We start from the raw sequence: 71,092 nt of genomic DNA on the forward strand, positions 1-71,092 counted from the left end.
AACATATATTAAATAAAGCAATACATAAAAGACTTTAAATGTTACACAGCAGAGAGCACAGAATCAGGCCATCATCCTGATAGCTTTTATGCCTTGGAGAAGCAAGTGATGACCAATCTCTCCCTGAAATAGAATCTGTGGATACATTCTCAAAATGAGGAAAGCCTTTCTGGGGGTGACATGAACCAGAAACCATATGAAGAAAGAGGCCAATAAATATTTAACATCTATCATAATATACAGTAAGTTATATCTTAAGAAGGAAAATGGACATAGTGTAAGATCAGAGAAAGTTCAAAAGGCCAAGGTGCTTCAACTCACCAATGAAAGAAATACAAATAAAAAGAAGATATTACTTGTAAGCTAAAAGATTGGCAGGTGTATAAAGGTTGAGCATCTCCAGTATTTGTGAGGATGTGGAACTATGGGTTTTTTCATACATCATTTGTTAAAAATGTAATCTAGAAGAACTCTTCAGATAGCAATTTTGCAGTATCTAGATTATAGTTAAAATGGGCTGCCATCCCACTTCTAAGAATTTAATCCATAGAAACTACCAAACGAAAATTATGTAATTTCAGTGATGCTTTCTGAAGCACTGTTTGTAATAGCACAAAATTAGAAACTCAGATATACATAAATTATTTTATAACCATACAATGAAATATTTCACAGCCTTAAAATTGAGAAAGATACATGTGTTGACAGAACAGTATCAAGGAGAGGCTGTTTAAGGGAAAATGAAAGGCAAGCTTTAAAATAGTATGCATAATAATTCCTTTTTAAATAATGTTGTAAATTTTTTTATAGCATGTAATATATTTGCAATAAAGCAAAACATTTTTAGGTGGCTCTTCTAAGATTAAATATTTGAATTTACAAGAATGCTAAAGAACAATCTTTTCCTTATTCCATAAAATTTCCAGGTAGAAAAAAACCACACAATTAAGAGGTATGAGTGTCTAGTTGTTTACCAACAGCTTGTCTTTCTTAAAAACGATATTAAGGATGAGAGGGGGGAAAAATGAACATAGAAGGAGAAGAAAAGAACTGATAATTTTGTATGGTTTATCAGCACTGTTAATAAATGTTGATTTCAATAAATTCTGGGAACTTAAAATCTCAGAATAAGAGGATTTCCAGAAAGATATTTGACAAAAATCTTAGGATGGTATGATTTTTATACAGAATTCTGACCCTTCATTATAATTCCTAGTTATATACAGAACAGAGAAATGTTTCTTGTTCTAATTTTACTAAGTGTAAATTTTTTTTGGTAATTTTCCAAATGAAAAAAAAATGTTGATCTAAATTATTTAAAAACAATTGGAGATTTGATGGAATGAGAAACTTCTTTTTTTATATTAAGTGTAATTCTAAAGAATAAAATATGAGAAAAGGATTATATCATTAAAAATGCTGCAGTAACATATTAATCATCATTCATAGTCTTCATCTTAACATTTATGACACAAAAAACTAAATATGAAATTAGAACCACAAAAATAGATTTTGAATGTCAGATATATCAATGTTAAAGTCTGCTATGCTTCAAACTTCAAAACACTATAATTAGTCTTCATAAACCATCTTCAATTTGAGCTATAATTAGTACCTGAATTACTGTTTATCAATATTGCCCCAAATAATTAGTAAGAATACTTTATAAAATGTTAAAATACTAACCGCCATCACCACCCAAATTTGGCTAAATATTCCAGGCACAGGTGATACAAGAATATCCTGGTGCAAAAACAGCAACTGCCTGTGGAGATAAAATTATTCATTTTGAAGTAGACTTGCCCACTGTCTGTTTTTTCCTTTAACAGAACATTTTAAAATCACTTAGCTCCAATTAGGAGTTTAAGTCTCTTCCAGGCAAAGATTATGTTATAGATTTCTGTATCTCTCCCCACACTTAGCATTACCTTGAATACTGTAGGCACTCAGCCAAGACTTGAATTAAGGGAATTTTAAGTTACAGATATTGATATTAATTTGTAAACTTGTCCCTGCATCTAAGTTTCTTAACCTCTTTCACCTGTGAATATGAATTCCTCTTTTAAAACCCCATTTCTATCCTAAGTGTAGACTCAAAGAAGTCTTAACACTGAAGAATCCAGCTCTTTTTTAACTTCCGTTTCTTCCACTTTCCTTTGTTTTTTAAGTTGTGGTTGGGGGAACAGGGGCAACAGTCTAAGGACTCAACTATCAGTGAATTTATCAACTACTTCAACGTTAGAACTAGATTCTTTTCCTGCAAAAATGAAAATTTTGTCCAAGTCAGATGACATTAGTGATTTTAGTTTAGCAGTTAACAGCCAAATAAACTTAAAACAAAAATTGCCACAATTGGCCCTAACTGGTTTGGCTCAGTGGATAGAGCGTTGGCCTGCAGACTGAAAGGTCCCAGGTTCGTTTCCGGTCAAGGGCATATACCTTGGTTGCGGGCACATCTTCAGTAGGAGGTGTGCAGGAGGTGGCTGATCGATGTTTCTCTCTCATCAATGTTTCTAACTCTCTATCCCTCTCCCTTCCTCTCTGTAAAAAATCAATAAAATACATTTTTTAAAAAAAAATTGCTACAGAAATTATCAATAATTTTGTTTTCAAAGGTCAAGGAAAAGGTGGGAAAACACAAAAAGGAAGAGTTGAAAATATAATTTTCCAAATTACTCATCATCTAGGAAACCAATTTAAAAAACCATGAGTGAGTGTGTGTTGGGGAGGGGTTATCTCAAAAAGTAAGATGAGACAAACCCAGTCTCATCTTTGATGTCAGAACCTGGGTACAGCAGGTACTTGCTTTTACAAGGCCTGCCTTTGTCTGAATTTCTCAGTTACTGGGAGGAGGAGTAAAAACATCCCACTCTATGGGCATGGCCTCATTCCATTTGAGAGCAAATGTGAGAAAATCTTGCAGACAGTTTTCTACCTATTTGTTCCCCAAATGGGTCACAGATAACTGCTCAGCAGGTATCAAACTACATACTAGCAGGAAGGGTACAGGCTCCTAGATGCACTTGGGTGGGAATATATACAATAGGGAGAAGACAAGTTTTGTTAATAGGAGAAAAATGGAGGACACCCCAAGTGTCTTTCTTATTTCTGACCCCTAGCAATTTTAGAAGTGTTTGTTCCTCCCCAAGAAATTCAGTTACAGAGGGAATCTTGTCATGTATTCTGAGTCTTTTTTTGAGTGCCTCAAACAATTGAAAGGACTAGCACGTGGTGGGTCCTCAGTAATCAGGGAGTTAGACTTGAGGCTTCAACTTAGCTGCTTTCCAAAGACTATATTGGGTTAGACATTTCAAAATAGTTGTTGGAGAAATATTCTTCAGAAATACTCTTATATTGATCTGAATATTAAGAAATTATATTAACTTAAAATGTTTACAGTATCTCTTAAAGTGTCTCATAAACAGAAGGTACTCAGTATTTATTACTACCTCTAAGTTTTGAGGAACCTGATTTATTTCACCAATGTCTATAAACAGTGAGATATTCTATCTCAAGTATTTTAAATGTAATCCTATATACCTGGCTCAAACAAAATTTTATTTTAAAATTACATACACAAACTGAGTACTTTGCTTTAAAGAAGATACTTCTAAAACAGCTCTCACAGGTCTCAAAAGTTTAGTTATAAATATATTCTTACCTGCACATCTTAATTTGTGTACTTCTAATCTCGGTATCTGCCACCCCATTATGCAATATTATCTTGACGGCACAGAGTTTCTGTAAATCTGGAAGTGTGATGAAGAACAGTGACTGCTGCCTAGAATCATTCATATTTTCCTGTTGGCTAAATGCTTCGGCAATCAGGCCTTTAAAATCAAACAGACAAACAAACAGCAATAAAAAGGTAGTAAACTATACCAATGCAACAGAATTATTTGATACTGTGTTGAAATCTATATAATAAAAGCATAATATGCTAATTAGACTGGATGGCCGAACAGCACAATGACCATCCGGATGACCTTCTGGACGAAGCCAGGACTGCGAGGGCCTATTCCATTGCACGAATTTCGTGAGTGGGCCTCTAGTAAGATAATAAAAACAAATAAAAAACTTTAGCAGTTAAATGCCACTGACATGTTACCTTTAAGGTTCTCTAATGATAATCTAGAATTGTTTGGAATATGTTTGTTGTTTTTTTAAAAAATATATTTTGTATTGATTTCAGAGAGTAAGGGAGAGAGATAGAAACATCAAACACTTCTAAGATTGCTAGAGATCAGAAATAAGAAAGACACTTGGGGTTTCCTTCATTTTTCTCTTATTCACAAAATTTTTCTTCTCCCCATTGTTTATGAGAGAATGATGAAAGAGAATCATTGATTGGCTGCCTCCTATACTCCCCCTACTGGGGATTGAGCCTGAAACTCAGGCATGTGTCCTGATTGGAAATAGAACCCTAATCTAGTTCCTGGCTATTCTTAACTTTCATTTTGACCTTTCTATGAAAATAATAATTGTTTTAAAAATAAAAATATATAGCAAAGTTTTCTGCTGTTTTAGATTATCTCTGTAAAGTACCTCAAAGTTAAGGAATATATTTTCATCATTTTATATGAAAGAATATGTTTACTGAATGCTTAAATTATCTAGTTTCCTTTTCCATTAATTATCTGGTTGTAAAATGTCTATTTGGGACACATTTTACAGTTCATAATTCACAGAGTATACCTTTGAAGTCTATCTTATGTGTTAAAGAAAAACTGGATTTTAAGTTCAACTTCTCTAATGTGCACAAGTACATCAGGGGGAAAAAACTGAGATTGTAGCACTTCAAACTTTTTTGACATCAACATATTTTATCTCTTTAATAAGAAAAGTAACAAATACAGCCTGGGAATCTGCAAGTGTGACTAGCCTTAAGTCCAGTCTCCGTAACCAAATGCCTGTATGGTGCCATTTGAGCAAGACTTCGGGTTGCTTTTCACTCAAGAACCACTGTGCTTAACGTTTTCATCGTTAGAGATCACTTGGTTCTTTAAAAAGTGAAAGTACTCTTAGAACCTTTAACAAATTCACACAAGGTGTTCATGACCTAATGATTTCTGACGGTGAAAATAAAAATATTATGTCCTCTCTGCTTTTCCACGCTCTTCTATGTAAATGCTTACTGTTGTGAAAAGTTAATACAACATGAAGTACAAACGACTGCAAACACAACCTACTTCACAATTTTGCCTGAAGTTCACTTCCTGTGAAGCGTTTAGTAAAGGCGTCGATAATGAATGAGGTGCAGCACAGACCACAGAACTGATTATGGCTTGGGTCCAGAGGCACAAGTCTGTGTATTTTAAAGAAAATGGGTCACATCATTGTGGGGGGAAATCTGCGATGTCACTTTCATTTCTAAAACACATTTCCACTCAAATTACTTTCTATTCATTTTCCCAATAAATACCTTGTAGCAGAGTTAGCGGGAAATTCCTTTGAGGGGCCCTCCCCTTGTCAATCCTCAAAGACTGATCAGAAAATTGCATGTAAACAACTCTGACCTGTTCAGAAGTAGGCCAGAATTTATTTACTTTCATCATTTAGAATCACCTTAACATTTTCTTAGATTGCATAAGCACACGATGAGTCTCAAAACCTGGGCCGTCGCCTGATAAACACGGGGATGAAGCGCTAACACCTGGCTCCGGAACAGCTGCCCACCAAGTTCTACACCTGAGGACTTCGAACCCAGGCAGAACCTAACTTTCTGCGGCCACTGAACGGAAGTCTAAGCGACTTCCGGCCCACCTGGAGTCTGGAGCCTCCTTTACTTCCGCCTCCGCGGGGCCTGCTGGGAAAACAGGGGCAGGAAATCCCACAGGCTCGTTTCTTTCCTCTCTGCGCCTCACGCTCTTACTGACAGAAAGGGCTGCGGGCCTTCGGGGAGGAATGTTTCTCCCGCCCCTCAGCTACACCTGGCGTTTCCACACCGTTTCCCCACCACACACGGGTGGGCGTCCTGTCCCATGGCCGAGCCCCTTCCCTACTCCGTCTGCTCCTAACAGCAGTCAGCCGAGCCCGCAAAACGCTTCTGAAAACGAAAAGCAACGCCTTCCGAGCTGACGCCTCCCGCCTCCCGCGGCTGATGTGTGGGCCTCTGCAGGGAAGAAGCCGCAGGGGGTGGGGCAGGACCTGCAACGGCCTCCCTTGCTCCTTCTCCGGCTCCCTCGGCAGATGTTCCCCGTCTGTCCTCACCTCTGTGGGGACACCGCGCGTGCAGTTCGCCCACTGCCTCACAGCGCTCTTGGCTCCACTCCCAGCATGCCCTGCGCGCCACCGCTCCAGGCCGCCCTGCAATCCCAGCATGCCCATCGCTCCGGGCAAGCCCCGCACACCACGTGCTCCGGGCATGCTCGATAATTCACCACACCCTGTCCGCTTCCACAGTCACCCACACGCCCTTGCTTCCCCGCCAACACCTGCCAGGCTGCCCCTGTGGTTCCCTGAGAGCAGAGCTGGGGTTGGCCCAGTGGGTCGGGCCAGGAGGCCCTTGCCGTCCTGGTCCTGGAGGGAGAGGAAAGCTGCATCCTTGCAGTAGGGCCGCTGGGGAACCGCAGGCACGAAGCCCCGCGCTGCCTACGCTGGAGGGCAGTCCGGCCTCAGATACACAAGTCCACACTTAGCGTCCCCCGGAAAGACCTGCGGCGGCTGAACTGTCCATGACTAGGACATCCTGCGGCGCAGCGTGAAGGGGAATCCTGGGGCGAGTGCGGCACAAATATTACTAAGTGCCTCCTGTGTTCCGGGAGCTCTTCTAGGAGGTAGTGATGGAGCATTAAGCAAACAACATTCCCTGCCCTCGTGGGGCTTACATTGTACTTGGGGGTCGGGGGACAAATAAATAAGCAAAATATTAATATGGTAGATGCTGATGGGATAGGGAGCCAGGGAGTGTTGGGAGAAGCTGTTACAGAAGTCAAGAGGCCTCCTGAGCAAGGTGGCACGTAGGACGTGAAAGAGGTGGGAGGGGAAGACCGTGCTGGTATCAGGGGAGAACATTGCAAGAGAGGCATAGCAAGGACAAGGACCCAAGGGAGTTGGCTGCGGTGGAGCTGGAAAGATAAATAGTGACTTGAGGCCAGAGAAGTTAAAACAGACAAACAGTATCAGGCCTGCTAAGACGTGTTACATTGTAAGAGGTGCACCCGGGCTGCTGTGCTGAGCATAGACTAAAGGGTACAGAAGGACAGGAAGGAGAGCAGTTAGGAGGTAGTAGCATTTATCCAGGAGGGAGATGATGCGGGTTGGATCAGGAGATTGGCATAGAGGCGGTGAGATGGCATGGGATAAAAAGGTACTTTGAAGTTACATCTAATAGGCCTTGGGTATGGATTGACGTGGGGTCTGAGAGAGAGGAGTCAAGGAGGACTCCAAGGTATTTGTACTAAGGACTTGAAAGGATGGGGTTGCCATTAAGAGGAAGACTGGGGTGGCGTGGGGGGAGACAAGTTTGGGATGGAGATCAGGAGGAGTTTCGGTTTTGGACTTGTGGAGATTCATTCGGACATGAAGGGGATTCGTTCGGGAGGAAAGATTTGTATGTGATAGATGGTATTTAAAATGATGAGTCCAGATCAGAACTCCAAGAGAGTGAGTGTGGATGGAAAAGAAGTCCAAACACTGAAACCTGGTAGACTCCAATGTAAATTCCGGGAGATGAGGAAAACACATGCGTGGAATGTCAAAGTTTTTCCTAAGAGAAGATTTGGTACTTTTCAACTTTACATTTTACCAGGTTCCAGCAGTTATGTTGTGAAAGAATGAGATTTTGTATTTTGCTTAATGTTTGATTTACAGTAGAAAAGTAATTATTTTATTGCAAAATAAATTTTAGCAAAGAGGAGTGTTTTCAGATATCCTCCTATCTCAGTAAGAAAGTGCTCAATCCTTACATATTGTTTGGTTATATATAATCACGGTTGTAAGATCATTGTAAGTGATTATCACAAGGTTAGTGAGCAAGATCAGCCTCCTATGACAAAATCAGCCTCCTTTAGTTTACAATAGTAAGTGAACAAAATACAGTCTTCTCACACGAACATTCCAACAAATTTAATGTCCTAAACTTAACATTTATAGTCTGAATAGTCATTGGAATTATTAAGACAAACCTTTGAAGATTATAGAAAAGCTCTTTATCCTACTTGGTACATTCACATAGGGAAAAAGGCTAGATATTCACTAGCCTTTCTTAGCTATTTAAATAAGGGAAAAGCCAACTGTTTTTCATTCTGAAAAGCATGGGTCACTGCCTCATGTTCTGAATATCTCTGCTATTGAACTTACAGCCTCTGGCTTCAGTAATCGCTTTAACAATGCAGAATGAAAGATAGTTGAAGTTTTTAATTATGCTCACATCACCAAACACCCAAGTACTAAATAGTCCATTTCCATTCACGTAAAAGGTGAAAGATATGGGCCTTATTTCAACCTTTATTTGAATAAACAAACGATAAAGAACTATGAAACAGAAATTTGCATACCAACTGTATATTTAGTTGGACTAATTATTTTATAGACAGGAATATTGTTTTGGTAATATTTGTAAGATCTATGACTCAGACATATAAATTGAAATATATATTTATGGATGAAATTATATAACTGGAAATTGCTTTAGAATGATTCCATGGGAGATAAGGGTGGTGATAAAGAAGAAACAAAATTGGCTGTTTTAATAATTGTTGAAAATGAGTGAAGGTTTATATTATCTGTGCTTTTATGCATTGTACATAACATCCTCTCTACTTTTGTATATGTTTGAACTTTTATATAATATAAAGTTTTTTGAAAAAAAAACTCCTCCTCCCCCTCCTCCCCCAAGACTCCATAGGCAGCAAAATTGCAGACATATGTTGTAGCAATATCTTTTTTTTTTTGAAGGTTTATTATATACTCTGTATTTATTTATTTATTTTTTATTGCTTAAAGTATTACAAAAAGTATTACATATGTCTCCTTTTTTTTTCTCCCCGCCCATGAAAATCCCCTGGCCTCCCCTACCCCCCAGTGTCTTATGTCCATTGATTATGCTTATATGCATGCATACAAGTCCTTTGGTTGATCTCTTACCCACCCCCCTCCTGCCCTCCCACCCTCCCCGGCCTTCCTGCTGTAGTTTGACAGTCTGTTCGAGGCAGCTCTGCCTCTGTATCTATTTTTGTTCATAAGTTTATAATGGTCTTTATTATCCAGAAATGAGTGACATCATGTGGTATTTTTCCTTCATTGACTGGCTTATTTCACTTAGCATAATGCTCTCCAGTTCCATCCATGCTGTTGCAAATGGTAAGAGTTCCTTCTTTTTTACAGCAGCATAGTATTCCATTGTGTAGATGTACCACAGTTTTCTAATCCATTCATCTACAGATGGGCACTTAGGCTGTTTCCAGATCTTAGCTATGGTGAATTGTGCTGCTATGAACATAGGGGTGCATATATCCTTTCTGATTGGTGTTTCTGGTTTCCTGGGATATATTCCTAGAAGTGGGATCACAGGGTCAAATGGGAGTTCCATTTGTAGTTTTTTGAGGAAACTCCATACTGTTCTCCACAGTGGCTGCACCAGTCTGCATTCCCACCAGCAGTGCACAAGTGTTCCTTTTTCTCCACATCCTCTCCAGCACTTGTCGTTTGTTGATTTGTTGATGATAGTCTGACAGGTGTGAGATGGTACCTCATTGTTGTTTTGATTTGCATCTCTCGGATGACTAGTGACTTTGAGCATGTTTTCATATGTCTCTTGGCTTTCTGAATGTCCTCTTTTGAAAGGTGTCTATTTAGATCCTTTGCCCATTTTTTGATTGGATTGTTTATCTTCCTTTTGTTAAGTTGTATGAGTTCCCTGTAAATTTTGGAGATTAGGCCCTTATCAGATATGACATTGGCAAATATGTTTTCCCACACAGTGGGTTTTCTTGTTTTGTTGATGGTTTCTTTTGCTGTGCAAAAGCTTTTTATTTTGATGTAGTCCCATTTGTTTATTTTCTCTTTAGTTTCCAATGCCCTAGGAGCTGTATCAGTGAAGAAATTGCTTCGGCATATGTCTGAGATTTTGTTGCCTTTGGATTTTTCTAGTATTTGTATGGTTTCCTGTCGTATATTTAAGTCCTTTATCCATTTTGAGTTTATTTTTGTGTATGGTGTAAGTTGATGGCCTAGTTTCATTTTCTTGCATGTATCTGTCCAATTTTCCCAACACCATTTATTGAAGAGACTATCTTGACTCCATTGTATGTTCTTGCCTCCTTTGTCAAATATTAATTGAGCGTATTGGTTGGGGCTGATTTCTGGGCTCTCTATTCTATTCCATTGATCTATAAGTCTGTTCTTGTGCCAGTACCAGGCAGTTTTGAGAGCAGTGACTTTGTAATACAGCTTGATATCTGGTATTGAGATCCCACCTACTTTGTTCTTTCTCAGGATCGCTGCAGCTATTCGGGGTCGTTTTTTATTCCAGATGAATTTTTGGAGAGTACGTTCTAGGTCTGTGAAATATGCCATTGGTATTTTAATGGGAAGTGTAGCAATATCTTTACAGACACAGATCCTAGGGCAAGAGAGACTAAGGAGAAAATAAACTAATGGGACTACATCAAAATAAAAAGCTTCTGCACAACAAAAGGAACCATCAACAAAACAACAAGAAAGCCCACTGCATGGGAGAACATATTTGCCAATGTTATCTTCAATAAGGGTTGAATCTTGTTGTATTTTATGGCATTGCCTGCTTCGGTTTTTGGTCTGAAGATAGTTCCTTGTTCAGGTGGCCATTACACCTCTGCCTCACAAAGAACCTGTTGGAAGTTATTGTAAGCAGGTAGGCAGGTAATCATGAAAGCAGGTCCGGAGCAGTGGTAGTGGGGATAAATAGGAGAGCACTGATTAGAGAGGTGTTTAGGAGGAAAAACCTATAGAACTTGCTGATGGATGGTTCCCAAGCTTCTGACTTGGGTGACACCATCAACTGTATTTCATAGACTGTCTAGAACCTTGAACCCTTTACAAAGTTAAAGAGGATATCTGGAATTTTTCTTATCTACACCATTTCACTCTTGTTCTATTTACTTTTGCTGGAGACAAGAGTTTTAAAAAAATAAATTTAGTATTGCAACAATGCCCTACAATCAAACATTTACTCTCCCTAATTACCTGCTCCTACTTAAAGATGGATATAGCAGGAACATGTGCTTAAGAAAGTATTTACAATAAGATGTCCTGCACATAATTGACTTACTGTCTGATGTTAACTGTGGGAAATCGCCTTACTTCAGCAATGAATTTAAGACATTTGTATCAGGTTTGTGATCAGATAATATCCATTGCTCTTTGCTCCTCATTTCTGCCTCTGATTGATCAGAGATTCTCAACTGACATTCTGGTGTGTTATAAATATTTGTGAGTAAAAGCAACTTCAACTCATACATGATTAATTTTAAAATGAATAAAATTTTAATAATTGAGAAAATTTTGGAAATTATTGCTAATAGAAGGGGAATTGTTTAGAAATCAATCAAGCTATATATACTAGAGATATATAGGGTGTCCCCATAAATGTATACACACTTTAACAGCTGATAGCTCAATTTAAAAAATGAAATGTATATTAATAAACATTGCCTTTATAATTCAAAGTGTGTGCATACATTTTTGGGACACCCTATAGATATTTTGGGGAGGATAGATGGTATCATGAGTTTTAAAATACATGGATATAATGCAAATTATCCATGTAGACATTTGAATTAGAGTCCATCTTTGTAGAAGTACCCATTTATTGAGAGAACCAGCTTTCTATGGTTGTAACTATACAATAGCAAATATAACTATTTACCAAAATGGGCAGGAAAGGGATGCTCATGTAAGTCTTGTGCACAAGTTGCAGAAGGAATTGGAAAATAAATTTTAAAATCTAATAATGTTTGCTTATTTTTGTCTTACAATGAAAGAGAAGGCTGAGTGCTTTCTACAGTATATTTTTACCTGAGGAATTTTAGGAGTAGAACTGGTTTTCTAAATGTTTATACAAATTCATTTGCTGGAGGGGAAGTCAGGAGTTTATAAGTATTTGTGTTCCTTTATCAGGTTTGTTTGTTTCTAAATTTGCCTAAGTTTACTTCACCTTGAAACACCTGCCAGATAGGATGTTTCCTCATACCTGCATTTTAGAATAAGGAAATTTTGTTGAATAATAATAACAACAACAACACTAGTTAAATCTGTTGATTGCTTTCTGTGCTAGCCCCTGTGCTATGCATGTTATAAGAAGTGATTTAGAACAGTTAACCATCTGGCTCATAGTTATGCACCTGATAAGTCACGCCTGATAGGATCCAGGTCGCTGGCACCAACCTTTTCTTTTTCATCACTTCTAGAGTAATTTGAAAATGGGACTGAAATCTGAAACAGCCTTGACATTGAATTTAGAGATAGCCATCCACTCAAGAGATGCATTGCTTTGTCCTGGGGAGATTTAGTAGTCCTGACAACTGTTAGGGAAATAGTATAATTTTTGTTTACTATTTTTTAAACATATAGGAAATTTTAACATTAAATGGAAACATTATGAAAAAGACAAAGTCTCAAATCAATAAACTTCCACCTCAAGAAACTAGAAAAAAGCAAATAAATAAACCCAAGGCAAGCAGAAAGATATAATAAAGACAGAAATCAATGACATTGAAAAAAAAGAAAAACAATAGAAAAAAATCAAAGAGCAGAAAAGCTGGCTCTTTGGAAAGATCAGTAAAATTGACAAATCTCTAGCAAGGTTGACAACAAAAAATGGGATAAGTCACAAATTACTAATATCAGGATATCACCACAGACCCTGCAGACATCGAAGGATAGTAAGGGACTACCATGAACAACTATATACACATAGATTTATCAATTTAGATGAAGTGCACCAGTTCCTCAAAAAGCACAAACTACCACAACTCACCCAGAATGAAACAGAACATTTGAATAGCTCCATAACTGTTAATGGACATTAAACTCATAGTTTAAGACCTCCTAAAAAATAAATCTGCTGGCCCATATGGTTTCACTGGATAATTTTACCAAAATTTTAAAGAATAACAACAATTGTACATAATCTCTTCCAGAAAAATAGAAAAGGGAATACTTCTCAATTCAGTCTATGAAGCAGTATTACTCTTATATCCAAACCAGACAAATGTAATGCATAAACAGAAATCTACACACTATCTCATAAATATAGATGCAAAAACTCAACATAGAATTCATCCTGTATAATAAAAGGCCAATATGCAAATCGACCAAACAGTGGAACAACCGATCGATATGATGTGCACTGATTACCAGGGTAGCAGAAGCTCAATGCAGGAGCTTCCCCCTGGTGGTCTGTGCACTCCCACAGGGGGAGCGCTGCTCAGCCAGAAGCCAGGCTCATGGCTGGTGAGTGCAGTGGTGGTGGTGAGAGCCTCTCCCACCTCTGTGGCAGCGCTAAGGATGTCCAACTGCTGGCTTAGGCCAAGCTGTCAGTTGGACATCCCCAGAGGACTCCTGGACTGCAAGAGGGCACAGGCTGGGTTGAGGGACACCCCCCACCCCCTTGAGTGCACAAAGTTTGTGCACCAGGCCTCTAGTTAATAAATAAAATTATTATATAACATAGACAAGTGGGGTTTATTTCTGAGATGCAGGGTGGGTTCAGTATTTGAAAAGCAACGTATTCTATTATATAAAAAGGCTAAAAAACGCTTGAGATGCTTGGAAAAATGTTTTCTTCTTTTTTTAATTTTATTATTAGTTAAGGTATTACAAATGTGTCCTCATCCCCCCCCATTAACCCCCAATCTCCCCCTAGCCCCCCCGCCCCGCACACTCATGCTCCCATCCCCCTGTTGTCCATGTCCATTGGTTTGGCTTATATACATGTATACAAGTCCTTTGGTTGATCTCTTCCCCTTACCCCTGCCCTCCCCTACTTTCCTTCTGGGGATTGATAGCCTGATCGCTGTTTCTCAGTCTTTGGGTCTGTCCCTTTTCATCAGTCTATGTTGTTCTCTATAATCCACAAATGAGTGAGATCATGTGGTATTTATCTTTCTCTGACTGGCTTATTTCACTTAGCATAATGCTCTCCAGTTCCATCCATGCTGTTGCAAAAGGCAAGAGTTCCTTTTTTTTTTTTTTTTTTACCACAGCATAGTATTCCATTGTGTATATGTACCACAGTTTTCTAATCCACTCATCTGCTGATGGGCACTTAGGCTGTTTCCAAATCTTAGCTATGGTGAATTGTGCTGCTATGAACATAGGGGTGCATATATCCTTTCTGATTGGCATTTCTGGTTTCTTGGGATATATTCCTAGAAGTGGGATCACTGTGTCAAATGGGAGTTCCATTTTTAGTTTTTTGAGGAAGCTCCATACTGTTCTCCACAGTGGCTGCACCAGTCTGCATTCCCACCAGCAGTGCAGAAGGGTTCCTTTTTCTCCACATCCTCTCCAACACTTGTTGTTTGTTGATTTGTTGATGATAGCCATTCTGACGGGTGTGAGATGATAACGCATTGTTGTTTTGATTTGCATCTCTCGTATAATTAGTGACTTTGAGCATGTTTTCATATGTCTTTCGGCCTTCTGTATGTCCTCTTTCGAAAAGTGTCTATCTAGGTCCGTTGCCCATTTTTTTATTGGATTGTTTATCTTCCTTTTGTTAAGTTTCATGAGATCCTTGTAATTGTTGGAAATTAAACCCTTATCGGTGGTATCATTGGCAAATATGTTCTCCCATGTAGTGGGTCTTCTTGTTGTTTTGTTGATGGTTTCCTTTGCTGTGCAAAAGCTTTTTATTTTGATGTAGTCCCATTTGTTTATTTTCTCTTTAGTTTCCATTGCCCTAGGAGCATTATCAGAGAAGAAATTCCTTTGGCATATGTTTGCGATTTCGCTGCCTGTGGATTCCTCTAGTATTTTTATGGTTTCCCGTCTTACGTTTAAGTCTTTTATCCATTTTGAGTTTATTTTTGTGTATGGTGTGAGTTGGTGGTCTAGTTTCATCTTTTTGCATGTATCTGTCCAATTTTCCCAACACCGTTTATTGAAGAGACTGTCTTGGCTCCATTGTATGCTCTTGCCTCCTTTGTCGAATATTAATTGGGCATAGTGGTTTGGGTCGATTTCTGGGTTCTCTGTTCTATTCCATTGATCTATAGGTCTGTTCTTGTGCCAGTACCAAGCTGTTTTAAGAACAGTGGCTTTGTAATACAGTTTGATATCTGGTATTGAGATCTCACCTACTTTGTTCTTTCTAAAAATGTTTTCTTCTTGATGGCCTGCATTCCTATAGAGGACATAGGGGCGGGGGAAAGTGGGAACTGACATTCATCCAGGACCTAAAAATGGAAGAACTGTGCTCAGCCCCAGGGAAGATGACCTACACGTGCACCCTGTTGTGTAAGTTCTTTTGGAATTAACTACCATTTCTGAAAAGGGCCTTAATAAATATCAGATGACTTTTTAATATGATGGCATTTTTCCGCTTTGTTTTTCTCAATCATTTGTAAATCTTCATATGTACCTCCCATAAGGCTGCTGGGAGGTATTCTTCCAACTTTATTCAAGGTGCTATCCATCATTTAGGACTTACCTGAGCCATATACTATTGAGACAAGACAAAGAGCCAATACCAGAACTCACCTAGCCAGTGGTCAACAACGGACAAGTACTTGTCTTAGAGGATACAAAAATAATCAGAACGTTTTAATATATATATATATTTAATCGATTTCAGAGAGAGTAAAGGAGAAACATTGATTGGCTGCCTCCTGCACGCCCCCTACTGGGGATAGAGCCCAACCCCGGGCATGTGCCCTGACCAGGAATGGAACCGTGACCCCACAGGTCGAGGCTCAACCATTGAGCCACCTGGCAGGGCCAGAATGTCCTAGCTTTTTATGAACAGTTCCCCTGGGTTTGTTTTTCCTGTGAGAACTGGGCGATTTGAGGGCGGGGTGAGGGAAGGGGTTGGTCCAGCGAAATTAGAGTGAGTTTGTTCTGGGCAGTACCCTTGTCCCACCCAGACTAAGTGACCGCGCGGTGTGTTTTAACGTCCACGAGGCTGAGGCTCGTTTATCTCTCACGGAACGCTAACAGGTTACCCGAGGCTCGCCGTGGAGAGACTGTTAGAAATTAACGCGCCAGTCTGGCTGATCGGACGTGATTGGGAAATAGCGGCGATTTTGACGTGCGGTCACTGGCCCCTGTGGACCACCCCGCCGGGTCCGTCCTTCCCATGCACGTGTACCTCCCTGTCACCCGAGTCACCCCCCCCCCCCCCCCGGGCCCCCAGATTCCCTCTCCTCCTTCTGCGCAGGCGCAAGGAAAGCTCCGCATCACCCCACCCTTCGCGCAATAGGGCATCTTCAGCCAATCAACACCCGCTTTGGGCGGGTTGCGCTGGGTGGAGGGTGTCAGTAGAGGGTGGCCTCTTGAGAGACACGGATTCTGGCCAATCATCAGAGGCCGTCAGCAAGCCGCCCTCGGGGAGGTGCCGCTTGCCCGCCCCCGGCGCCCTCCGGGACCCGGGGGGAATGTCCCGGCCCTGGCTCCGAGAAGCGCTTTGCTCCGCCCGGCGTGGCTGCTGTCTGCTGGCCCTGAAGCTCGCGGTGTTCCGAAATGGCCGAGCCGTCGGACCAGGCCGTCAAGTACTACACCCTGGAGGAGATCCAGAAGCACAACCACAGCAAGAGCACCTGGCTGATCCTGCACCACAAGGTGTATGATGTGACCAAATTTTTGGAGGAGGTGAGTTGGTGAAACGCGCCGCGGACCGGGGTTTGGAGGTTCCCTGCTGGGACCTGTGGTTCGAAGCGCGGCCGGGTTGCGGTACGAGGCTGTGCGTGTGCTCCTGAGCCTGCCCACCCAGTTCTGCACACTTGGGAGAGGTCTCCGCGCCTGCACGTCTCTGTGTGCACACCTGTCTCTGCACACACAGGGTCAGCCGCCGCTTCTGCGCCCTCTTGAGTTTGCGTGCCGGTGTGTGTACTCCTGGGAGCGCCCACTTGGGTGCGACCGGAGGCGCCTGGGCCCGCGCTGTGGCGGGGGGGAGCCGTGGCGGAGCAGGCGTTGCCTTGGGAGCCCCTGCGCGGGCGTGTAGGACCGCGGCACCACCCAGCACTTACTGGGAAACAAAGTCGCGGCTGGATCGGCTTCCCTGGCAGAGGGCGCAGCTACGCGGGAGGATGTTGAAAGATCCCCTTTTTCCCCTGAGTTTGCATAAACGGGATCTTCATATGGAACGGGGTCGTCCGCTTCTGGTATTCCCCGAGAGGATTCCTAAAAGGAGCAGGTTGGATGCCCCCGCCCGTGAGCTGTGGGGTTTCCTCCAGAGGGGACTCTGAGGTCAGAGTGTGTGGACCGCACCCACACTCACCCGGTGATTGTGAACGCGCCTGATGAGGACTTTGCAACAAGGTACAGAGCTGGACTCCTGGGACTGCGTTTGGGTGTGTGGCTGGCTTTGAAGAAGGAAGGAAGAGGGACAGAGCAGTAAAAACGCTGCCAGTGGGACTTGATCCTAAAGCAACTTGGGACATTGTAAAACAACTTTGCTTAATGTAAAGGAAAACATCCTTTTGTTAAGATTCTTTGTATTAAATTATCATTTTTGCAATAAATTCTTAGGGGCTTTTCTTTGCTACCGTTGGAGGTGTTTTATCACTGTGGGGGAGTCTGAGTCATAAATCTTAACATTTAACTTCCTTCATCCCCGCAGACAATAAAAGAGAATGTTTAGTGATGGGGATTCTTTACATAGTTTGAGGGGATAACTGAGATGGAGGCCTGGGCTTAGCTGGATTACAATTTGCATCAAGGGACTTGTTTTGCAGAGAATTTTAAAAAACTTTTAAAAAAGATTGGAGTTGATGTTTATCAGTAAGCTATTTCACCATGAACTTGTCAATTGGTGGAGTGCCAGAAGATAAAATAGTGTCCTATTTTAGTTAGGAGTGGTTTTTGTTGGATTCACATCTGATTTTTCCTGCCCCTTATGCTGACCTACAGAGCTTATTTGCCATTACAGTTTCTTGAACTAAACACTCTGAGCATAGCATCAGGCGTAATTGACACTAAATGTCTACTTGGAACTGTTTCTCCTCTCCCTATGGTATAAGTAATTCTGTAGTTTTAAGATCCAGTGTGTGCTTTCTTTATTCGTGTCTATTAAACAGGATAGATCTATGAAAGATTAGTAGGCTGTTTTATATTATGAAGCATCTATCATTTCTTTCTCTTTTTTTGTGGGTTCTGACCTACACATTGTGTTGTACAGGAGGCCTCCCTCACCTTCCCCCACCAGATGTCAGTAGCACCCCTCCCCTGCTTGTGCCAACCAAAAATGTTCCCAGTTTTTGACAAGTGTCCCCTTGGGGAGAAAAATCATTCCTAGTTTGGAAGGAGTTCCTGCTCTAAAATGTGTTTTGCATAACTTTAAGGGTATATTTCTCAGAAGGAGATAATAAGAGGAGATTGTTAAACTTTACTATAAACCATTTACTGTTAACATTTCATTGTTTTGAGGCAGGAAGGGGGAATTATACAATGTTTTTTTGAGTAAAACTGGAATAGCTCCCAAGTAAAGTTTGAGGAAATGAGTTATCACTAATATTTGGTAATGAGTACTTATAGTGAGATAACAAGAAACTGCTGTTTCTAGTGATTTAAATAAACCCCAGTTTACAGCAGTCGCTATACACTGTCTTTTCTCGATTGGTACTTGGTACTGTGCTCTCTGTAGTAGCGTCCCTGAGACTTGAGTTTGGGTCCCACTGTTCTCTTCGGGACCTTCCTTCTGATCAGTCGATGTGGTATTTGCTGAGTGAGCTCTTTTCGCCTCCATGTCTGTCAGGACACCGGAGCCCCAGAGGAAGCAGGAAGACAGAAAACAATGTTGTGGACAGGAACGGTGACATAGCTGTCTTTAGCCATCGGGAGTACCCCTGGGAACCTCACACGTGGGCTCTAGTAAATAGGGCCTCAAGTCAGTGGACCTGAGTGGAAAGGGCCTGATCGGCTCAGAGCCGGACTGGGTTTAGGTAGAAGAGGGAGGCGACTGATCCTTTGGAAGTAGACCTACTAGAAGGAGTGCAGCATGCAGAGGGGAGGATGCCCGCTAGCCTGTTCTAGCTGGAATCCCCAGCACCAGCTTTCCCAGGACATCCAATTCCACTTTTTGGGAAATGTCTTCCACTTGCCATCGTTGCTCTTTGTTGTCACTCTCTGTGACATCTCTGCTTAAGGCAGGGTCCTAGCCTTTGGCTTCCCACCCCAGCAGGACCATCCTAGGATCCCTTCCCCTGGCTTCCTGCATCTTAAACACACACCTTCTCCTTCACAGGACTGCAGGATGCTCTGACAGGGGTTCTTCCTTCTTCCTCAGTCCTCCTGTTCCATTATTTTACGAGGCCTTGGCTGAGTATCTCATCCCTACTTTTGAAACAAAGAAGCCTAGAAGATATCTTCCCCTATTCCCCTTCCCCTTTCTTCTATCATTTAAAAGTTCCAGAAATTCATGAAGATTTTGCATCCTAACTAAAGAATATTCTGTTTTCACTAATTTACCTACATAGGGAAGGTTTGTTGGGGGGAGGGAAGGCTTCCTACCTCTAAAGTGAACTTTTAACTATGGGCAAGATCTCCTTATCCTATGAATTCACCCATCCTTATGGACAACATGGTTTCCATGGCATCATTCAGAATACCATAGATTATATGCATGTCTATGTTCATGTTGAGAAATGCATAGTTGATGGGTGGAAGAGGGCCCTGGTCTGCTGCCTATACTCTTTGTGCCTCAGATGCCTTATTTAAAGTAAAATGGGAAGATGATAATAGTGCCAACTTCATGGGGTGATTATAAATGCATAACACGGTCACAGGCACAAGATCCGCGCAGTAAATGCAGACTGCTACATGCCGGGGTCCAACCCCAGCAGGTCCAGGGGTCCCCAAAGGTGTGGATGGAGTCGGTGAAGAAGGAATGACACAGAGACGGAGTTCAGTTGATCAGCAACCTAGCCAGGATCTCTAGCCAGGATCTCCAGTCAAGTTCTGGTCTGGATCTCCAGCGAAGTTCTGGTTCGGATCTCCAGCCAGGTTCTGTGTCCATGTTCTCTTGCTAGGTTCTCCAGGTTCTCCAGCCAGGTTCTGTAGCCATGTTCCCTCGCTAGGTTCTCCAGCCAGGTTCTGTGTCCATGTTCTCTTGCTAGGTTCTCCAGGTTCTCCAGCCAGGTTCTGTAGCCAGGTTCTAGTCAGGTTCTCTTGCCAATTTCTGTAGTCAGGTTCAGTCCAGGATCTTTTGCCATGTTCTCTCCAGCGAAGTTCTTCTGTCTCTAGATTCTGTGTAGGTTCTGTGTCTCTTAGTTCTGTGTTCTAAGTTCTGTCTTCTAAGTTCTGTGTTCTAAGTTCTGTCTTCTAAGTTCTGTGTCTTGCTGTCTTGTTACATCTGTATTTATACCAGTTGATTCAATCCTATCAATCTCTATTACAAAGGTTAGGGCGTTTCTTATCTCCATTCCAGGGAGTAAAGATTATGTAGCTTAAGCATGATTGTTCATAGTTAAAGTGATTAATTACCCGCCTGGCACTTAGTTGAGGGGTTTTATTCCCTCCCTAACTTCAGGGGAAAATCCCTACCTGGGAAAACAACCTTTCTCAGAGACCTTGGTTAAAACACATAGTGCCAAGAAGGTGAGCAAACATATTAAGAACAGTATGCCATATATGCCAGGTCCTTTGAAACAGCAAGGATGGACCGGCTCCCGGCAGCTACATCAGCCGGGTCAGGGTGGGGTATGGGCTTTCTTTCTGTAGCATCGGAGGTAGCTGAGTGCTAATATGAGATTTTAAGTAAAGGTGTATATCTGGCAGGTGCTATTGAAACAGGAGAGTGTTATTAAAAAATTATATTCACCCAGTTAAGAACGTAGGTGAAGTTTCTTAGTTGCACAACAGGCTCTGTCCCCTGAAACAATGGCCTTAGAAGCTGTTTTCATGTTCAAAAGGACAGTAGACACCTGAGAGGGCTTAATGTTAGTGGTCAGCTAAGTAGCAGCAGGTGTTGAGTTACTATCTGATACCAACCTGCAAGATTATGAACTTAGCTGCCTAAGTATTTTGAAGTAGTTTTTTTTTTTTTCTTTCAATCCTGAATTCTAGTTTTTGAATTTATACTGATGAAGTTGGGTCTGGTCATATGATTATATTATCAGTAGGGTTGATGAGTATAGAACATCGAAGGGAAGTTATTGAAATGAAAATGTAGGCACGTGCGGCCAGGAAAAAAGGGTGGTTTACTTTTCTCTTTCTGTGATTTGGGTGGCAGCATTGACTCAGCTTTTCAAAGAGCTGTGAAGGGAGAGAAGGTGTCGCATAATCGATGACAGCCAGTAGGTGTTTAATTTGTGAAATAGGCATCTTCCTGAAAAATGTTATGAGCACAATGCTGTTGTATCCAGTTGCCCCTCCTTTACATGATGCAGATGGAAATGGTTTCTCTACCAGTGGTCGGCAAACTGCGGCTCGGCAAACCGTGGCTCGCAAGCCACATGCGGCTCTTTGGCCCCTTGAGTGTGGCTCTTCTACAAAATACCAGCTCTTCCACAAAATGCTGACTTATGCGCATGGGCCACGAAGTTTCAGTTGCACTGTACGTGCGCGCCCACATGTGGTATTTTGTGGAAGAGCCACACTAAAGGGGCCACAGAGCCGCATGTGGCTCGTGATCCGCGGTTTGCCAACCACGGCTCTAGACCATTTCTGGGGACCCTGGGGTTATGATGCTTTTGATCTGTGTCTAGGCCAGTGATGGCGAACCTATGACACGCGTGTCAGAGGTGACACGCGAACTCATTATTTTGGTTGATTTTTCTTTGTTAAATGGCATTTAAGCATATAAAATAAATATCAAAAATATAAGTCTTTGTTTTACTATGGTTGCAAATATCAAAAAATTTCTATATATGACACAGCACCAGAGTTAAGTTAGGGTTTTTCAAAATGCTGACACGCTGAGCTCAAAAGGTTCGCCATCACTGGTCTAGGCTGATCCTTAGCATCATCTGCTTCATAAGGCTGCTGGCTCCAGACTCTCTTTTGCTTTCATCATCTTAGGCAGTATCTTTATAGCAGCTTTTGTGGTAAGGACTTACTTTTTGTTACTGTCCATTGAACATGGCTGCCTACTTTGCAGAGACCAGTGGTTCTGAGCCTGGGGGACTTCAGTGCTCCTAGAATCTGGAAAGAGACTATGGGTGTCTGAAACTCAGTGTCCTTAATTTTGAAAAACCATATATCTTTACCCTTGATAGGGCTATGGTATATAGGGGTAAAATCCTAAATGCCTTTGCTTTTCTCAAGGAAGTTTGGTAATATTCTAAATCTTATACTACTACAAAGCTGCGGTTGCAAATTATTTAACCTATGTAGTTTGGTAAATAAAAGTAGAAATTATGAAATCCATAGGAGGAGAATATAAAGAGACTCTGGTGTTTAAGTGGCTCAGGCATTATGGGTGAGCAACGGCAGACTCAGTCTCACAGGCCACCAGGTAATGTAAACCTGTGTAGATTCTACATAATTTCTTTTTTCTTTTGGTAACTTTTTGCTACTTTTGAGAAGAGGTTTTTAATTTGTGTTTTTTTAGTTGCTTTTTTATTGTTTCAAAGCAAACACTCGAGATTGCTAACTTTTGTTTTTATGTATCTTTAAGGTAGATGGAAATTCTAAATTGAAGGGAGCACAGACTCTGCAGGTCATTGTGGGAAACTCAAGGGGTAAATAATGCTCATTTCTCCTTAATGCAGCTATCTGTTATTCTAAAAGTTCTCCAAACCACAAAACATAAACAATAAGTACCTTTTAAATTTTTTAAATTTAATTTATTGGGGTGACGTCAGTTAATAAAATTTACAGGTTTCAGGTATGCAATTCTATAATACATCATCTGTATATTATAGTATGTTCACCACCCCAAGTCAAGTCTTCTTCCATCACCATTTATCCCCCCTAGACCTTCTGCTACCTCCCTTCACCTCCCATTTCCCTATGATAAAATCACGTACTATTTATTGTCCGTGTCTGTGAGTTGTTTTTTGATGTTTGTTTGTTTTTGCTTAATCCCTTCCCTTTCCACTTAAGCCCTCAACTCCCTCCCCTCTGAGAGCTACCCATCTGTTCTCTGTATCTAATGGAGTCTGAACAGCCTCTGTCACATGAGGCAGTTGTGGGAAAGTATTGGATGGGGGTGCAGAAAACTGGATCTAAATCGTAGATCTATTGTTGAGGTGATTGGAGCAAGTCAGATAAATTCTCTAAATCATCTTCTTCTAAAGTTGGGAGCATTCTGCCACCTGAATCTACCTCAGACTTGTGAACCCTGGCAGGAATAATATATGTGAAAACACTTGGGAAAGTTTTGAAATCTTTTACCAAGTGTACCAGTTAATAATGCAGATTTTGTAATCAAAGAAAACAGGATAATTTCAAGAGAAACATCAAAAGTGCTTTATTCAAAGTAATGTCCATTGCTAGCTACACATTTTCCCCATCTTTCAGGTAATTTGTGGATACCATCCCAATAGAACTTTTCTTGTTTTGAGTCAAACCATTCAGAGACCCAATTTTCCACTTCTTCGTATGTTTTGAAGTGCTGCTTAGAAAGTGCGTGTGCCATCGATCGGAACAAGTGGTAATCTGAAGGAGCAAGGTCTGGTGAATACAGCGGGTGGGTTAATACTTCCTAGGCAAGATCTTTTAACGTGTCTTTTACTGGTTTTGAAGTGTGTGATGGTGCGTTATCATGAAGCAAAATTACTTTACCATGTCTTCTGGCCCATTCTGGTCATTTTACAATCAAAGCGTGGTTCAAATTGATTATTTGTTGTCAGTAGCGATCAGTATTAACGGTTCACCTGGTTTTAGGAGCTCATAATACACCACACCTTCCTGATCCCACCAAATGCAGAGCATTGTCTTCTTTCCGAAGCGATTTGGCCTTGCAGTCGATGTTAATGGTTGGCCTGGATCAATCCATGATTTTGTGCATTTGGGATTCTCAAAATAAATCCACTTTTCATCGCCAGTCACAATTCGATGCAAAAAAGACTCTTTCGTGCCGTTGAAGCAACATTTTACTGATGACTTTTTGGTTTTCCATTTGTCCTTCGTTCAGTTGATGTGGCACCCATTTTCCTTTCTTTAAAATCTTTCCCATTGCTTGTAAACGATTGGTAATTGTTTGCTGAGCATTTAATCTTTCTGCAAGTTGTTTTTGAGTTTGACACGCATCTTCATCCAATAATGCTTGTAATTGTTGGTCTTCAAACTTTTTCGGTTGACCTGGATGTTCTTTGTCTTTCACATTGAAATCATCACTTTTAAAGCATTTAAACCAGCGTTCACAAGTATCTTGAGATGGAGCATGTTCACCGTAAGCTTCCCGAAGTATACGATAACTTTCAGCAGCACTTTTCTTCAAAATAAAGTAATGAATTAAAACTTCCTGCAAATGCTCTTTTTTTTTGGCATGAAATTCGACATTTTTAAGCGTAAAAATATCTATGATGTTAACACCTCCAGAAAATTTGACGTAGGAAGTTTTGAAGCTTGTTGTCAACACAACAAAATAACATACATATCAAATTGCATATATATCAACATATGTGTAACTCCTTCTATTGAAAGAAATCTGCATTATTAACCGGTACACCTATAAGTTAAAGTTTACTAATAAATTACGTGTTATAATTATATTCCACGTCGGTCACACCAATGACCACAAGGCCCACAAGGTAGCCAGGTCTGTCCTCCCAGGTTCAGTTCTCTGTAATAAACACCTGAGAGGCTTGGCTGATTTCCCACCTCCTCTCCTGAATTATTTGGGTGTGTATTTTTTGTCAAAAGGGGAAATGCATGGAAACATTTTTTTCAGCCCCTTTAACATGTAAATTCTCTTAAAAGTGCAACTACAGTGAATAATGCCTTACTAAGCTAACATGAGCCACAGTTGTCAGCAGCAGTCCATGTCCAAGTGCTCAGGACAGTGGCCAGAGGTAGCAGACTCAAGGGGGGATTTAAACAGCAGTGGCTCAGAGGTGTTCTCCAAATCTTAGTGTGTGCTTTCCCCCCGCTATTACCTTTGAACTTGTTTCCTTGGAAACATGCCATTAAGTGTATTTATTAACTGGCTCCCTGTGTCTTTTATCAAGTTCCACATGGGACAGGAAAGTGAGTTGAAGACGTGCGTGGGAGAAGTCAGTTCAAGGCCAGGTCAGTAGAATTTGGCCTGTGCAGCCTTGTGGTAAGTGACCTTTGGTTAGTGAGAGCTGACGTCTCAGGGATGATGGCACAAAGTCACGTTCTTCCACCCCCAGAATTAGGTCTCTGGCCTGCCCATGAGGACGGCATGTCCAGAACAATGACATTGAACCAGCATTGATGGTGGGGAGGGAAGTGGGCGGCGTTTACCTCCCCTAGGTCCCGTCAGCGGTTTTCTGTGTCTGGCGGTTTTCTCGCAGGGCGGGCAGCCTCTGCCTCTTCTGCAGCGATGGCCTGGATGTGCCTGTTTCTACCTGTGTCTTTCCACGCATGCTGTTTTCTCAGTGGCAGAGCTGAACAAAAACGGGCCAGGACACAAAATATATCCAGCCTACTCCTCCGCCTCCCACATTCTGCAGAAAGTATTAATAACTGTCATTCACACTCCCTCCCTAGTAGAAATCCCCGGTGGGCTAATACTACTTGTGATAGCAGTGGACACTCACTGAGCATTGATGGCCATTCCGTGTGTGCTAGATGGTGTGCCAAAATGCATAAAACTCCCTGTGCATTTGCGCTGTTAATTCTGAAAACAGGCCTCTCAGGTGGGTAGTGGTGGTGCTGGTGCCCTTTTTAGGTAAGAAAAATGTGGCTTAGGAGCCTCTGTTAATTGCTCAAATGACACAGTGGGTGAGGATTGAAAGCCAGGTTTTCAATCCAGGACATGGGACTCCCCAGCCCGAGTTCCTCTGCTGACTGTGACACGGGCGTGAGACCGCAGGCATTTTTGAGGACCACTAGCAAAACTGTCAAAGAAAAAAGCCACCCTACCTGTACATCGTTGCCATCATTTGCTTTGAGATTTTTCTCCCCATATCCAGAGTTCTCTGTAGGAACCAGGAAGAAAACAAAGGGAAGTTGTGAATGGAAAGATCTGAACATAAAGAGAATCCTTGGAAGGTAAAGAGGGGGCCAATAGTGCCTTTCTTCCCACCTGCTGTCATTTCCCGTGTTGCCTTCTAGAAGGTGAAGGAAAGAGCTGTGGCAGCTCTTCACAGGGGGGTCTAGAAGGAAAGAAAGACCTGGTGGTCTTCAAGGCCTCCGGAGGTTCCTAACGCAGGGTACCTGGGTGGTGCTGAGAGTCAGTGTTGTGCTGTTTAAGAAAGAGCTTGTTTGCATGTGTGCTGGGCGTGTGTGAGCAGGGCCCATGCTTTCAGGAGGCCTGTTACATCACTGGCTCGCACAGGCCGCTCTGAGTAGAAGTCTGATGAGGCTCCTGCTCTGGTGAAGTCCACCCGTCTGTGGGCTCAGCTAGTGTTGGCCCACCCTTGCCCACTCCCTGGCTGGTTGTGGGTCCTTGTCCTCTGTGGGTCTCTCTCTCTCTCTCCCCCCCACCCCCCTTGTCTGCCAGTGCCCCCATTCCATTTCAGTGTCGCCTCCGGGCCCTGCAGGAAGTCTGTCCTCCGAGCTTCCTCACGCTGCCCTCTGTCTTCGAGTCCCTGCCGCACATGTCAAGGATTCTCTCCCGTGTCAGAGCACGTGTCCTGACAGAGCCTTCAGGATCCCACTGCTTCCATCGCTCAAGTCTTCATGATGAGTGACATGTTATTACGACATTAAAGAATGTAATTTCTGGAAGGAAATCAAAACAGCTTTATCTGGTGGAAACAACTTATCATTTCCCTGCTTAGCTCCTTCCCTCTGCCTGGTGTACATTCCCTTGGTCACCACCCCCTTCAGGCCACAGCTCAGTGTCGCTTCCCAGAAAGGGGAATTTTCTGTTACATCATCGTCCTATTTCATTTCTCTGCTAGCACTTGAGGCGATGTCTGCATGTTTCTTGTTTGCTGGCTGCCGTTCTCTACCAGACAGCAGCCGCGCACGTCCTCCTTCACTGCCCTGTGTCCTGACACATAGTAGCTGCTCAGTAACATCCCTTCAGCGGGGAGAGGACAGTCCAGTGGAGGAACACAAAGCACCCTGTCCTCTGTTTCCATCTTATTTCCCCTTTCCTCCCTGTTTCCCACACAACTGGCACATACTTGTGTTATTATGATGTGAGCTTTTCTAAAAATAACCAAGAATTTTGCTTCTCTTTTTCAAGGAGAGAGAATTGTAATAGCATTCTGCAGAACTGCCAGCTCTCCAGCTCACAGCTGCATTATCTCTCTGTCCTCATCCTAATGGCCTCTAAAGATGACCCCCGGTAGAAAATGTCATTGTCCTTATGATACCTGTTTCTGTTGTCTCTCGTCATTTGGTGCTGTGCCTCAGGAGAATCAGGCCAGTTGATTTAATCCATAGAAAGCACTTGAAGATGAAGGTGGGTGGGGGTGGGAAGAAGAGGGTGGTGCTGGATGTAGCCTTCAGCATTTTGGATCAGGAACTGTAGCAGGTCTGTACAGGTTTTTTGTGGCAATATCAGGTGGGGGTAGGGACAAAAGGGAACTCGATATTACTGAAATGGCTATTATATGCCAGGCATTCTACTAATTATATCCTTTACTCTTCTGTGCAGTTTAGGAGGAGGGAGATAGTTGATGCTGGGGAAATGGACACTCAGAAAGATCAGTACCTTCCTGGGTCCTGTGAAGACATGGCAGAGCTGCACCTTGAGCTCCTGGTCCTGTCCCCAGCCTGTGCTTTTTCCATAGCATGGGGCTGCCTAGACACAGAAGCTATGCCTACTGGAGAACAATCCATTACTTCTTTTAGAGCAGTGGTTCTCAACCTTCCTAATGCTGCGACCCTTTAATACAGTTCCTCATGTTGTGGTGACCCCCAATTTCATTGTTACAAATTGAACATAATTAAAGCATAATGATTAATCACAAAAACAATATGTAATTATATATGTTTTCTGATGGTGTTAGGCGACCCCTGTGAAAGGGGTCTCAACCAAAGGGGTCGCGACCCACAGGTTGAGAACCGCTGGTCTAGAGCATGACACGGAAACCCGGAGGAGTGTAGGAAGGTGGGAGCCCATGAGGGGTCAGGCAGGCGTCACAAAGGGGAAAGTGCTTGCCATGAGATTGGGCCAATATGTGACTAACGAGGGGTTTCATGTAACTTTAGATAAGTGATATGGGAAAGTGTGATTTATAAAGTAGTTGGGAGGTGATATGTGTTTAATTCTCCTTTCTAATTGCCTCCCCCTAATCCAGTAACAAAGAGTGAAAAAAAAAACTAACAAATAGTTGTTGACTGAAAAATAATATCGACTAGGTGTTTTGTCATCAAGAAGGGTTTATTTGGGAAAAAGGAAGGGGTGCAACCCAGAGCACACAGACAAGGCAGCTGAGTGCACACTCTGGCCTGTGTGCCAGGCGGGAGAAGGAGGTTAAGGGAAAGGAAGTTAGGACCACAGAGCTTTACTATAAATATTGTTCTGCCTGTAGGGTTCTTGTGATTGGTGGAGTATGAGACCTTCTTAAGCCCAGCTCCTCCCACAAACCCTCCACACTCATTGTGTTTGCTTCAAGTTCCAGTTGGACTTCATCGTGCATTGTTATCCCTGTGAAGTGGGTTACGCACAGCACCTGCAGTTCTCCAGGGTGCCACTGTGTTACCGCCTCTGGGTCTTTGCAATGTCCTTTCCTTTGCTAAAACGTCCCCACGCGCTCACCTGGTGAACATCTCCTGAACCTTTCCCACCTCAGCCTCTCCCTGACACCCTCTCAGCCTTCTGCTCCAGGGCGAGTGGATCCCTTCATCTACTGTGCTGGCTCCCGTACCTGGGGCTGCTGTGTGTAGCTGCTACTTGTCTGCCTGCCTGTCTCTCCCCTGGACTGTAACCTCTAAGGCCAGGGCCGTGGCTTCCCCATCAAGGTAACAACCTAGCTGGCCAGGGGACTTTGCAGATGTTTCCAGCTGGGCGAATGCACAGATGGGCCTTGTAAATTTCATCCCATAATCTTCAAAGTGAGACAGGGAGCTGATGCTCCCCAGCCTGGTCCTGAGCTTTGAGGATTCAGCATGAGAGGCATGCACAGCCCCAGGCAGTGCCATCCAGAGGTGCCCCTCCATGGAGTCCATGTGGGGGCGCCGTGTGCAAGTCTGGAGAACCCAGCCAGCTTCGAGGCCCTTCATTCTTTGCCTCCTCAGAAAAACAGCATCTAGAAATGATAGAAAACATTTGGTTAGGCAACTTATTTTGTTCCTAATCTTTTTAAATCGTTCACTTTCCACACTCCCTTGAGTTGTTCTCATCTTTGGCTTCATTACTGCAGATAATCTCTGTGCACACATTATTCTGCCTAGTCATTGTTTACCACACCTATTTTGGCAGGGCTAAGTGTTTGGATTGAAAGGTACTCCAGAGTTGGTGGACTTTGGGTCTGTATAACAGTACAGCTAAGTGGAAAGGTTTTTATTGTCATTTGTTTTTGCTTAGTTTAAGCGAGCTCTGGGGGTGGGGGGGGGGATGGATTTAGAGCACATGGTGTCACTGAGTGGACATCTGCACACCCTTCTGAGTTTTTCGGAGACAACCTGGTAGCCAGGTAGTTCCCTGAACTAGGGGGAGAGAGAGAGAGAGAGAGAGAGAGAGAGAGACAGAGAGAGAGAGAGAGAGAGAGAGAGAGAGAGAGAGAGAGAGACCTTTGAATCTTAATGATTAAGGCTCAGGAAGGCAGGACAAAGTTTCTTGGGGTCTAGAAGAAGCGAGACAGATTTCCCTCTAAATTTCCAAAAGGGAAATGTACGAAGAAACTTTGTTTTTCTAAGGCATCCTATTAAAGTCACTTTGTTCAGAAGCATAAAAATAGTCATTTAATACGCATGTTCCAAAAAGAGGGGGAGGCCGAATGAGGCCAGAAACTGGGCCTGGGCCTGTTTCCTTCATGAACTGTCAGCGTGACATTGGGCTTATTTGCTCTGGGTCCCGCTTTCTTCATCTGTGACTTTAAATGTTGAGTCTCTGAGGTTCTTTTAAACTCTCAACTTCTGTGATTTTAACCTTCGGCCTCCCTCAGGCCTGCCCTTTTGAACAAGATCTCCAGCTGAGTGTCATGCTTTTGTTGCTGGCCCACAGAGGAGGTGGAGGCGGTTGAACTTTGTAAGGCTGCAGTCTGTGCCTGGGGGAGGGGGTGGGGATAGAGAGGCCCTGTGCTGCCCCCACTGGCCAGATGCCTGTCTGCACTTGGAGACTGGCTGTTCCAACAGTGATCCTGTGATGTTTGTTTGAGTCACGCTGCTGTTCAAGAACTCATCATTGTCCGCCCTTTCCCACAGGCACTCACGGCCCTACCTCATTTGGTTCATTCTAACCATCCAGCTGTGTTAGCCAGGGTCCTCCAGAGAAACAGAAGACAGGACACACAGACGATCCATAGAGTGTAAGGAATTTATTATGAGGAAGGTCAAGAAGTCCCAGGTTGTGCCATCTGCAAGCTGGAGACCCGGGAGAGCTGGTGGGCCACTCAGTTCAAGTCTGTAGGCTGAGAGCCAGGGGAGCCAATGGGGCAAAACCCAGTTCAAGGGCAGAAGAAGGTGAGATGGCATGTCCCAGCCCTAACAATAAGGCAGGAAATGAGGGACAGATTCTCCCTTCCTCCACCTTGCCTTTTGTTCTATTCAAGCTCTTCTGGGTTTGAGGAAGCCCACCTAAAGGGGAGGTCACCTCGTTTACTAAGTCCTCCAATGCAAATGCTATTCTTATCTGGAAATAACCTCCCGGACACACCTGGAAATAACAGTCTAAGCATCCCCTGGACCAGGGGTCTTCAAACTACAGCCCGCGGGCCACATGCAAATACAAATATTGTATTTGTTCCCGTTTTGTTTTTTTACTTCAAAAAAAGATATGTGCAGTGTGCATAGGAATTTTTTCATAGTTTTTTTTAAACTATAGTCCGACCCTCCAACGGTCTGAGGGACAGTGAACTGGCCCCCTGTTTAAAAAGGTTGAGGACCCCTGCCCTGGACAGTCAAGTTGGCTCACAAAATGAGCCCCGGCACAGCCTCACGTATTTTGCTTTATTCAGACGTACCTCTTCACTCACCCAGCTCACGAGCACATTTCGGCCCTTCAGCCTCATCCCTGCTCGGAATCCTCTTGAGGTTTCTCATCTATATCTCCGCTGTTCATCCAAATTCTAACCTAAAGGGCCCCGACTATTTTTAAAGATATCTATGAAGATAACCCAATTATTAAATATTGGATATGTTAAGATGGTCCCTTAATATTTCTCCAGTTGTTTAATGTATGTGAAGACCATTATCCTAATTTATCTTTTTAAGTTTCTCAACACTTGCATCTTTTATGTGCTTCAGGACTTTAGTGTCTGGCACATGGTATTTCTTGACAAATGATGAATGTAGTAATTAGAATTAAGCTCAGAAGAACCACAAGCAACTGTGCTTAAACAAGATAGAAGTTTGTTCACCTGCCGTGGAGAACAAGCTTTCCAGGTGTGGTGTGCCAGCTGTGCTCCGTCAAGTCCTCAGGGCCACACTTCTAGCCCACTTCTAGGCCTGGTACTGTGAGGGAGATACCTTACAGATGGAGGCTTCCCTTAAAAATGTAAAAATCGTTTCACAGCTGTAACTTCTACTTGCTTTTCAGAGCTTCTCCCACATCTGCTGTTGCTTACAATTAACCAGTGTAAAATGATCAATATCCCAAAGAGGCATATTTTGGGGTGGAAAACTTTGCTCACCTCTTTTGTATTAAAGGGGAACATAACTAGCAAAGGTGATGCCAAAATTATAATTTAAACTCATCTTTATATTTTGAGTAGAGAATCTAAGGAACTGTAAAATGGCTGTAGAAATAAACAGTAGCAATGAAGAATGGACCAGGAGAGTGTTTTGACTCAGTCATCAGTTTCTGAATTAATGTAGTTGCAGGCTGTGTATTTGAGTGCAGAATGACTGATTTTATTCACATTTTCTGCCTCCTTAAGATTATTGCCTATATATCAAGAATTTGTTGAAATCATCTGCATCAGGAGTAGTATCTAAGTTTCTTTTATCTTGCCAGTTTTTAGAGATCATTTTTAGTGTACACCATTAAATATGAAATAGAATTTTCCTGCAATTTAATAAATCTTGGATATGGTGCATTCTCTAGTAATGCAGTTATTACTTTATTATTTCTTTTTGGCCTCATTCAAAACAGGATTTGAGGCACCACTCACATTGTGTTGACTCTATAAATCTTGGTCTTTTCATACAGAAGTAATGTAACCCAAGGCCATGCTCCATCAATTGTGCTTTCTCTGTATCTGACCCTCATCTGTTTGTGCTGGTTTGCTCTGGTGAAGCATCTGGTGCTATTTTAGTGTTATAGTCTTTTTTTCTTTTTTTTTTTCTGTGCATGACAAATTGGTTGCATGTTTTATCTCTCTCGCTACTAGTTATACCGAAGTAGGTTAGAAGATGGGGAGCCGGCAGCAGCCCTTTGGGGTCTGACCTTCCTCACTTGAACAGTTCAGATGTGACCTCAGTAGGACATGGGAGGATTGTCTATTGGGTTTGGGTCATGTTTTTTGTAATGATATAAACCATTGAGCTTTGTAGTGTTAAACATAGGGCACCGTCTTCTCAGTGAGATTCTCGGAACTTGTTGGTTACGAATAAAGCTTATCGTATGGTCTCTGAGGCGAGGCTGTGAGTGTGGGGCCAACCCTGATAACCTTGTTCGCTCTCCCGCAGGAAGCAGAAGAACACCACCTGCACTCAGTATTTATCCTATTAAAGCAAATTCTTACCACTGCAGTATATTTCAAAAGAGGAAGCGTAGATGGGATCACAGGTGAAGAGGGACATGTTGGTCATTGGTTTTAAATATGTGGACTTTTCACAGCAGGTAACTCAACAGTGTTTACCTGGAAATACTGTGGCACTGCTAATTAAACATGAGAGGAGAAGCTGAGCTTGTTCTGTTTATTAGCATTGTCCGAAGGATGTCGGTATTGCTTCATCATTATAGGTATTTGGTGCCCAGTGAAAAAAATTTATCAAGTTTATAATATGTTCTTCCTTTTTGGACTCTTAGTTTTGTGTGTGTTTTTGTTTTTAGAAAACAGGGGATACACCTTTTAGATCATTGAGCCCCACACAGGCTCAACGAGTGCCATTAATTGGAATGACCGACCAATCAAGGGGAAGGGGAGACCTGCCCTCCCATCTGTCAGGCATTGGGCATATTGAGACATACAGTGAAGTCTACAGGCTTTCCTTTGTTTCCTGTCCTTCCACTGGAAGGACCTCTCCTTTTCTTGGCTTTATTGATACTCATTTACCACTTTTTGTTTTCTGCCTTATTTGCATTTCTCTCATTTTTGTATGTATCTGGCAGACACGTAACTTTAATAAATCCTCAAATTCACAAGCACAGTTACAACTGTATTTCTCACATTACATAAAGTGTAACTGAAAAAGATTTTAAGAGATCACTTCAGACCTGTAGTGATTGTAAAAGGAGGACTGAAGCCATAAAATTATTCATTTATGTTAAATTAATATACTGAAACCATCTGCATCACGAAAGGCTTTATTGCGTTGTCATTATACAGGTAAGAACTAACAAATTCCTTACCCTTTAACACCACAGGGCTGGCAAAAATGTAATACTGGTGAGACTTGATCCTGAGACCTGCCACACAGAAGAGTCGTCTGGTCCTTGGCCAACTTCAGCTTTGATGTTGGCCATTCCTTCTTGGATAAGTCAGTTGACAGCAACTTGACAAAGGCTGCTGGGGTACGCCCTGTCTGTCCCGCACCATCTACCTCCTCATCTCCCACTGCCTTCAGCGTGCCCTGGGCTCCCATCACCCTCTGCCACCCTCACCTAGATAAGCTCACTGCAGTCTCCCAAATCCTCTCCTGCTCTGACAGCTGCTGTCCATGCTGAAAACAGGGTTTTAATTTTTAAATGAACCTGATTTTGTCACCTTCCCTTCTTAGAGCCTCTCAATGACTTCTCGTTGCTAAAGATGACAATCTCCGAAGAGGCCTGAGCTTTGTGCGCCTGCCCTGCCCTCTCCACCTGGTCCTGGACCCACCTGCTCCCTCCTCTCTGGGAAGTTCAGACACACGGTCCTGCCCCTCACTCAGCTTCTTGGTGGCTGTACACCAAGCATGTCAAACTCGTGGACCACAGGCCTCCTGCCTCGTTTATTTGGCCCGTGTTAGCCTTTGAGTTTGACATGCTTCTCAGAGCACTGGTTTTCACTTGAGTTGTAATCATGGAGAGTTTCTGTTGCGTCCCTAAGCAATTGTTGGGAGCCCCGACCCTCTGCTCATGGTGGAGCCTGGCATATTTGCTTTCTGGCACATAGCAACATGTGGTATGTGCTGAGTACATAATAATGCAAATGGCACATAATAATGCAAATAGCACATTATTTTCCCAAGTTCACTTGGAGGAGTAACCACTAGGCATACTGTCTCTGTACGATGTATCATCATCTGCTTTTTGTCTAACGAAGCTGCATGCATAAGGTCGCGATCACAATTCTCTTTTTTAAATTATTCACACATATGCATATGTATACCCAGATTTCTCTGGATGGCAAGATTATGGGTGATTTAGGTGATTTTTATTTTATTTTTGTGCTTTCCTATTTTTCTATAATGTAGATGGATAACTTTCATAAATAGTAGAGGAAAAAAATAAGTAAATTTATTTAGCACTAGATATGTTTACACAAAAGGAGGAGAAACAGGTTTCAAAACAGAATAATAGTCCACATTTCTAAAGTGCTATGTACCTTTACGTCTTCCATTATTGGGAGTAATTAAGACGAGACTACAGTCAGTTGTGCAAGAGAGAATTGTTTTCTTTGGTTATTGGAGATTATAGGGGCTTAGCTCAAGGGCAGGTGAATTTGATCTGAGGTAATAATGAAGCTCAATTTAAGAAGGTTTTTACCCCTGAAAAAGGATTTAGGATGATATAATCAAGTACTTTCTTTTTATTTGATCGAGAACTCCTTCCCTTGCCTTCACCCATATCCATGACTGGGCCCGAGTGTCAGTCTCCCCTTCCTGCATCATGACCATCCTTGGGTTTTACCAATTAAAGCAGCTAAGAGCACTGAAATGCTTTGATTACACAAATGGCTCCTTAGACCCCTTCCCTGTGTAGAATTGAACTCCTTCCTCTTTGCTTCTGCTCCCTATCAATGACATGTCCCTATGGCAGCATCTTGAGCAAGTCACTATGATATCTGCTTGCATCATTTTCCTTTTGACCAAAAGGTAAGTTCTGCAGAAAGCAGGGGACTCGCTTACCTGTCCATCATGCTGTCCCCTCTCTGTACTTGGCAGGTGCACAGTGTACTTTTCAAAGATGAATTACATCTAAGGTTATGGTGTAGGTTCACACTTAGAACTAAGAGGTCAAAAGGACAGGACTCAAGACAAAAAGACTGAGAAGAGCAATTTTGAGAGCTTTATGGAAAAGTAAAGAGGACATTTGCCAAAGGATTGAAAATATCTGCCTAATGCTGTTATTGCCATGTGAATAACCTGGGGAAATGAACACCATTGGAGAAGGGTTCTACCGTACTTTCAAGAAGGCATTTGAATACAAAGGAGTATATTGTTTTCATCCACATTATGGATGAGTTATACTCACGTGTTGTCATCTGTGACTTCTGGAGTAACCTATTTGGTTAAATAAACTGGCCACTTCCTTGATCTCATTTGCTTGGAAAAATATTTACTTATTTTTATGTCTATAAATCTTTTCAACAGCATCCTGGTGGGGAAGAAGTCTTACGGGAACAAGCCGGAGGGGATGCTACTGAGAACTTTGAAGATGTTGGGCACTCAACAGATGCTAGAGAATTGTCCAAAACATATATCATCGGGGAGCTGCATCCAGTACGTGCTTTTTGGGGGCCTTTACTTCTTTCTCTTTAAGGCTATAGGTTGACATTACCCAAATCTGTAGACTTAAAGATTTAAAAAGGAGTAAAGTAGAACAATTCCTCCTGATTTTATAACACCATTTTTGTCAGAAACAAATTGCCTAGAAGTTTCTTTGCATTTCCCTGGTTGCGTTTTCCATTGGCATTTAGAGTCAGAATCCTCTAACCCCGAGGTCATGCCCTGGGGACAGTGTGTCTCAGACCCTGAAGGGTCACAGAGGAGCAAATTTTAGAAAGTGGAGGGTATAAACCCAGTATAATTTTATTTATTTATTTATTTATTTTTAATTAATTTATTTATTTTAAAAATATATTTTATTGATTTTTTACAGAGAGGAAGGGAGAGAGATAGAGAGCTAGAAACATCGATGGGAGAGAAACATCGATCAGCCACCTCCTGCACATCTCCCACTGGGGATGTGCCCGCAACCCAGGCACATGCCCTTGACCGGAATCGAACCTGGGACCCCTCAGTCCACAGGCTGACGCTCTATCCACTGAGCCAAACCAGTTTCGGCTATAATTTTATTTTTTATAGTTTTCTTTTTTGACCAAAATATTTTTTAAGAGTTCCCCCTTCTATTTTCATTAGTTTGAGACTATTGTATTCTTAAAGAATGATTTTAATTAAGAAAAATCAGCTCTATTAAATGAGTAGACTCTGCCTTCTATAAAACTTCACCCCAGATCTTTGGGACCATCCCCACTGGTGCTGGTTCATGGACTGGCCTTGAGGAAACACTGGCCTGATTCAGCTTTTATATCAAGCAGGACCTTCCGTGGCATTTGTAAATGGCCATGTACAACTTCACTAGTCTGTCCACTGAAGTTATCAGGAAAATAGCTGCAAACTTGGACAGAAGCAGCAGAGCTACCCAGTGTCCTGAGCAGCGGGCGCTCCTGCCTTGTGGTGCGTGAGTGAAGGAAAGGAGAGAGGAGGCTCTTCAGGGAAGCCTGTAGATGGGACCGTTTAGAGCACTTCCACATTTCCATTGAGTTGGCAGTGGGGTTTGTGGAGGTAGGAATGGTACTTGGAGAAAATACAAATCTTCATTTGTCTGGAGATTTTATTCACCCACATACTTTCATCTTCATACTTCACCAAAAGGGGGCAGTTTTATGGTAATCAGCGGGGCCTGCCCTTAAAAACATTCCATCCTGTCCTTACTCTCCCTTCCAAACCTTGTGAGGGTAGAGTGCTGGCTTTTTAGGATGTGATAGTAGCATTTTTGTCTCATCTGCCTATGGGATTCACCTGTGGTCTGTTTTAGATGCACTTTATTTTGGACTGACTCAGCCAGAGGTTTAAGTAGATTATGACACTACAATTGGGAGATTGCAGGAATTCACTGAGGATATCACACAAATTGTACACACACATACATATATACACAATGCATATACACATGCACACATACATACACACAATGCATATAAACATACGTGGATATATGCACAATGCATATATACATACACACATATATACACAATGCATATACACATACATACATATACACAATGCATATACACATACACACACATATATATATAATGCATATACACATACACATGTACACACACATACACACATCTCAAAGGCAATTTGAGAGGATAGAAGGGAGGAATCTGATTACTCAGCTGCTCCCTGAAGTAAAGATCAGAATCCGGGTTTAATAAGTGTACACACATCGACATATAAGTATGACTATCATAGATACTGTTCTAAACTTGGAACTCTAGATCAAAATACCTCTCAGCACTTAATGAGCTAACAGTTTTTGCAGTCAAGTCAGTGGGATCAAACTTTGTGTTTAGCAGCCTAGATAAATGAACCTGAAATGATAATTACTGAACAATAACATTTTTTAGAAATCGCAGTAAAATGAGCACTTTGGAAATGGCACATTTGTAGACGTTTCCATTCTGTAATGTGTCTTGTTTTTTATTGCAGGATGACAGACCAAAGATAACCAAGCCCACGGTAAGTGTGACCATCTTGGTGTCTCGGTGGCCATAGTTATTGCCACTGTATCTCATCCCTGAAAACTGTAGGGCAAAGGTCTCTTACTGACCTGACTGAGGCCAGCACAGGCGTGTTTCTAGGTTAAATGAATATGTAACCTGTTGGGTTGGCTCAACACACTTTTGTATTTGTATAGACCAGTCATTAAGTTTCATTAGGAGAGTCGTGTGTTCTCATCATAAACTCTCAATACCTAAGAGAATTTTCCCATCATGATTATCAGTGGATAACTTTTGAAGAGCTAGCTCCTTTTTATAACTCGCACTGTGCCTTTGGAGTGAAAGATTTGACTCAGCCCTATTTTCAGAGAACTTAAAATCTGATTGAGCTGAGGTCTTAAAGCTTAAACCTTTGAGGACACTTCCTATGTCTTCATCTCCACATCTCAGGCATAGTAGATGTTCAGTAAATCCTGGATAAATTTAATGTTATTTAAATTAAATGATAACTTTTGGTGCATTTTTCCTTAGGAAAGGAAAATAATTCTAGTGATACTAATTTTGTGCCAGGTACTCTAGCCCTTCTCTCTGAGGTGGTCATCTCACTCATACTTGAAGATAAATCCATAGTAAGAAATGTGACAACCGCTCGAGTCCCTGAAAGGGCAAGTGGGAAAAATAGTCCTGGGCCTGTAACTAAAGGACTGTGGGGGAAGTTTGCTTAAAACAAATGACAGAAAGTATACTTTTTCTGTTTTGGTTTATGTTCTTGGTTTTATTAGAGAGAACACCGCAGCAAGACTGCACAGGGCTCGTGTTAGGATCTGGTGAACTCATTTAGCAGCTGTTACTGACAAGACATTGTCTAAATTTAATCTATAAGAAAATCAAGCAGTTAATCTAGCAGAGCACGAAGGGCCACTTTTACCTTGGCAACCCAGATAGTACAGTGAAAGTCTGCGTGATGCTGTTTCATTTATATTCTCTCTTCCCCTACTCAAGGAAGGCTTAAGTTCAACGTTTTTATCTTTGGGAAGATAAAAAATGGACTTCAGACTTTGAATTGCCTCTGTAACAATTGCGTAGAATCCTTGCTGTTGGTTCATATGGCTTTAGCACCTTTTCTGAGGCTGCTTTTTGGACTGCAGAAATTCTGCGGTACATGAAGTTTTTGCTTTTTCTCCGATGATGCATTTTAAATTAACAAATCTATATCCAATTTGCTTACATGGAGGATATTAGAGGTTGGAGTGCCTTTTCTTGGTTGTAGTTTTCAAAGCATTGCTGTATGTATGACTTTATTTGGTTCTCAGGCATCCCTGAGAAGGTGAAGACTACGACACTCAGACTTGTCCCAAGTTTGACCTTGTTCAAGGTCACACTGCAGCACCAGGGCCAGCACCCATTTTAGGTTTGCAGACTCTTAATCTTAAGCTTATGTAGGCTCTTGACTTCACTAATGAAAAGCATTAGTCTGACAATAGTATTTTAGGAAAGAGTTCCAATTAAGGAATGGGCTAAATTAGATGACTTTGATTTGCAAAAGCTCGATGTCCTTTGCATGTCTTCATATATGAACTGCATTTAGAAGCTGCTGGGAGGTAGCTTGTTAACCTGCCACATGTTTACTCAAGGTCACAGAGTGAACCGGTGGCAGAGCCTGTAACAAAAACCATGGTCTTTTCTCCCTGTTTGTGGTTGACATATTGGTTAGTTACATACGAAAGCCGAACCTAACCCCTTCAGAGCATTGGGTAGGAAAGACCGTTTCCGTTTTCATCAATGGGCTAATTGGTAATTCAAATTGCTTTATTCTCAAGCATCCTAGGTAAAAGCCTAACAGTTAACAAGCAATCAAAATCTCATATGATCTCTTAAAGGTTAGCTCTGTACAATTTCACTGTTGCTGCTGGTGGTGAGGACGTACCAGTGGTGTTTGAGCATCAGTGCTCAGGCCAAGTGGGCGGAGGGAGGCCAGGCCAGCTGTGTCCACGCAGTTGCCAGCATGTTCGGTCAAGTGCATGTGCATGTGCTCCGTGTAACAAAGTAACGGATGCGTGTTTGCCTGCTGTTTACTATTTCAGGCCTAACTTTCTGGTGTGACAATAATATTTTGCCTTCAATGAACTGTTGTGTTGCAGAGTTGATTATGTCTTTCTCCTAATAGCCAACTAGTATTTTTGCATATTCCATTTCTAAGAATCTTTGTTAATGTTACTTATGATATATACAATTTGAAAAATCACCTTGAAGTAGTTGTGAATACTTGTTGTAGTCTCAAGGATTGAACGTTGTTCAAAAAGATAAGAAATGTAAAGTTTTCTTTTTTAATGATTTATTTCCCCCCCCCCCCCCATGTCAGGATTCTTAACGGCCATGTTCCCAGGTTGGTGGGTCTCTGAACTGCTTTGCTTGCTCATCCCTAACAGGTGTCCGCCCTTCGGCGGGAGCTTCGGCATGCCTGCTGTGTGGAGCTTCGCTTCAATGCAGACCTGCACACCGCTGCTTGTGTTGCTAACGGTTTTTTGTTCTGTGCTTTGAGACCCTGCAGAGATGAAATGCTGCTGCCGCCTTATTTATGGCTCCCTTCCTCCGCGGTCCTAATGCTTTTGCTGGTGTGGGTTTCAAAAGAGTGCTTCTTAACACGTTTGCAAGCCTGGAAAAGTTTCTGAGTCACGAGGCCTTAGTCATTCGGCTGTTTGGGGAAGTGTGAATTTTCTAGAGCCATCTCAGTTCACTCTCCCTGTCTGACAAGAACTCTCAGAAGCTGCTGGGAGGTAGACAGGCCGGAACTGTGACAGACCCCAGCACACAGGGTGTCCTGGTCAGGAGGTTCTGGGATGACAGTGTGAGGTCAGTCCCCAAGGCCTCCAGGATCTTTCTAGAACTGTCTTGTCAGAGCTAAAGAAAGGTTGCCCAGTGTGTTACAATTTAAATGGCGGATCTTAATTTTTTCTTTTTGGTTGACATGTCCTTTTAATATAATTTGGGGACACTTTTACTTCATATAAGATTTGAATGAAATAAATGTTTTTATTGAACGTTTCATTCATGATTTTGAAGAATTAAACTTTCTTCTTAAAGGTAATGATGGGGTTGTGTGTGTGTGTGTAAGTCATATCTTGTCCTTTTCTACATTAAACTATTCAGATATCTGTTGTATACAGGATCTGTAGCCTATTAGTTTTTAACATTTTCTTTCAAATTCTCTAGGTTACGTTCATAAGTAACTTAAATGTAGATCATTCTTAAAATTCTTCAGAAAAAAATGGTGAAATTAGGCATTTTAGTGAAAAGAGGTAGATGATGTAATTTCCCCTTTCAATATCTTTTTGAAGAATGCAGTAGATGAAATACTGTGATCTTATTATAAAACAGGTTTTTCATTCAGTTGTTCCCCTTAACTTACTTTACTTTTTTTCTTGCGTTTCAGGAAACTCTCATTACTACGATTGACTCAAATTCTAGGTATGTGGTAGTTTCCTTTTAAAATTATTGTCATCAGAAGGCTCCTAGAATCAGAGTTGGACTAGAGGCCCGTCCCTGACTTCAGGGCCTCTCTGATGCTCAGGCTCTCATGGAGCTCCCCAAAGTGGACATCTAGGGGTCACCTCCACTCAGCACCCAGACTGCTCAGGGCATTCCCTCCTAACCTGCACACAGCTCAGACCGAGAGTCTCCTTTCCCCACAGGGCAGTCCGAGGGCTGCACAACCTTTTAATCTCCAGGCAAATATTTTATCTCCTTCCTTATTTGATTGTGGTCACTTCCTTAAACTGCAGTGATTCCATCTCTCTAAGCATGGCTCAGTTTTCCGTGGCCCTGAAATTGAACCCTGTCATCCAGGTGTGACCCAAATCACTTGTTCTGTGGACTAGATTTCTCCATTTTAGTCCAAGATTATGGGAACATTTTTGGCAGGTCTGTTGTATTGACTTGTATAATTTCCACCATATATATTTTTTTTTGGACCTGAGCTTAAAACCACAGATTTATGCCAATTTTATTTCACCCTGTGAAAGTTAATTGCCTGGGCTGTTGGTGTTCTGGTCCCTTCCTTGCCTCCAGGCAGTACCACACCTTACTCTTTGCTGCCACATTGTTCCTTCCAAAAGGGAAACTAAAACCCCACCGAGATGAAAATCACACCATGATCCTTCTGCATTGAAATCTTTATACTGACATGGTCTTTGAATGGGTTGATGTGTGCAGAGGATTGAAAGATGGAAAGTGTATGGCAAAAAATGGATGTATACATAGATGTTGTCTGGCTTTATTCAGATTCTAAAACCTATATATTAATTTCTGTTTCCTAAGAAATGATAGATTCAAATCTAAATTGAAGACCTCCCTAGCTCTGCCCCTGATTTGATCTGTAATCTGTTACTTATAGTAGGTCCAAAATTCTATGCCTCAGGACTGATCACTAGGTCAGTTAGGCATTTTTGTGAACTTACATACAACTGTGGGCCACATGTGGTTTCTCAACACGCTAAGTCTGCTACATGCGTGTAAAGATTAGATTTTCCAAACAGAGTACAAGCGGTAGAGCTGTGGTGCTGGTCAATCTTAATCAGCCTTTGGTTCAAAGCCCTTACCTTTCCTTCCAGCTCAGGGTGCCGGATTTGCCCTTGGCAATAGCGCTTGCAAAGGCTCTCCCAAAAGGGGAAGCTTGTCCTTCTGGTTCTCAACCTAGTGCTGAATGTCTGAAACTAGAATAACACCTGTAAGGACTATTCCCTTTGTGAGTTTGTGATACTTAACCCAGAGTTGATGTCCTTTAGGTAAGTCACCAGTCCTAGATCATAACATCTTTTGGGGGAGTGATTCATAGCTGTTTGTATACGTTTATAGAAGGAGATATAAGTGGAACTGGGGGGTGAGGGAAGAGGTCATTAGTTTTCTTCTATAGCTAGAACAATAGCTGAATTGGCCAGAATGCCAGCTCACATCACTTTTAGCAACTCAGAGTGGTCTTTCATGGAGAGGTTAGAGATGATTTCCATGGTAACTGGAAGGTGCAGAGACTGTGTCACCTGCATTAAACACCATGAAGTATCATTGCTGTTCCTTTCTAGCTGGTGGACCAACTGGGTGATTCCAGCCATCTCCGCACTGGTTGTGGCCCTGATGTACCACCTCTACATGGCAGAAGACTAAACACCTCCACAGAAGCCGATGGGAAAAAAGGCTGCCTTGGATCAAGAAGAAAGAAGCCAGTGTTAGCTGCTTCGACGAACAGAAACCTTCACCTGAAAAGTAATTTTAATACACCTATTTCCCCCTCCTACGTTAGAAACAAACCAAGTCAAAAAGAACTGTTCTGTTCTGTCTACCCTTGAACTTTCGCATTGTGCCTTCTTCCTCATCAACTCTTTTCAACGTCCCACGACTACGTGATTTACTCACTGTAGGCACGATCTTTCGAAAATGCACCTGGCTTTTCAAATATACCACCCTGTGTGCCTGTCAGTGTGGGATGTAATTGTCTTTAATGTTTCAAATCTCTGATTGTCTAGCGGAGTCATTTAATGTATTAATTAAATGAAGGTCGTATGACGTGAAGGTTTGTATGATGTGAGGAAGGGAATATCTAGTTGAAAACTTGGTATTGCATGTTTCCTATTTAATTTCTTTCTCAAGGAAATTAAGAAAGGCCCTGGGTATGATAGCCTAAAGATGTCTAAAAATTGTTCTACCTGAGATGATCAAAAGAAAAAGTGGAGATTTCTTCTCTTCTTTGTTTAAAAAATACCAGCAACAAAAAACAAACTTGAAGCCCATGAGAGGACAGTACAGCTGTCTTCTCTCTCAGCTCCAAAATATCAGTCCAAAGTTTTGGGTTATATAGGTTCTCAAGGTGAAAACTGTTTGTGTATTCTTGCAAGGAAATGCTGATTTTCTAATCCATAAAAATACACATTTGAAAGAGATTGTGGGGCATTTGGAATCTGATGTTTGAAGGCATTGAGCTGTCGGAGATGAGCCTTGGGGGATCTAGCAGGGCTCCGAGGACTGAGTGGCTCATCTCCGATTATTTTCTCTGCCCCATGCTTTTTGTCTTTCAAAGTGGAAGCCGGGGGATGAATCTGTAGACACTCAGTGCTCTAGTTAGCTTTGACTGTGCAAGTTTTCATGGGCATGCTAGCTGACTACAGAGGTGAGGGTTCTTCAGAAACCACTGACACACTGAAAGGAATTTTTTTTTTACTACAGAGAATAAATTTTTATAACCCTTGACATGTATCACCCTTTGCATCTTCTGTCACTGAAAGTTAAAGTTGGAGCAAATCTAGGGGGTGGGGAAAGATGCTGTATCATGGGGGAATCCTTTACTCAGATTTCAATAAACGCATGCCTGGAACAAAATCACGCCTCCTGTGATCTCCTTGTGGTGCTGACATTTCCTCTGAGTTCCGGGACATCACCGACATCAGAGTCCGGGAGCTCTGGTCCACATGTGCTGCCTTGGCTTAATCATGGGTAGCTAAGGAGCAAACTAGAATGACTGTTAGGACCTGCATTCTGCTTTTTGACACATAGCAAGGATTCCCATGTCCAGTTTCTCAGTTTTTCCTCTAGGAATGGAGAGAGGTTGGTTAACTGCTCAACATGTGTTTTTCAGCATCATTATTGTGGGTGTGTCTGCAAAAGGAGCAGTAAGACCAAAGGGATTAAAACAAGAAATGAGTGCTCGCCACCAGGGCTCTCTGTAATCTCAGAACACACTCCTAGGAACTGTTGCTAACGGAGACCACACAGCATCGCCATTGGGGAGAGGAAAGCTGGTGGGAGGCTTAAAAACCTTTTCTTGAGTATATTCAAGTTTTAAAGTTATGCCAGGTGAGGCATTTCTTCTTTCATTTATATATATCTAAGAAAAGTTTAGTTATTTCTTTGCTTTAGTTCTCAAAAGGATACACTCAAGAACTTCATTAATACTAGAGGTCATAATGGTAATTTTATTATTCATCTTGTATTATTACTGCGTTAATGAAAATTTAGATGAATACAATTTTATGTACTGTAATTACAATTTATAAGGTTATGTGTTTATATGTAATATCACTGTCGTTTTTCTTAACTGACACTTTTGAGCACTTCTTGGATGCCAGACACTGCCCTGAGTAATTGACATGAATCACATCCTTCTGTCTTTGTAATTACTGCCAAGTCTTGTTTTGCAATAGCACAGCTAGGATAGCAACCTAAGTCTGTGTGGCTCCAAATACATTTCCTCTGACTACAAGATTCACTGCATGTTTACATGCATATTGAAAGACTTCTACCAGGGGGGCTCCATGCTATGCGCTCCGAAGGATGCACGGGAATGGATGCTGGGAGCTTCTATCTCATCACGGAGGTAAACACCTGCACAAACCACTGTGAGAGGAGGTGTACCAGGAGACTATAGAGCAAGTCCTAGGATGCTGCAATCCCAGAGGTATTCCATTGTGTAAATGTATCATAGCTTTTTTATCTACTCATACTGATGGGCCCTTGAGCTGTTTCCAGATCTTGGCTACTGTAACTAATGCTGCAATGAACATAGGGGTGTACATATTATTTCGAATTAGTGTTTCGGGTTTCTTAGAATATAGAAGTGGAATCGCTGGGTCATAAGGCAGTTCCATTTTTAATTTTTTGAGGATTAAACTGCATACTGCTTTCCACAGTGGCTGCATTCTGCATTCCCACCAACAGTGCACAAGAGTTCCCTTTTCTCCACACCCTCACCAGCACCTGCTATTTGCTAACTTATTGATGATAGCCATTCTGACAGGTGTGAGGTGATACCTCATCGTGGTTTTAATTTGCATCTCTGATGATTAATATCAAGCAGAGTTTGGTTGGAAATATTGGGTCTATGAAGCCTTTCATTGAGACACTTGTCTAATCAAGATGCTATAAATTCAGGTAGGGCTCTATGCTTGCCTCTTCTGATGTGTATCTCTGGTGAGGGCAATTGGGCCTGTTGTGAGTTCAGGTATAACATGTAATCGGTAGTATAGGTAATAAATTAAATTTAATGTTATCTCTTCTCTACCTTCACTATCTAGAAAAATGCCTCCCTTCAGAGAAATGGTCTAGGAAGACTACCTTCAGACAGGTCATAGTATGAATTTCTTTCTCTTTGAGTGTGTATAATATGGGTCCACATGAAATCCAAATAAAAGATTTTAATCTTACTGGTATGTATATATTTCTGTTATAGAGAAGTATGATAGGGAGACAAAGACTTTCAGCCATAGCGGTATCTTTTCTTCGGATAACATTCTGGGGAAAAGAAGTGGAAACATGAGGTCAAGGAGAAAGAGGGACTTTGTGAAATTTCTGTCGGTGAAGGACGAGTGGCAAAGCCTATCTTACAGAAGGGGAATAATGATGGCAAATTGCTCTGAGATTTAAATTGTACTGAGCACATTTAAGGGATGTTTCAGCTTTCTTTTAAAATGGCAGTATTTAAGATATACCAACGTTATGCCTTTGCAGATACTTAAATTCATGATGAAGAATTATAAAGGACAAGTGAACATTTTGTTTTAATTCTCTTACGGTCTTACGGTGTGATCTACGCAAGTGTGTGAAGACTGTGGTCTGCTATGTGCTTGTCCACTGTTCGGCCACAATAGGAACTCAAAACATGATTTTAAAATAGGGATGGTATATGTTGAGCGATGTGCATGCTGCATGCTTAATTTTATTTAATTACTTATTTATTCTCACCTGAGGATATTTTTTCCATTGATTTTTAGAGAGAGGGAGGGGGGAGGGAGAGAGAGAAAAAAATATCTATGTGAGAGAGATATATCGATTGGCTGCCTCCCGCTTGTACCCCAACCAGGGCTGGGGATCGAACCTGCAACCCAGGTACGTGCCCTTGACCGGGAATCGAACCCTCAACTCTTTGTTGCTAGTGCTGATGCCCTAACAACTGAGCACACTGGCCAGGACTGCTTGCTTAATTTTAACATCAGGCTGCCCGATTTTTCTTATTTCTTTCAAACTCCTCAATATTGGATTGTGTCAGTAACAGGTGTCAGCACAGCCTGGCTCATAGGAAGCATTCGAGGATTTGAGTTGAACCTATATTGTGAGTTGTATTGAATTTCCCATGGCTTACAAGTCTTTGGTTGGTTTTTAAAACCCTTCCTGTCCCTGAACTGGGGACTGTTTCATTGGAAACACTACATCTAACAATATTATTTTTAGGTGAAGGTAAGGCGGGCATCTCTGAGGATGCTATAGTGGAAACCACACACTCTTTCAGGAAGGCATCTGCCCTACTAAATCCAGGTCAGGATCCAGGAGAGAGGAAGGCTTGACCCAAGACCTCGGGTGGAAACCAGTTGCCTGACTTGGAGTATGTTCCTTATCCCCGCCGAATCTTACTTTCCAAGTTCATCATTTGTGAGCAGTGCTGCTCTTGCCCTCAATAGGAGGGGCCTCAACCATGTCAGAGGGTCCCACTCTGGCCCCTGGCTGTGCCCCTCCCTGTGGCCAGGGGTCTGGGGCCCGTGCTGCACCTTCCAAGCTACACTTGTTGCCCTGACCCCAGGGCACCTGCACCATGGACCCAGCCTGCCCTTGGGCCTGTGTGGGTCTCTTCTCCGAGTCCATCCTCCCAAGGACAGACCAGGTATGCCCACATCTTGGCCTGAAGGGTGGGCAAGGGGTTATGGTTTCCAGGGAGCTTGGACAACTTAGGTGAATAGTTTGGGAGCCCTCAGGTGATGGTGTCCTGCATGCGCTGGGGCTCCTTTGCAATATGGGGTGTACCTGGCATCCAAAGGGAAGGCTGCATGAGCTGGTTCTCCAGGCACCACTTCACCACAGAACTGAGAGGAATCTGAAAATACTAAATTCAAGCCCAGCCTTTAAGGCATTTGTCAAGATAGGAGGAGACACATTTTCCTGGGAAGACTTGTTACAGATTTATTGCATTAAATACTCAGACCTGCTGTGTGCGCTGTTCCATCCGTCCCTGCCCCGCAGATGTGAGGGGCCAGAGGCTCTCAGAGTTACCGTGGGGACCAAAGTGGCTGGCAGGGACCAAAGTGACTGCCCCCTCTGCCTAGCCACATGCATGAATATTTGCACTCTCCCAGCTGGGTTTCTTAGACAAGAGGCTGCTCTAAAGCGGGACGAGGTCTGTGGTGTCTCATATTTGAACAAAATGAATTGTAATTGTGATATTTACAATTTATAGCCATGTCATGTCCGGGTATAGGAATCTGAGGCTGGGCCACCCAGTTTTCAAACTCCCATGTCTGCTCTTCTCTGACTACGTCTGTCTTCTCTCAGTCACCTTATCTGGAGGCGCCACTGGGTTTGGCTCCCTATCAGGGTGGGGAGCTCTGGTCCTTGGGATAGTAGAGTCGCCCTTGAGAAATGAGGCCAACTCCTGCTGTCAGCATCAGCTTTCCTGTGGGTGATGAGGGATGTATGGTCCCTGCCCTTGGCATGATCTCTGCCGTCTGTGTCCCTGGGAGGGGGGCTATGTGAGTGAAGACAAATGGCATCCACAGGGCTGGACTTCTGTATCTGCCCAGTCAGCTGCTCAGAGGCAGGGGCAGACTGTGGGAGGAGCAGCAGGGCAGGAGGATGTTTTATGTCAATCTCAGAAACTATAGAAAAGGGCACAGGTGTTCCCATGGTGATGGGGGCAGTGGTGAGAGGGTGCTATCAGGACACATACTTGGTGGTCAACCAATAAATATTTTGAGCATCTGAGAGAGATCACGAAATCCTGATGTCACTCCTGAAATATAAATCACAGTTTTATTTGTTTTGGGTTGTCCAATGTGAAAATTATCGTCAAGAGGGAAAGCAAGTCCCAAGTCATGGGCGGGAAACTCTCTCAGGGGAAGTGTCTAGAAAATGGAGAAATGCATGCTGCTGCTCTCTGCTCTTGTCTCAGGCCTGGGTGTCTTCCTGGTGACCTCTTCTTACTGAGGCTGATGACAAAGACCCCCTGAGCCAGGAAAGTCAGTTGAACCAAAGAACTTCTGAGACAAAAGGCAGTTATGTTAAGGAGGGTGGGTGAGGGCAGATCTTCCTGATGCCAGGTGGTCCCTGGCAGCTGCTGGTATTTGGTATCCAGAGAACCAGGCTGAAGCTGTCTCAGGGGTTGGCCTAGAAACAATTATACATTCAGGGTGGGGTTCTCTGGTATCCCTGTTCCCTTTAAAGAAGCATCTGAAACCAATTTGCTGTGTCTATCCCTTAGGTGCCCCAGAAAACCGAGGCAGGACGTGCAAAGGCAGACATTTCACCTCCAGTCCAAGTCATTTTTAGGTAATAAAGTTTGCTGGTATGTTTTAATATTCTTGGAGCCATGAGGGAACACTGGAAATAACATTGCTTAAGCCTTGTCCAATTCCTGGGACATAGCAGATGTTGGTTGGCTGAATAACTGAATAAACGAACCAATGACCAAAGTCCCTTAGCTGCTTTCCCACCTCTCATCTCTATGTCTTACTCCCATCATCATCAGGTTATTTTTACTAAAACACCACTTCGACATCACTCTTGCCACCAAGTCCATGGCAGTGCCCCAGGCGCTCAGCAAACTGCTGCTCAGCCTTTAAGGACAGTGGGTTTGAACAGCTGCAGGCAGGAGGCTGACTCTGACTTCCTTACATTGGAGCCCACGTGTCTTTAGACTCCAGTGCTTTCTCAGCCTGGCGGGAGGCCGACAAAGATGTTATCTGACAGAGCTCTGATATTCTCTGTGTGGCAGATGCTGTCGGCTGGTGAAGCCCTGTGAAGGCTCTGTGAGTGCTTCTAACTGGGAGCCCGTCCAGAAGAGCGAGGGCCAGGAAGGGCACAGGGTTATCAGTAGCAAACAGATGGAGGGCAGGGCAAGCTTCGTGCCCAAAGGTCAGGGAAGTTCTGTGAGTTTGATTAATTTCTGCTAAATTACTCTCTATCTCTGCCAAGCCGCAGTATCTTGTGACTTCAGCAAACATGCCTCCGACCTGAGTCTGTAGATTCTAACAACCTGCTTAGTTTACATGGCAGTAAGCCCAGTACCTAAAAGCCTTCTTTTTAACTAAAACCTGTTGATTTGGGGGGCTCCAAGTGACACGTTCCTCCTGGGAAAATAGTGTTTATTTCAGCATTCCAGACTCGCTACAGAGGCCTAGCAATCACTAGAGACAGTGTCTCTCTCAGTGTGAGCTTGGTCACTGATTTACCCCTGGGCACTGAGGAATGTGCAGAATTTCCAGAAGATACGATTTAGAGCAACTCAATGTTTCTGGTTGAAGTTTCCATGTTACAGAAAGCAATGCTTGTAGGGTAATCATGGAGCAGATTTATTTCTGCACAATCATTGCCATGGAGCCGTATGCCCTTTCTTGGCTGGCTCCCAGTATTTTTCAAGTTTATCTGGATCCCAAAACTCTTTTGTTTCTCTCCCTGTGAAGGTCTCCTCCAGGAGGTAAATTCTAATCATGTGTCTCTTCACCTGTGCAGCCTCGGTTTACAGGGCTCTCCTTCCGGACCACACAGGAGTCCTTCTGTACCAGCGTGCCCTGCTGAGTCGCTCAGGCGGAAGATGGCAGGTGTGATGCGTGACCTCTTTATGAAAGCTCATTCCAAATGCTCACAGAACTTCCCCCCTTTCCTTTATGATTTCAGGCAGCTGTCTCCTCTCTCTATTTCAGATGTTTGGATGACTGATGGATGACTCAAAAGTCCAGGAAAGTGAAATGTCATCATTTTATTTTCACTTATTTAAAGTCATTCAAGTATTCATTCATTCGTCAAGAGCTTTTCTCTGAGTGTGGGCCACTGATTGCATCACTAAGGCACCATTTTAAATTTCCTTTACTTCAAAGTAGAATGAGAACCGAGAGAGGCTTCTGGCATCCCTAGAGTTTCAGCATTTTCTACCTGGTCTGTTCACACCCACCTAACAGCCCCTTTAGCAGAGCTTTCACGAGCATTCAACTTAGCCTTTGCAGTCCGTAATAGGAACATCTCTCCTTTTGCACAAACATTTTTTTCAAGTTGTGTCATACTTAATAAAATAGTGTAATTGCAATTATAGATGTGGGTAAAATAAGCAGACCCTCACCTAGTTGGAGTAAGGCTGTAGGCTCTCAAGGAGGCAGACTCTTGGTGGCTGTGGGCCTCGGGTCTTGTGTGTGTCAGTGGACACGGAGATAGGCGAGTAACCGGTGACAGGATTAGGCAGAGTTGGGTTGACAGGATGCCTAGTATAGATTGTTCTGCTGAAGCTAAACTATTGATTCATTCTTGCCCATCTCAAGCTCCACTTGTGTACTTCCGTTTGCAGTTTGTGTGGGCATCTTCAAATAAACAAATGTCATTGTATGAGAGAGTCATCTGCCCCTCAGTGAGAAATCCAAAGGAAAGACCTTTCTGGTCACTTCTGGCCCAGCTGAAGTGGGGCCCAGATCAGCCAGTGGAGGTGAGTTACCGATCAGGAACCCCCCTTCCTGTGGGGACATCCATAGGCTCTGGGGTGTAAGGATGGAAAGCTGTCTTTGGGGGGAGTGGCTGCCCCTGACATGGATGGTCTCATCCTAACATCAGCATGAGGGGAGTGAGTGCCTTCGCACATGTGTTGAGAATGGACGAAGAGGACTTGAGCTGCACACAGGTGTTTGAATTTTTCCCCTTTATGTGACTATTTGGGAATAGCCAGGAAGGGTTTGGGTGTGGCCAGGTAAGCCAGCAATACCTGTGTTGCGGTCTGAAAGAAGGCTTTCCAGGTTAGGCTATGAATGGTTTACACTGTTGGTTTTTCCTGCTCATCTTGCTCCATAAGCTGCAGAGTAAACATGAAGCCATAGCTACTTAGAATAACCTGTCACCTTTCACCACCTAATGTGCTTCTTTGGGGGAAGAGGAATCGTAAGTCAGTTTGCATATATGCCATTCCTGTGCCAAAAATGCCTGTTTCCTCGTTTATTCCAACTGCTCTCCTTTCCTGGCAGAGCTGCTGCAGTGCAGGGGCAGGTGGGACGAGTGTGCTTGGAGCGAGCAGGGCCTCGTGCCTGTTCACCCATCTGCTACCCTAGCCTTGCTGGGTTGAGAGCTCGTCCCCAGCAGGAACAACTGCTTCATAAGCCAAAGAAAGCAAAACCTGAGCTTTGTGCAGTCCCATGAAGGTCAGCAGAGGCCTCTCGTGCTTCTTGGTTTCCACGTCATCAAACAGTAACTTGGCCCGGCTGTCATGGCTCAGTGGTTGAGCATTGACCTATGAACCAGGAGGTCACTGTTCAATTCCAGGTCAGGGTACATGTCCGGGTTGCAGGCTCGATCCCCAGTAGGGGTGTGCAGGAGGCAGCTGATCAATGATTCTGTCTCATTATTGACGTTTCTATGTCTCTCCCTCTTCCTTCCTCTGAAATCAATAAAAAAATATTTTTTTAAAAACAAAAAATAAAAATCCAGTAACTTGGACATGACATTATGGTGAAACCCGATGCTGACCAAAGTTCAGACCCAAACCTTTCAAATCAAAGTGCCCGCTCTTAGGGCAGGGAGATGTAACAGTGCTCTGTTTATTCGTAAAACATGGTCACCTTTCTGTCGCTCCTACCGACCGATTTGCCTGTTTTTAAACTCTGTCCCTAGGAGAAGTCACAAGCTCCTTACTGAGCTCAGACCTACACAGGACGGCTTAATTTTCATATCTACCCAGTGAGGGAACCACTCTCATTGCCAGGGCCAGAGTTCAGGCAGCTCTAAAGTCCATGTGCATTCATTCTAAGGCAGGGGTGGGCAAACTTTTTGACTCAAGGGCCACAATGGGTTCTTAAACTGGACCAGAGGGCCGGAACAAAAGCATGGATGGAGTGTTTGTGTGAACTAATATAAATTCAAAGTAAACATCATTACATAAAAGGGTACGGTCTTTTTTTTTTTTTTTTTTAGTTTTATTCATTTCAAACGGGCCAGATCTGGCCTGCGGGCCGTAGTTTGCCCACGGCTGTCTAAGGGCTGCATAATGAAGAATTACATATGGTTTTAATATCGTGAGAGTCAGGTGTGGAGAAACTCTTAGCATTTGCTTTTCTGATGAGGGCTTTGCTGCCTCACGGCTATGCAGGGTTTGATATTCAGATGAGAAAATTATGCTCATTGTCACGGCTTCCCCTGAGACTAAAGGCGTAAGCCAACACCTGGCCTCACTCTGCTTAATCTGCCTTTGAAAAGAAAGATAACATTGAATGCTAAGTGTGCCTGCTTTTAAGGTTAGTTTAAGGATGTGAAACCATTAAATAATAAGCAAGATTGATTTTCCTTATAACACCACCCAAATATTATGATTTCCTAAGACATAAACTTCTCACCTGTTGCTATCAAGAGGTCTTTTTTGAAGAAATATGCTAGAAAGTCTTTTTGGTAAACCTCTAAAATGATGGCAACCTGGAACCTAATATTTTAACAACAATGAGTCTCCAGTACAATAAAATATATGATGCTAAAATAACTAATAGATAATGAGACCTGTGCTACCAACCCAAAGAGTTCACTTGGCTAGAGATTTTGGGGGCTGATGTGAGGCTGACCTGTGTTACAGTCAATGTCCCTGGAAAAGCCCACAAACACAGGATGAGAGGGAAGCATCAACATGGTCTGTATTGATGCGGACACCAGGTAGTTAGCTGACACTTCTGTTCCACTGGTTATAACAAGACAGAGTTGGGGGGGAGGTATTTTCTACAGTACAGCTGCTAAGGGGTGCTTCTCTATCACTTCTGTTCAGAACACATGGAATGCCATATTGCGTGTGCCAGGAATATTTCTAGAACAACCAGGTGAGCCGAGAGCAGGACAGGGTAGGAAGGTGAAGTAAGTGAAATGAACCTGGGCTGTGCTGGGGAACACAGCCATGAGGCCAAGCGTGCCCTGTGCATGTTTGCAAGTGGAACCTAGAACCAAAACCCACATCTCCACCTCGTTGAATCTTGGAATCACAGGTGGTTTGGGCCCCAGGTGGTTTCACCAGGCTTTGTTGCTCTTCCCAAATTAAAAGCCTCTCACCTGCGTGGCACTTCCCATGCAGGTGACTCGGCACCTAGCTGGGAGCAGAGCTTTGCCCAAAGATGCTGTCAAGCCAGGTCTGCCCCAGGCACCTTGTCTGTGGCTGGTGTTCAGCTCCACCACTGAGGTCACTAGCAGTCAACTGAATTCAGATTTTCAGTCTTGAATGGGAAGAGGGGCATTTGTAATGGATGCAGTGTTGTATAAAGCTCCTGACAGCTAGTGCTCACTTACCCATGAACATCCCTTCTCAAGCCAGCAACAGAGTGGTCCTTCTGTTAGCTTAAAAAAAGAACTTTACTGGAGGGAAGGTAGGGGAGGGTGGGGGTAAGGGGGAAAGATCAACCAAAGGACTTATATGCAAGCATATAGGCCTAACCAATGGACACAGACAACAGGGTGGTGAGGGGATGAGTGGTGGGGAGGGGGGGGGGTGTTAGGTGGCAACGTGGGGATAAGGACACATATGTAATATCTTTGTTATAAGGAGAAAGTACCCGCGAGACAGGAAACCACGGCAAACCAAGAATTTGGTGAAACAGATCCTCTCCCTTGCCAATCTGGGGAGGGAGTTTCTTTATTAACAGATTCGAATCCGGGCTGCCGCCGCGGCAGGACGCGCGCAGGGAGCAGCAGCGAGCGGTTACAGTTACAGTTACAGCTTTTTATACACAACTCAAAATAGGGGTGGGGGTAACGAGGACAAAGAGGGTTCACGCATCGGCCAGACTATAAATTTTCTCACTCAGGAGGGAGTAAAAGGGGGAACAAAGAAATTCCAAAGGGGTCTGTGCTGTGCCCTAACGGCATGGGAGTTTATCACTCCTGCCTGGTACTCTCACATCCAGCTTATCCTAACAATTAATCAGAGCCTAACTCCCTCAGCTGGTTCTCAGCGTCCGGGGCTATAAATCCCTGGTGCTGCTTCGAGTTCTGCCCTTCCCCGTGTAGGGCTGGTAATTTTCTACTGCCATACATCTTAATCAATAAAAAATATATTAAAAACAAACAAACAAACAAAAAACCTTACCCTGGCTGGGGGGCTCAATTGTTTGAAGTGTTGTCCCATACACCAAAAGGTTGAAGGTTTGATTCCCAGTAGGTGTGCATTTGGGAGACAGCCGATCAATATTTCTCTCTCACATTAATGTTTCTCTTTCCCTTCCTCTCTGTAAAAAAAAAAAATCAATAAAATCATATCCTTTCTCTGCAAAATGTTTACCATGTGATTCTCAGGCACAGAGTTGAGTCAGGACGTCGCAGAGAAAAGGTAGGAGCAAGTGTGGTGGCTCAGGAGTGCAGGAGGACTGCGCCAGCTCCAGGGACGAGGGTCTTCCTATCTGTTTCTAGTAGCCTCACTTCCCAGTAGGTGTTTTGCTTCTTCCCCTCCTCTTTGCATTGTCTGGTGCAGATGCTGGCAGCCTCTTGGGCTTGGCTACCTAGAGCCTTCTGCAGCTGCTATTCCCCTTCAGGAGGGCTCAAGGGTACCTGAGTTCCCAAGCCTCACTGGGGCAGGAGATACTGTCTGTAGCCTACCTGGGAAGTAACTTTGGGTCAGTTCTGGTGAGAGATCTTGGATTTCTGCATCTCTGCCTGACAGCATTCTCTTGACTATGCCTGGGATTGTGGCTGACCCTCCAATGGGTAGGGAGGTCATATACTAGGAGCAGCTCAATCAAGAAGGCAGGAGTGGGTGGGCAAGTAGCCTGGCTCCTTCCCTCCTGGGGCAGTGCTAAGGCATGCTCTATGCCAGCCGTGGGCAAACTACGGCCCGCGGGCCGGATCCGGCCTGTTTGAAATGAATAAAACTAAAAAAAACAAAAGACCGTACCCTTTTATGTAATGATGTTTACTTTGAATTTATATTAGTTCACACAAACACTCCATCCATGTTTTTGTTCCGGCCCTCTGGTCCAGTTTAAGAACCCATTGTGGCCCTCGAGTCAAAAAGTTTGCCCACCCCTGCTCTATGCCCTCTCTGCAGTGCCCTGCTGGAACTGAGCTCTGGTGTTCCTGCCTCATTAACACAAACTTCACTGCTTCTCCTCCATTCTCCACTTCCAGTCACCTCCCACATAACCTATTTGTACTTGGAGGCTTGTCCCAGGGTCCACTTTCAGGGGACACTTAGTTTGAGACACACAGACTTCTCAGGCAGCCACCCATCCTCACTAACTTAGATTCCATCAAGTCCGCATTATTGCTAACGCTTGCTGAGCTTCTCTCTTCATTTCCCTATTTGGGAATACTGTCCTAAATAAATCACTCTTAATAAAATATTAAGTTAAAAACAAGATATCGAAGGGCATATTGACATACTTAAGATAATTTCTGAGTTAAAAGCAAAAAATACATTAGCACTCCAATAGCATAGATATAATCCTAATATATAAAAACCCAGGGTCCATAATAACCGACCGAAGGCTCCATCAAACACCGGAAGTCAGTCCTGCCGAGGGGGTGCGGATCAGGCCCAGAGAGAGGCCCAAACAGAGAGGCAGGATCTGATCCACAGCCTCCGTGGCAGCTGTTGATCAGCCATTGCCTCTCTCTTTCTCTCTGGGCTTTGCCAGCAGCCATGCCTCTCTTTCCAGGCCTCTGTGGGGGCCTATCCTGATCAGGCCTGGAGATAGGCCTAGAGACGCTGACTGGCACAGAAACTGACCAATCAGAACCGAATCTGGGTGAACTGTGAGGAGCCAATGGCTGCCTAGGAGGCGGAGCTTTTGATGCTGACTGGCATAGAAACCGACCAATCAGAACCAAATTGGCCGGCAGGGGAGGGAAGTTGTGGGCAAGATCAGGCAGGCAGGGGAGGTCAGTTAGGAGTGATCAAGCAGGCAGAGGCAGTTAGGGGTGATCAGGCTGGCAGGGCAGAGCAATTGGGGGTGAGATCAGGCAGGCAGGGGAGGGCAGTTAGGGGGATCAGGCAGGCAGACAGGTTAGGGGTGATCAGGCAGGCAGGCAGAGGTAGTTAGGAGCCAGTGGTCCCAGATTGCAAGAGGGATGTCTGACTTCCGGTTTAGGCCCGATCCACAGCCCTAAACCAGCAGTCGGAGATCCCCCAAGGGGTCCCTGATTGTAGAGGGTGCAGGCTGGGCTGAGGGAATGCCCCCCCCCTCTGTGCATGAATTTCATGCACCAGGCCACTAGTATTATATAATACTAGCAAACCATCTGTAAAAATTCTCCCAACAGATATTTTAAGCACCATACTTGTCAGCTCTTAGTTTATTAGATATCTATATTAAGGACTATTAATCTAATTTGTTACTGATTCACATATACTGCCTGCTTGATGGAATAGATCAGCAAAACATGTCATAGTCATGTCATGTTTTAAAACTAGAGAACTGTCACTCTCTAGAATGTGCAATGATTACTCATTACATTTTATCCTTTACTGGAGGCCCGTTGCACAAAAAGATTTGTGCAATAGGTCTTCCCTTCCCCTAGCTGCCGGCACTGGTTTTCCTTCAGCACCCGGGACCCAGGCCTTCGCTCTGGCCAGAGCTGCCTTCAAGCCTTCGCTGCTCTGGTCAGAGCCGCCTTCAGTCTTCGCTCCGCCACTTCACAGCTATGTATGCAAATTAACCGCCATCTTTGTTGGCAGTTAATTTGCATATCACTCTGATTAGCTCGTGGTGGGTGTAGCGAAGGTATGGTCAATTTGCATCTTTGTCTATTATTAGATAGGATGCTTCCTTTTACTGAGAAAATATTCATCAAGTATGACCATGCATTGGAGACAGTTTTTACTAGGAACACAGACCTGCATGCACCCAGTGCAGGCTGGAGGCACTTGCATAAAGGAAGGGGACCAGGTGGGCTGTGTGCTGGGACAGAGGTGGGCCCAGCACATATCAGGAGAGACCAGAGTGAGAGGCAGACCAAAGATAAACTAAATATACTTGACATGTAGAATCTGAAATATAACATGCTTTCCCCACCCAAAATGAGAGCTAGGGTTGTCCAAAGCCTGGCCTCCCATCAAACAAAATTTTCATTCAGAGTCTGGCATGTTGCAACTTCAATGGACATTTCAGGTCATCTTGCAACACAGGCTGGATGGGTGTGCAAGACTCACTGCCCTCAGGGGACACTCTGGAAGGCCCATGCTATTGCCTCATTGTCATCTCCCAAACCATCCATTAGTGAGAGCATGCCTGTTGCCCTTGATATGAATTGTGGGATGAAACAAAAAGGATATTGGATTAGGAGCTAGGAAAAGTGGGTATTTATTTATTTATTTATTTATTTATTTATTTATTTATTTTAAACTGGCAGAAGTTACTTTATTTTTTTAAATTAATTAAATCTTTATTGTTCAGATTATTACAGTTGTTCCTCTTTTTCCCCCCATAACTCCCCTCCACCCAGTTCCCACCCCACCCTCCTCCCTCACTCCCCATCCACTGTCCTCATCCATAGGTTCATGATTTTTGTCCAGTCTCTTCTCGCATCCCCCTCACCCCTTTCCCCCCCAAGAATAGCCAGTCCACTCCCTTTCTATGCTCCTGATTCTATTATAATCACCAGTTCATTCTGTTCATCAGATTATTCACTTGATTTTCAGACTCACTTGTTGCTAGATGTGTATTTGTTGTTCATAATTTGTATCTTTACCTTTTTCTTCTTCTTCCTCTTCTTAAAGGATACCTTTCAGCATTTCATATAATACTGGTTTGGTGGTGATGAACTCCTTTAGCTTTTCCTTATCTGTGAAGCTCTTTATCTGACCTTCAATTCTGAATGATAGCTTTGCTGGATAAAGTAATCTTGGTTGTAGGTTCTTGGCATTCATCACTTTGAATATATCTTGCCACTCCCTTCTGGCCTGCAAAGTTTCTGTTGAGAAATCAGCTGACAGTCGTATGGGTATTCCCTTGTAGGTAACTGAGTTTCTTTCTCTTGCTGCTTTTAAGATTCTCTCTTTGTCTTTTGCTCTTGGCATTTTAATTATGATGTGTCTTGGTGTGGTCCTCTTTGGATTTCTTTTGTTTGGGGTTCTCTGCGCTTCCTGGACTTGTAAGTCTATTTCTTTCACCAGGTAGGGGAGGTTTTCTGTCATTATTTCTTCAAATAGGTTTTCAGTATCTTGCTCTCTCTCATCTTCTGGCATCCCTATAATTCAGATGTTGGTACGCTTGAAACTGTCCCAGAGGCTCCTTACACTATCTTCGTATTTTCGGATTCTTTTTTCATTTTGCTTTTCCAGTTGGGTGTTTTTTGCTTCTTCGCATTTCAAATCTTTGACTTGATTCTTGCGCTCCTCTGGTCTGCTGTTGGGAGTCTGTATAATATTCTTTATTTCAGTCAGTGTATGCTTAATTTCTAGTTTGTCCTTTATCACAACCTCGAGGGTCTCATTAGATTTCTTGAGGATCTCACTATATTTATCGGCAGTCTCACCAGTCTTTTCAAGGGCCTTACTAAATTTATCTACGGCTTCTAGACAGTTCTTGAGAGACCTTAAAAGTGTGGTTTTGAACTCTATATCCAGCATTTTGCTTTCCTCCATTTCTGTCATTTGTGTCCTGTTTCTTTGTCTCCGCATTTTTTATGCTTTCTTGGTGCACCCCCTAGTGATCTTTGTGCACAGTCTTGTTGTAGTTAAGCCTTGATTGTTGTAGGTAACACTGGGGGGGATTTGACCTCCAGGCCAACTGGCTGTGAGAATCAGCTGTGTCTGCAGTGGGAGAACTTCTGTCCTCTAGGGAGGTGCTAATCTAGCCTTTGCCTGAGGCTATCCAGCAAATGCCTCTGTGCAAGGCTTGGGCAGGGCGGGTCCCAGGGGATCAACAGGGCAGGCAGAGTGAGCAGTTATGGCTGCTCTCAGTCCCGTCCCCAGAGGCTCTGCCTCTCAGTGTCCCAGCAACCTCTGCAAGTACCTCGGAGAGAAAGCTGCCCTCGAGTTTCGACCGATGCCAGACAGTCCTGCTTCTCCCGTTTGATTCTGGGTCCCCAGAAACTTGCCCGGAACTGGAGCCCAGAGCCTGAGACTCCCTCCCGATTGAAACAGACAACCGCGCCCTCAGCCGCCAGCCCGCTCCGCGCGCGCACCTCCACACCTTTGTATTTTACTTCTGCACCGCGCCTCCTCGGAGTCTCGGTATGCTTTTCTCGTTCCTTCTAGTTGTAGAATTTCCCCTCAGCCAGCCTTCCTGTGGTTCTGGGTGATGTCCGTTCCGTCTTTTGGTTGTATTTTTGAAGTGGTTGTGCGAGGCAGCAATCTCCGGTGTTTACCTATGCTGCCATCTTGGTTTCTCCTTCCAAAAAGATTTTTAATAGTGTGAAAATACACAACAAAATTTGCCATCTTAACCATTTGTAAGTGTATAGTTCAGTAGTGTTAACTACTAGCATATATTTGCATTATTGTGCAAGCAATCTTCAGAATTTTTTTTCACTTGCTAAACTCTATACCCATTAAACAACTCTCTTTCCTTTTTCCCCAGTGTCTGGCTGACACCATTCTACTTTGTTTCTGTAAAGTATGGCTGTATTGAGCTGAGTGGCATGTCCATTATGTAATTTGCTTTTAACATGCAAGCATGTAGCCAAAAGACTAAAATAGCTCCCAAGGATGTAAAAACTGAGTTTTGTCATCCTTAGCCTCCAGTCCTTCTGTAACGTTCTGGTATTTTTCCAAAGTTATTCTGTGCATTTATAAATATATTTCATATATTGCCCTAACCACACACACACACACACACACACACACACACACACACACACACACACCACATTGAAAAAATAATAAATTTATTGGAGTGACATTGTTATTAAGATTATGTGAGTTTCAAGTATACTATTCTGTTATACATCCTCTGTATATTGCATTGCACACACCACTTTTTAAAATAAGTTTTTAAAAATAATAATTTATTGACTTTTAGGGAGAAAGGGAGAAGAGAAACATCAATGTGAGAGCACAAACCTACAGGCCATCTTACATCAAGATTTTTTAAAAATTTTGTTAATCCTCACCTGAGGCTATTTTTTCATTGATTTTTAGAGAGTGGAAAGGAGGGGATGAGATACAGAGAGAGAAAGATTGATGTGAGAGATACATCTATTGGTTGCCTCCCGCACGCTCCCTGACCAGTGCCAGGAATTGAGCCTGCAACCAGATTTGTGCCCTTGACCAGAATTGAACCCGGGACCCTTCAGTCTGAGTGCCGATCCACCAGTCTTGACTAGGGCAAGGTTGTTTTTTAATAGGCAAGTATTCATCTAGTATTTTTATGTGTTGGGATTGTCTTTGGCTCTCAGATTTTTCACCCACCTGAGGATGAAATACTATTTTGCACATAGGAAGTGAGTTAGGAAGCCCACTTTGCTTTGGTCCCGGTGGCGGCTGTGCAGTTGTCCCAGCACCACTGACTGACTAGTGACCTTTCTGTTAGGAGTCCCACCTCTATCATATCCTGAATTTTTGTATGTACAGGGGTCTGGTTCTTGATGTTTGAATTCTGTTACTTTGGTCTGTCTCTTCATGTACCAATACCAAACTATTTTAAATACTCTAGTTTCATAACATGTTTTAATATCTGGGAAGGCTAGTTCTGCTTCATTTGGGTTCTTTTTTCAGAATTTTCCTGGTTATTCTTGGATGTTTATTTTTCCAAATGAACTTTAGAGTAGTTTGAATAGTCTTTTTTTTACATGATTTTTTTTAAAAAATAGTTAAACAAATGATCACCTTTATTCCGATTTTCAAGTTCCGGAGAATTTTGGTAAATTGTAGTTTAGTTTATCTACATTAGCAAGTTTTAGCCATCTATCTATGGAGGAATTTAGGACCTTCCTCTCTCTTTCTTTTCCTCCCTCCCTCCCTCCCTTCCTCCCTCCCTCCCTTCCTTCCTTCCTTCCTTCCTTCCTTCCTTCCTTCCTTCCTTCCTTCCTTCCTTCCCTTCCTTCCTTCCTTCCTGTACTGAGTCTCTCCCCCCCCCCACCCCCACCTGGTTCTAATGCTTTGGAACTGGAGGAGTTCCTTGGTAGCACAGACTCAGGGTTAAGAGGAAGCTGCCTTTGCCTTCCTTTCTGCAATGCCTGAGACTGAAGGAGGAGGATGTGCTTTATCCTACTGGGAATCCATCCCGCTGGACCGGAGCAGAGGCACAGAGATAAGGCTTTTTAAGCAGTAGTTGGAACATGAGTTAGTTATAAAACTTTAAAATGGGTAGATTCTGAATGATATTGAGCAATTACTGTGAATTTTCTTAGTTGTAGTAGTGACATTGCTATGTAGAGGTTAAAGATGCATATTTATAGGTGAAATTATATGACATCTGAGATTTTCTTTCTGATAATCACTCAAAATTTTGATAATTGTTGAATTGGTAAATAAACCTGGGAGCTTATACTATTTTCTATGTTTTTGAATATATTTGAAAATTCCATAATAAACATTTTTAAATGGAAAAAAAGAAAGACAGACCCGGTTGATCAGTTTCCTTTACAAAATGAGAGGTGGTAACTCTAAAACCAGGAATTGTGATACTCTATCTGCCTTTGAATGCAATATTTGTGATTTCATTCTCTGGAAATTAGAGTGTGTGTTGATGGCAGCAGTTAATGAGCAGAGTTCACCTTGGACCTCGTGCAGTCTTGGAAGTCCCCAGGCTACTGCTCTGCCTCAGGTTGCAGCTAGGGTTGAATGTGACATCTTTTGAAATACTTAATTTGTCTTGAATATGACATGTAAGGGTTGCAAAAGAGGTTTTATATGTGCTTACCTTTGTATAGTTCTGAATCCACTTGTGAGCTGGGAGTTGTCTTGTGGATTGGGGTACACATGAGGGGGAGGAACAAGGCTGCTGACCCATCCAGCTCTACCCAGAGCCAGTCCATGGTCCCCAACATTGAGGTCCACTGTGCCCAGAACATCACATGAGGATTGATGAACATCTTTTGTTTGTTTGTTTGTTTAAAGTATTACATATGTCTCCTTTTTCCCCCGATTGACCCCTCCCCCTCCTTCCCTCTTCCTAGGACAAGCCCCCACCGCCTCAGTGTCCGTGTCCATTGGTTATGCTAATATGCATGCATACAAGTCCTTTGGTTGATCTCTTACCGCCTCCGCCCTCCCCCGCACCCTTCTCTCTGAGGTTGGACTGTCTGTTCAGTGTTTCTTAGTCTCTGGATCTATTTTGTTGATGAACATCTTATCTGACATAAATATTTGCTTGTTTGATTGTGCCTAAATCACATTTTCTTTCCTCCTGCTGTTTATTCACATCTGAAGTTCTATTTACAAGTCACAGAGTTTTCAAAAGCATTGCCCCAAGTCCTAAGGACACTCACCCAGAACTCAGCTTTGGGAGCACAACCTGCCTCACCCCTATGGGTTCTGCTCATCCCCAGCCTGCGGTGCAGGGAGTGGACCCTTGGCAGTTTTGCTATTGAGTCTAGTCCTCACTTGTCCCTGTTGGACTCTGTGTCACTTGAGGGCTACCTTCATAGGCTCCATACTGAGTGTGCTTCTCAGGCTTCCCACGTGGCTGGCTCTGGCCCAGCTCAGCTAGCAGGAGGCACTGGGTAGGAGAGCAGGGGACAGGCAGGCAGGCTGCCCGGATTCAGCACCAGGGGCATGACTGTGGCTCTAACTCTGTTGGCCAGGCCTGCAGTGAGTGCAGGTAGGCTGATTCCACTCTCCTCCCCTCTGTCCTTTTATCCTCTCCTCTGTCCCTCTGTCCTTCCCTCTGTTGGCTTGCATGCTGTGGTTGGCCTCCCTGGCCTTGCGTCACTTCTGAGTGCCATCACCTGCTTGGCAAAACTTCCTGCATTGAGTTCGCTCTCTCTGAAATACGAGCATGGTTTCCGTTCTCTGAGCCAGCCCTGGCTGATGCAGTGGGTCTTACATCTTCATTCTATCATTGAGGAAATGGAGGCAGAGACCACGTCGCAAATTCAAGGTGTGAGGGCCAAACCCAGGTCTTCAGATCCCAATGCCAGAGATACCCATAGACCAACTCACCTCAAGTCCAATACAATTGAAAGCTGAACACGGACCATTCAACACTCACTCACATTTTCCCATAATATCAGGAGTCCAAGTAGATTGGTTTAGAGGAGTAACATGATTTTTAAAAATCAAATTGGGAAAAATGTAGAAAGCAGATTGTTTTAGATAGATTTTTGATTCCCACCCCTTCTTATCAGTTAAGGGCAACTTTGAATGCATATTTTTGAAAAGGTCTTAAGGAACAATGAAGTGACTCTAGGCTGTGAGATGCATTCACTTCCTGATGTGGACATGTAGCTTCTGAATATTTCATCTCATTACATTCTCCATTCCTGGGGCAAGGCCACTTTTGCCCCCACCCACATGCCATAGCCACGTATCCAGGCCGTCACACTATCTGGCAGCCAGTGCGAGAAACAGCCCCAGGCGGCCGTCTCCCCTGGAAGCCCAGCTCATTGGACGGCACACCATCTTTCCGTTGTTGGAATACAAACACTCCTTTTTCCATCCCTTCTTTCCCTATCCTGGCAGGAAAAGCCTTCTCTTGCCCTAGAATTTCATCCCTTGTTTCTTTGAGGGTCAAAATTATCTTGGTTGTGAGCTATTCTCAGAGTTTTGGTGGTAAGTTGATGTTAGGCACATACTCTATGCTGGAATTTTAGCATTTTTAGACTGATGAGACCTAAATAATGAGCCATAATTTAAGGCACAGTCCTTGAAGGTTAAAGACTTTAGCTATTTTATCTGCGATTGTATATGCCCTATTTTGTTTTTTAACATTTTTATTGAGATATATTTCACACACCAATACATGCTCTATTTTGAGAGTGGAAAATATTCTAAATCCGGGATTCTGGCCTAGATTGAAATAATAAGACCATGGACATGCAAATCTAAAAATACAATTTCCTTTGTACATCATCTCCCACAGTTAGTACTGTGTCTGGTTATTTCCATATATACTTGCATTTTCCAAAGTAATCTGTGTTACACAGCAGGCACAAGCTCCAATGAAGCATTTTGTAATACTTCTTTGACTTTGACTTATATCTCTCCAAGGAAGATCTTTAATTCTGAGTGTATGCAGCATAATAAAAGTCTTTCATCTCACTGATCAGTGTTTATGAGGAACTAGTTAAAAAACTTAAATGTAGGTATTTATTTTCTTAGGCTGCCTTTGCTCCCAGCACTGAGTTGAACTGAACAGGATAAACAGGAACAATTTATCTGTCCACTGTTTACCGCACAAAACACTTTCGGACCTTGCACTTCCTGGAATTTTTAATTTCTACTGTTAGCATGACATGGTTATATGTATCATAAGCTTAGAAATAATATTCCCATGTTCTTATACTTTTCCTGGTATAGTTTTCCTGGTTGAACGCCATTTCTCATTCTTCCATACTGATTTGTTTTTGGTCGACAACACTCAGGATCCTAAAACATTTGCTCTTTAGAAGAGAAAAACAAAATGTGGCGCAACCTGAACTGTGCTGCTTCAGTTCTGTGCTACTGTGCTGCCTCCCACCCCACTCCCTGTCACAGCTGCCTTTATGTTGCTGATTTTTCTAGAAGGGATTCCTGGGTGCTCAGTCATAGCTCATGAAAGACAAAATTCCTTCTAATTTCTTAGATCTGAGATAAAGTGAGCTACTCATGCCCAGGCTAGTATGGGAACTTTTAATTTCCGGGAAGTTCAAAAGTGCTCTTTAAACCCGAAGATCATGACCAATTACTTCTCAGTAAGTTTTGACTAAAAAATAACATGTCAATGAGCTCAATGTCTGCCCCTTTGCACCTCACGTAGAGTTTCTTATGCTTGAGTGACATTATTCATTTTAGGAAATTTGAAAATATTTTTTAAAAAATGTAAAAACACCTCTCCTTTCTTTAACTTAATTTCCAAAGATTTAATTGTTTTCCTCCTGCTATTATTACTATAAGTTTCTATTCAGAATAAATGAGGCATGATATTTTTGGTTAACAATCAACTTATTTAATGAGATAACTGAAACTGTCCCAAACAATCAGTTACACTTCAAATATTGTTCTAATTTATAATAGTTATTATAACAAATTTGATATTGTGAAAAACAGAAGGTAAACAATATTTTCCATAATTGGATTTCCAAAATGAAAATAAAGCAGAATAATACATGTTTAACATCAAAAAGTTAATAGTACATACCCAAGCCTGGATGGTTTAGAGAGTGTGGGAACCAGGCTGTATGTCTCTTTAATTTAGGGGGGAAAGTGGGTGTTAATTAACTCAATTATTCTGATGAAGACTCTATGGCCTTGAGAGGCTCACTCACCCAGTGACTTAGCCAATGAGTTTAGAAGGCCCCTAAGAGGGACAGGTCTTTCTGATCACTGGGTCCTCAGTACTTAATACCTGAAATATGCCTTCAATACCTGTTGGGAACCATGTTTCTCAATAGCGGTCTCAGCATTGAGACTCTGGATTAAAAACATACAGAAAACTGAGTTACTTATGTTCTGACCTCAGTAAATTGTCATAAAAAATATAAGCACCGCTTGCTTGTCATTTGGATAGTGAATAAAAAATGATTTTCAAACAGGATTCGATTTGGGTCACCACTTACCAGGCGAAACTCAAAGCTGTTCAGACAGAATTTGTGATAAAGAGTCCCTGACAATTTTGTCCTTACCTGGGGTCTGAACTTTCAGTACTTAAGACCAGTGGCTTCACCAAAGGCCTCTGGGGAGGTGAGCAGGCCTTGCTGAGGGTCTCCCCCCACCTGCACCCGGGGATCATGTCTAGTCTATGGGTCGCTTGGTGACAGCCTGAGCCCCTCCTCTCCACCCCCGCCCCACCTGCCACTTCTTTGGGGGGTGGGTCTTTGTGGCGTGGGTGGATTTGCTGGGCTCTCTCTAAGAACACAGTTGTGGTGTGTGGGGGATGGTTATCTCCCAGGACTTCCTGGAGGAGGAGCCAGGCCCCGAGGCCAGAGCGGCCTGCTGTCTCCAGGAATTGAAGGGAACCAGCTGCTGAGAGCAAAGAGTTCAGAGAGGAGATTCCTGCTGGTGTCAAGGCCCAGCCCCAGATGTCCTTGAAGCCCAGCTGCAGCTGTGACTTTCCTAGTATCTGGCTGTTTAAGTCTGTCTTTGATTCCAGGGGCTGTTAAATTTCTTTTATGCCTAAACTTGCTTGAGCTGGTTTCTGATACTTGAAGCTACAAAAACCTGACTTACACAGATTAATTTGTTAGACACAATGTTGGTTTATTCCCAAATAGCATACAGACACGCATATCTGCTGTGGTTGACCCGAGAAACTGAACTCCAGAGGAGAAGGTGAGCAGGTGGCGGGGAGAAGGGACCTGGGTGCTCTGAGGGGTGTGTCTTCTAATAACCGTGGTGCTCACACTGCCATGGAAGCCAGAGATGGAAGGGAACTTGGAGATTCCCTGGCCTGTGTCTCGTCTTATAGACCTGTCACGGAGGCCTGGGAGAGGACTGGCCACACAGGTCCCTCTGCCATCACCGATGAGGACAATCAGCTCAGCAGCTCCTTTCTGCTCATCAGCAAACTTCCCACACCAAGCTGACTGGGATTTGGGTCAGTGGAAACTCCAGTCACTAGCTCAGACCAAGGATCTGTCCCATGGGACAAGATGTCGGGAGGGGCAGACCGATGCTGTGTGTCATTTGGCTGCTTGTTTTAAGTCAGATTCATCAGTGCCCAGAAGCTCTCACCTTTGAGTTCTCAGGTAACAAGCCCTTCCTGGATTTATTGGCATTCCCAGTCCCTGGGGAAGAGGAAAGCAAAGGGACCATATCTAACACTTAATCAGCCTTCGCTTACATAATCTCATTTAATCCTCATAAGCAGCCAGTGAACAAGGTCTATTACTGTGTGAGTTTCTTGGGCTGCAGAACAAAGTGCCCCAGACTGGGCAGCTTAAAGTGATAGAGCTTTACTTGCTCACAGCTCTGGAGGCCAGAAGTCCAAGAGCAAGGTGTCGGCAGAACCACCTCCAGGGGAGGGGATCCAAGCTTTGCCTTCATCTCTCCTGTTGTCTCTGTGTCTTTTCACCTCTTATAAGGAGAAGGTCATTGGATTTAAGGCCCACCTGTATCCAGTAAGACCTACCTTAATTCACATAGTAAAGGCTCTTATTTCTAAATAAGGCTACATCTCACCCCCACCAATTACCATCATTTTACAGGTGAGTGAGCCGAAGTTGAGAGCAGTGAAGTCACTTCTCAGGTTTTAGTCTGTAAGAGGTGCAGAGCAGGATTCAAAGCTGCTTCTGCCCAGGGTAGAGACAGTGCCCCTCCTGCTGGCCAGGCAGCACCCCTGCAATCCCCTCTGCACTTGTAGCATGTGCCTAAATATTCCTATAACCCACCCAGGCAGTATCACAGCAATTTGCTCTAAAAAAGGTGCTGATACCAAGTGTCAATGCGGGTCAGTGGAAGCAGCCTTGCCAGGGTGCTGGGGTGCCGGGGTGCCAGCTGCCCTGTGGAGACCAAGGTCAAGATGCTTCTGCCTCTTCTAGGGACTTAACTGTACCAAAATGGAGAAGAAATAGATATGAAATTCAAAATTAAAGGAAAAAATATCCCAGGAACAAAGATCCCATCTTTAGAGGAATAAGGATACTAGTTTTAACCTGGGAACATAAAAAAAAAAAATTGCCATTTAGTCTTTTGGGCTGCTAGTTCCATGACCAAAGTGTGATTGTCAGGTGGCCCTTTATTGAGGTGCCTGTCAATTGTCAGACTGTCACATCTCAGCCATCATGAACTTGTCAGCAAAACTGAACTTTCTTGAGGACAATTTCTCTGCTCGACAGATGGGTTAATGATGTAAATACAGTTTCAAAGGTGTCTCTAAACACTGAAGTGACAAATGGAACATATTTAATGCCCAGAGTGTGCCAGAAGCATAATTTAGCATTGGTATGCCATTTACTGATCATTCGTATGAATTCATCAACTCACATCCCCTAAGACTTTACTGGGAAGTATGGTCTAATTTTAGTTATTAGATGTAACTGATTGCAATCTCATTTGACTTGTACTTGACCTCTATTATTTTTCAGACTTTTGACCAGTTCATATTAGCTTGTTTCTTAGTCCCTCCCATTCAATATCTTTCAAACCAAGATGTTCTTTGTCAACTTGTCCTTTGTCCTTCAAGTTCAAAACCTCGCCGACATTTTCAAATCCACTTTTACCTCCACTATCCAGGTCATTCAGAAACCAAGTCCTACTGATTTTACTTCCCAGCATGTCTAGTCTTGCTGGCAGATCTCTGCTCTGTGGCTCTAGCTCAGCCCCTGCTGACCCAGCATCTCACCTGAACCTTTGCCACTGAGTCCCACCCAGCCTCCTGCCCGACCTCACCTGAAGGACAGCACCCTTCCTCCCCTTTGCACAGCCCAGTGCCAACTACAGGAAGTGTCAAAGGGGACCAAAATGAAAATACGTGTATCTCCCCTTTGAGGAGCTCATAGTTTCAGCTCATCCATTACAGTGTGGCCAGAGAAACCTCCCTACAGCATGTTCCTGTGCCCATACTCTGCTAATGTAGGCCCTCCAGCTCCCACCACAACACCTGTAATTGTGTCTGCAGGTCCTGGTGGGAACCTGTGGTCTCAGCAAGTCTGGGATATGTCATGGGAGCCCACTGTTGACTTCCTTTCTGGTTCTTTCTCTCCTGTCAGGGTCTGTTGGCCAAATGTCATCTGTGTCTCCAGCACAGAAGCCACTTCCTGCCAGGCAGAGTCACTCTGCTGTGGCTGGGTCAGCTTTCCCAGATCAGCCACCTGGGCCATCTGGGCCACCTCCTGTTCTCTGTGGTCTCCGTGCACCACAGCTGTGTTGGTTCAATTGGGTTCAATGTGGGGCAGAGGTGTCCCTGTGTCTGTGCCACTTCTGTTATCTGAGCACTAAAGCTGCTCTGCTCAAATGTTTGAGGGACCCAGGACCCCAGGGTTTAGGCGTCAGCACTTAGGGCCTGAAGGTCACCCTGGCTGTCATCCAGGGAGCCTCCCTTCTGGGGTGCCCACATTCACTGTTTCTTCTCTCCATCTGGTCATCCTTTTTGGCTCTGAGTTCCATCAACAGCCCTATTCTGACCAGGGGCCCTTCCCGCCTGGAAGCTTAGCAGCCTCCACGCTTTAAGAGTCTGAACACTCTGGGTGGGTGTATCTGTGCCACCCCCCACACCTCCCTGCCTACTCCCAAGCATGCTGCCTGCTGTCACCCTCCTGGGCCTGGCTGGCCCTTCTCTCCCTCTGCCAGTGAATCCCTGATGGCCCAGGTCAGGAGTTGGAATGGTGGGGTAGCCCCATTGAGCCCAACGCCTCAGCCTGCTGGCTCTGGCTGCCAAGAACAAGAAGTAGATGGCTGTCGGGCACCTGTTTTCCAAGTTGGACTCTATATCCAGTTGACTTGTGCCCCCAGTTTACAGCCCTGGGAGCTAGTGGGAAGGGGCTGAACCAAGGCCTCCAGGAGTCCCTTGACTGCTCTCTGATGTAAGCTGCCCGAGCCTGAGCCAGAGGGAAGTGGGACAAAGGGTGGTGTTCAGAGCTTTGCACTGGCAGGCATTTCAGGGCTCATGCTCTGCCCTTGTTGGTTGGAGGACTGACTCCTTCAGCTCCTGTGTGTAAAACAGAAGAGAGGACATACCTCACTTCACCCAGTGGGACAGCGGCAGCCAGGCCTGCTCACACTGCACTGGCTGCTCATCGTGAGGGGGAGGGCAGGGATAGTCCCTGACCAGGCTTCTAGAGAAAATGGATTTTGTTTTTACCTTTTCTAAAATTGAAAATACCTTTTAAAAGCTTATAAAAAGTTAAGTTTCTTGTTTAAAACATGATGGTGCTTAATAAGTCACTGTAGGTTTACTGATGACATCTCACCATCCCTACCTTTTCCTGTGCAGAGGTCTACTCTGACCCTCACCCTCCATTCCTAT

The 71,092-nt window shown here is 43.3% G+C and overlaps 2 protein-coding genes and 2 long non-coding RNA genes across 9 annotated transcripts in view; 3 read left to right on the plus strand and 1 right to left on the minus strand.

Annotated features, from left to right (window-relative positions):
- The window catches only part of CUNH18orf63 (chromosome unknown C18orf63 homolog), an 18,060-nt gene extending 14,191 nt beyond the window's left edge, over nt 1-3,869 (minus strand). The window contains exons 1-2 of the mRNA XM_036322727.1: nt 3,662-3,869; nt 1,687-1,765 (exon numbers count right to left, since the gene is read on the minus strand). Coding sequence (XP_036178620.1) covers nt 1,687-1,765; nt 3,662-3,795 — 213 coding nt within the window. The 5' untranslated portion in view covers nt 3,796-3,869. The remainder of the gene's footprint in view (nt 1-1,686; nt 1,766-3,661) is intronic.
- A 12,645-nt stretch (nt 3,870-16,514) lies between these two features.
- LOC118662817 (cytochrome b5) lies at nt 16,515-44,513 on the plus strand. 2 transcript variants are annotated; one of them, XR_004969892.1, is made up of 6 exons: nt 16,515-16,791; nt 36,007-36,135; nt 38,134-38,163; nt 40,507-40,530; nt 41,578-41,612; nt 43,223-44,513. XR_004969892.1 is itself a non-coding variant. In XM_036321731.1 (5 exons), the coding sequence occupies exons 1-5, from the start codon at nt 16,663-16,665 to the stop codon at nt 43,302-43,304; spliced, it is 405 nt and encodes a 134-aa protein (XP_036177624.1). In that variant the 5' UTR covers nt 16,521-16,662; the 3' UTR covers nt 43,305-44,513. The 2 variants fall into 2 exon arrangements, 1 of the variants encoding a protein (XP_036177624.1); XM_036321731.1 differs by lacking the exon at nt 40,507-40,530 and having other exon boundaries at nt 16,521-16,791.
- Nucleotides 22,496-35,949, plus strand: LOC118662818. 3 transcript variants are annotated; one of them, XR_004969893.1, is made up of 7 exons: nt 22,496-22,594; nt 22,757-22,820; nt 25,254-25,345; nt 26,184-26,262; nt 32,959-33,112; nt 33,860-34,006; nt 34,213-35,949. It is a non-coding gene; the product is annotated as an uncharacterized LOC118662818 (long non-coding RNA). The 3 variants fall into 3 exon arrangements; XR_004969895.1 differs by lacking the exons at nt 32,959-33,112; nt 33,860-34,006; nt 34,213-35,949 and adding an exon at nt 27,407-27,522 and having other exon boundaries at nt 22,525-22,594; XR_004969894.1 differs by lacking the exons at nt 32,959-33,112; nt 33,860-34,006; nt 34,213-35,949 and adding an exon at nt 26,733-26,992 and having other exon boundaries at nt 22,525-22,594.
- Nucleotides 44,514-45,861: 1,348 nt separating the features above from the next.
- Nucleotides 45,862-50,804, plus strand: LOC118662820. 3 transcript variants are annotated; one of them, XR_004969897.1, is made up of 3 exons: nt 45,862-46,254; nt 49,375-49,442; nt 50,625-50,804. It is a non-coding gene; the product is annotated as an uncharacterized LOC118662820 (long non-coding RNA). The 3 variants fall into 3 exon arrangements; XR_004969898.1 differs by lacking the exon at nt 45,862-46,254 and adding an exon at nt 47,517-47,784; XR_004969896.1 differs by lacking the exon at nt 45,862-46,254 and adding an exon at nt 47,814-48,646.
- The last annotated feature ends 20,288 nt before the right edge of the window (nt 50,805-71,092 follow it).

Source organism: Myotis myotis, unplaced genomic scaffold, assembly GCF_014108235.1.
Source record: "Myotis myotis isolate mMyoMyo1 unplaced genomic scaffold, mMyoMyo1.p scaffold_m19_p_9, whole genome shotgun sequence".
NCBI classification, from domain to species: Eukaryota; Metazoa; Chordata; class Mammalia; order Chiroptera; family Vespertilionidae; genus Myotis; species Myotis myotis.

Coding starts and splice junctions, on each gene's coding strand:
- LOC118662817 (XM_036321731.1), top strand. CDS start 16,663: ATGGCCGAGCCGTCGGACCAGGCCGTCAAGTACTACACCCTGGAGGAG. Junction 16,792..36,006: donor TGACCAAATTTTTGGAGGAG/GTGAGTTGGTGA, acceptor TCTTTTCAACAG/CATCCTGGTGGGGAAGAAGT. Junction 38,164..41,577: donor CAAAGATAACCAAGCCCACG/GTAAGTGTGACC, acceptor CTTGCGTTTCAG/GAAACTCTCATTACTACGAT.